At 37.7% G+C, this 72,089-nt stretch overlaps 1 protein-coding gene across 1 annotated transcript; it reads left to right on the top strand.

Annotated features, from left to right (window-relative positions):
* Positions 1-15,052: 15,052 nt before the first annotated feature.
* Positions 15,053-45,700, top strand: LOC123825892 (guanylate-binding protein 6-like). The gene is made up of 11 exons (XM_045849544.1): positions 15,053-15,290; positions 23,489-23,684; positions 27,041-27,168; positions 28,369-28,478; positions 28,667-28,863; positions 31,677-31,922; positions 41,323-41,603; positions 42,278-42,490; positions 43,512-43,614; positions 44,058-44,251; positions 45,217-45,700. The coding sequence occupies exons 2-11, from the start codon at positions 23,495-23,497 to the stop codon at positions 45,436-45,438; spliced, it is 1,884 nt and encodes a 627-aa protein (XP_045705500.1). The 5' UTR covers positions 15,053-15,290; positions 23,489-23,494; the 3' UTR covers positions 45,439-45,700.
* The last annotated feature ends 26,389 nt before the right edge of the window (positions 45,701-72,089 follow it).

Here is a 72,089-nt window from a genome sequence, read left to right on the forward strand (position 1 = left end):
TTTTAAACTTTTAATTTTTTTTATTGTTGTTCAAGTACATTTGTCTCCATTTTCTCCCTTCCACTCTCACCACCCCAGTCATCCCCGCTTCCCAGCCTCAAACCCACCCTGTCTGGCTTTGGCCTTGTATCCTTTATACATGTTCCTTGACACCCCTCCCCCCTTTTTCCCCCATTACCCTTCCTACCTCCCCTCTGGTTACTGTCAATTTATTCTCAATTTCAATGTCTGTGGTTATATTTTGCTTGCTTGTTTGTTCTGTTCATCAGGTTCTGCTTATAGGTGAGATCTGCTTATGGTGTTTGTCTTTCATCGCCTGGCTTATTTCACTTAGCATAATGCTCTCGAGATCCATCCATGCTGTTGCAGAGCTCCTTTCTTTCTCCTGCGTAGTATTCCATCATGTAAATGTGCCACAATTTTTTGATCCACTCATTTATCAATTCAAAGGAACCTATGCACCCCAATGTTCATAGCTACATAATTTATAAATGAATTAATGTATTTAATGATTCAATAAATATGGCAAAAAGTACTTTTTGTAAGTACAAACACTTATTTTAAACTAGATATGTAAAAACTAAAAGCAAGAATATTCAGTGCAATTTTGAAATAAAGGTGATATATGTGGGGACTCAACACTAATCCTGTGATAAAATATTTCAAAAATTAGCACAATGATACTGACACCTAAATATTTAAATGGCAATAAAAGAGACCTGAAAGTAAAAAAAGACCCAATTTCATAGGGAAATTTAGAAGATGATGGATTTGTTGTTTTGTATTAGCAAAGAATTATGGAACATTTTAGTGTTTGGACTACAGGTTGTCATATGAAAAACTGCAGAGTTAGAGACTCTCTTATATCCTTTAGCAAAATAAATTTCTTACAGATCAAGGTGAAACATGAAAAACTGAACTAAAAACTTAGATAAGGTAGTTGAATTAAAAAAAAGTTTTGTATAAAGAGGCCACTTTTAAGTGTGATATGAAAAAAGACATAAAATAAAAGATTTAATAAATTCACCTACAGAAAATAGTAAAATTATTTCAAAATACGTATGCAAAACCGAAAGACAAATGGCAAGTTAAGAAAACATTGGCCATTTCTATCAGACAGAGAGATAACTTCTTTACGCTCTAAGAAGCCTTTTGTATATCAGTGAGGAAAAGAGCAATGACCACATTAAAAAATGGGCAAAAATAGTAGATGAAAATAAAGATGTTGATGTACGCTTACTGATAATAAGGAGATGTATGAGTTAAAACTATTGGTTACTTATTTTACTTCTAAAGTTAGAAAAAGATAACACTTTTCTTGGGACAATAAGTTGGCAAGGTTTTGGAGAATCTTTACTATTTCCAAGTGACAGTGCAAATTGTTACAATTATATACCAAAAATTCAAATGCACCTAAACCTCTGGCCCAGCAAGTCCACATTTGTCCTACAGGAAAATGACATATGTACTAGGATGTTAGTTGCAGTGTTGTTAGAATTGCAAAAGGTTGAAACAACTTTGTCAGGTTTTAGTAATGTAGACCATGAGATATATGTATAAAGAAATACTCCAAAGTCACTAACAAAGATGGAAATGTTGTTTTTACTAATATTGCTACCAGGGAAACCTGAGTTAGGAGCTCCCCCTCCTTGGTTCTTGTCCCATTTGCAAGAGATGAAGTCATACAAAAGACAACAAGTATAGTGGAAGCAACATGGCAAGTTTATTTATGAAACACACTTGAGCATGAAGCTGCAAGTGGGCACCCAGCTAGTCTGAGAGCCCTGACTATTGAGATTTTAGGGGTTTTATACATGTGGCCAGCTTCTAGGTTCCCCCTCCTCCTCCCTTCTCCAGACACTGGAATTAATACACAGTTTCAAAGGCTTTCTTTCCCAGGTAGTAGAAACAATACACACAGAATTTCAAGGGCTCTCCTCCTCCTGTGCTATCAGAGTTTTTCTCATGATTTTGGACACCTGGCAATCTTATTTGACCAGTCTTGGGACTGCTGAGTTAACCAATGAGACCTGTCTCGCCCCCCCACCCCCACCCCCACCCCCAAACACTTTGACTTGCTATTTATTGTGCATAACAATATGAGAAAACCTCCAAGATTTATCATTAAGTAAAAAAAAGATGTTGAAACTATATAATTTGAATATAATGTGAACAAAATAATTGTCCCAGTTTCAACTTCACATTTTCATGAAACTTTGCCTCTTTATTTGCTCACCAGGATAATAAAACACCTTTATTCTTTTTCTTTTTTTCCTTCTTTTTTTTTTTTTGACTCTGCAATTCTACTAAATGTCTAGCTTTTGTCCAAGCCACTGGGGCCAATAAAACTGTTCATTCTGAGCATCCTTTCCTATCTGACCTACCTCAGTACCAATAACATAAATATGCCCAGTTGGGCCCTAATGGGTGACAGAGGTTTAGATGTAGTAGTGCTTATTAAATACTTCTCTAACAGATAAATGACCAATTTATATGCAATAGTCAGAAAAATTATTTTCTTTATCAAAATGGAAAATATTTTATCATACATATGTACTTCTGTTATAGGGTGCAGCCAAGAGGAGGTCCCCAAAAAGGGATTTGGTATGGGGTCCAGAACTCAAGGAATCTAGGAAATATTAAAAAGACATATAAGATGTCCTCACTGCGCCCCCCAACAGGTGTGGGTTGGGGGAAGGGACAAATGGAGCAGGTGCACTGAGAGTAACAGCTTTGCAGTTAACCTCTGGTGTGGTCATTTAACGTATCAATAACCTGTAACTGGTGGCATAGATATGTTAAATAGCTGTGGTCATGCTCAGAGCCATGGGAATGGAAGTAACTTCCCCCCAAGACTTAACTGGGGGGCAGGTCCCACAAGTTACAGCTCCTGTGTGGGAGCTCGGAGAAGACTGGCTCCATGACATGGGGCCACACCTGCCCAGACTCACGATGGCAGCCCCGTAAAGCTGGAAGGATATGAGAGTGCTGGCAAGTGTAGCCAATTGTGGGAGGAGTCGGAAATGGGGCTGCAGAAGAAGATTGGTGCGGGGATTTATACCAGATGCGGCAGGCCATTGGAGGGAGAACTGCGCAGTTTTGGCAGAGTGGAGACTCCCTCGGCCACTGCGTAGAGAGGACCATGCGGCTGTGGCAACAGAAGGGAGAACCACGCAGCTTTGCCAGAGTGGGGATCCCTGCAGCTTTAGAAGGGGGAACCACTACCTGGCTTTAGCAGAGATCCCGGTGACACAGCTGATGGTGCTGGGAACTGAGGGAGGCCTACCAGCTGAGATGGATTACTAGGAAGAACTGGGGCCTGCCTGAGCCATGGACTTCTATTTCTTTTCCTGAGATATGATACCCTAAACTGGATAAAGCGGGGAAGGAAGGACTGTGTATGTTTGTGGGTGTTTTAAGGGACTGTGGGATTTTGATGAAGACATTAGGTCACTACTTTACGTCTGTATAGTATTAAATAGACATTTTCTTTCCTTTTCACAAATCTCTGGCATTGAGAGCTGTCTTTCCTCTGGCGGCGGACAATCGAGCCCATTAGGGGGTCCTTTGGATAATAGTATATCGCCCTTGGCCCCCCTGTGTTCTGTAACACTTCTAAGATGAAAAATTACTTACATTCATTGAAAATAAATTCATAAAGCACACAAAACTATGAAAATAACAATCACTTTAGTGACCTATAAATACTATTAATTTTAGTGCACATGTTCTTCTATCTACACCTTATTGATTTATAAGTTTTTTTTAACAGACTCCCACTCTACATACCAACAATGAAATTATTCTTACAGACATTTCCATCCAAGCCTATGTGCATGAAATAAGTAACTTTAGCTTATCTGGAAAGAAGTTTAGAGCATTGGGAAGAATTTCAGTTCACAAAATTCACAAAAACAGTCAGCTGTGCCAGGAGCTCCTTTTGTTTCCCTGACATAAAGCCTTTTTTGGTCAGAAGAACAAGCAGCTGATTTCTAAACATTAGTCCTATTTCAAAGTAGCCTTGCTCCACTTTACTTTCATTCTCATTTTATTAATAGAAACTTAAGTATCAAATTTTGTCCTGTAATTGACACCAGAATTTTACATTCACAAGAAGCTGAGGATGAATTTTAGACCTTATCCTTTGCAAAACAGTAATCAGACAGAAAGTGAGGGAAGAGGAGAGACAGGCAGAGTCAGTGAGTTGTTTCCTGATTTCTCTCGATGAGAGCTGCACATAGCTCCCAAACGGCTGAGACTATATTACTGATAGCTGTGGTAAGAATCTGAATTTTAGATCATATTTTAAATTGTTCAGTGACCTTTTATTAGTGTGACATTTCACCTTTTAAAGTAAAACATGACCTAGAAACAGAAAGGTTCTAAGGTCAAATGTACACAGTAGGTGAAACATACAAAATGAATGCATCCTGTAATTATTATCTTGGTTAAAAAAAAGGCGCTCTCCCAAATCCCAGAAACTTTCCTGTACCCTCTTTACCTAATAACCACTCCATCCTATTCAAAGATAGCCAGTGTTACTACTTTTCTCCTCACAGACTAAGTTGGCCCATTTGTGAACTTCATCTAAATGGAATAAAATAACATGTATTTTATAGTGCACAGTTTATTTAACTCACCATTATGACTGTTAGATGAATTCATATTGTTGGGCTTAAGTGCAATTTGATTATTTTCATTAATATTACATATTCCTTTGTCCAATATACCACAGTTTATTTAGCTATTTTACGTGGACATTTGGGTTATATTCAGCTTGGGGTTAGTATACATATTGCTACTATGATCATGCTCCGTGTGTTTTTTGTGTTCATGTGTACACATTTCTGCTGGACATATACTTAGGAGTGAAATGGTCAGATCATGGGCAACTTAAGTTCTACTTAAATATATGTTTCCAAATAGTTTCCCTGAGAATACTCCAAATCATCCTCACACTTGTAATGGATTCTTAAAGAGAAATAACTTTTCCAGAGTCTTGCTAGTTTGAAATAATTTGTGTGTATTTAATGATTCTACTTCTTCATAATGGTAGATAACAAATATAATTTATATTTGTTTGGAAACGAAGAAGCCATGACAACAAGTGAAATAATGTGTGGAATGAACTTAGGCATAAACAGAAATGCCTGCTCCAACAGGCTATGCACAGTATTCCAGGAAGCAGAAGGCATGAGATGGCTGGAGAGCAGAGAAGAGGAAGAGGACAAGACAGGAGAAGGAAAGGAGACATGTGGAAAGGAACAGAGGATACGAATTCTGCCAAACTTTGGTGAAATGTACTGGACATATAATCAGAAGAAAAATTGGGCACGATGTTAAAAATAACAGCTCTCCTCAGTTATAAGTCTTGCTGTCCTTCAGGATTGGCCCTATTCTACAGTTTGGGGAGGATAATTCCTAGGTAGCTGGCCACTCACTGGTCTAACTCCCATGTTCAAGTTTGGGCTAGAACACCTCTCAAATTTTAGGAAAGAAGGCCATCTACATAGAGAACTCAGGACATCCTGGGATCTTGGACCCTGCAGAGAGTACTCAGTGGAAGGTGGATCAAGGAATGCGAAGACCTGTATACTTCCCAGAGTGAGCTTTTTTCTGAGACTGCTACTTTTAGTAAGTTTTTCTAGCAATACATGTTTGTTCTGAAGACACTGGAGGTATAAAAATGATAAGTAGAACAAATGTAAATCATTACTCTTGCCAGCAGTCACAAATATGACAACTACTTAGCTTAGAACATTCTTGAAACTATCCTTGAAGTTTTGGACACATGTATTAAGAGGCATTTCCAGCAGTAGAAATCAACAGCAGTCTATATGCACATGTAACACACTTACCACCTCAAACCAGATGTCACAGCACTAAAGGGAAGCCAATCCGTTGTTTTAATTTCACACACTGGATTTTGGGACCAGGAGTGAAGATACTCTTTACAATTGGCTTCACTGGCAAGGCATCAAATCTGTTCCTTGGAGAATGGGGTCAGGGTGAGATGAGGAGCAAGCAAGAATCCGGGCTGTAACCTAGATTATCAATGACGTGGCCTAAACAGATACATGCAGTTAGTGGGGGAATGAGGCAAAAGATATGAAACAGAAGGGGCCTCTCATGGAATGGCATAGAACTTTTTCATCTTATGTTAAGTTTACAGATATAAAACTCTCGTATCCAGTATTCTGTTCTTAGAAGAAGCTTCTTTCTTCCATATGTACCAAGTATATATCATGATAACAGTAAATCCTCCTAAATTCTTATTTCCATCCTACTCCCCAGGCCCTAAACACAGCAAGGGCAGACTTTCCCTCTGTCACCCACAGTGTCAATTCCTAATTCCTTTTTTTCTATATCTCCATGCCCAGCAATATCCAAAATGTTCATCCTGGTGTTTTCAGGTTTGTGTCACAGTAGCTACTGTCTCTTTTTACTGTTCATGAATCCCAAGCCTATAAATCTTGATTGTAAAGAGCATGTCTTCCTCCTTCTCCAGAGTTGCATCAGCTGAGGAATTTCACTAAAAATATTCCTGACCTAGAAGTGCTTAAAGCGTGGTTTCAAGAGCCCCCTTCACATCTGGATATCGTCAGGTTTGTGTTCCTTCTCATGTTGCAGGACTTTAAAATGAAACTCTTCCTGTCTGGGAATGTTTACTAAGTACCCAAAGCTGAGAACACTTGGTGGCAAATAACAACTTACTCCTAATCAAAGTGCTCAATCACCTTTTTTCAGGGTTGGAAGTTCATTAAATTAGAGGGGCAAGAAAGAATGCTATTCCAAATTAAATAGACATGTTGCTTACAAACATACCAGTTTGGGAAAATCTTTTGATTGTAATCCTTCTCCTCGCAATATACCTTACCAATACACCAATGCATTCTTCTGTAATTACACATATTGAGTAAAATATTGAAAAATGAGAGTGGAAGTTGGTTTCTAAATTGAATTGGGGGCAGAGTGAACACACACATAGTTAATAAAAACTTAGTGAGATGACCAACCATTCCAGCTAGAGTTCATTTTTTAAAAAATATTTTATTTATTAATTTTTAGGGGCAGAGAAGGGAGGTAGAAAGAGAGGGAGAGAAACATCAATATGTGGTTGCCTCTTGTATGCGCCCTGCTGGGGACCTGGCCTGCAACCCAGGCTTGTGCCCTGATGGGGAATCAAATGGACAACCCTTTGGTTCTCAGGCCCATGCTCAATCCACTGAGCTACACTAGCCAGGGCCATTTTTACTTTTGCTAACAGCAAAAAAAAAAAAAAATTATCACTATTTGTTCAGTACTGGAAAGATATTACTTATAAGTTCTCATGAAAGTGCTACAAGATTGGTCCTATTATGACCACTCTGCAGATGAGAAAAATAAGTCAGAAAGAAGTTAGGTAAATTCCTCAAGGTCACACAGTCACAGGATATAGAAATGCAATTTGAAAACATGCATCTTGGCTCCAAACTTATGCTGTTATAAACTTTACTACATTATTTCTTTAAGATCAGCATATCCTACAAAATATCCTAACATACTATGATTCTATTTTAAAAGGTGTAGCAGACTCTGCTTGTCTGCCCCATAAAAAAGTCTGTTCTGTTTTTTTTCTTATCACATGGTCACATACCTATAGTCTTCATTTACTACATTGCAACCGGGTATGTCCTGGTGTTTAAATTTTCACAATGAAACATGAGTACATATGGATTAAGCATATTCCAGTTTGGATCATGAATCATTGACAAGTATTCTGACATTCTCTCTTTTCACCTGTCATGGTCTGGAGTTCAGACATGTACGTTAGAAGCCTAGAAAATTTGGTCTATAATGTTCGTAAATACTCTTTCATGCTTTAAAACATATTTTGATATCTTGGAGTCCTTTTTAAAGCAATATACAGTAGATGTTACCTTTACTGGTATAAAAAACAAGCAAAATGAATAAGAATATTTAAATTTCCTCTTGAGAATTAGAGAGAGATAGAGAGACAGAGAGAGAGGGGGCTCTGAATTGAAATTTTAAAGGTATTGGTAACAATTCCTTTATTTTGGGGAGGGAATAAAAAGTGGAAATTTAACAAAAAGTTATAATAATAAACAAAGATTTCAAGTGATTATCATCATTTCTAGCAATAATGCCTTTTTTACTTACTCTGTCTATAGGAATCACGTAAACTCATGAGTAGGAGCTCCATCTATGTTCACAACAGTGACGTTTGATATCTGGTGTGGATTTGGTCCTATGGGTCTGCCTTTCTCTTCAACATAATACAAAAGCAAATTTTGTTCCTTCTCACAATTACTAAAATTTAGAGAAAGAAAGGACTTCAAGTTTCAATTCCAACTGTATATCTATCTATCCTATGATACACTTCCCTCAAAGAGAAATTAATACTAAATCCACGTTTGCAACCAGAAACTTGATATCATGTAAACTCTGTCCAGTATATTTTTCACTCCCTACTTCTACCTGCTCAACCATCTATTTCCATATGTTGTTAGCTGACATGTCACCTCCACAGAGAAAGCCTGCCTGCCACACTTCTGAAGTCTCCACAATCATTTCCTCAAAAGGCTAGAGTCACATTTGGATGTGAATGTATCCTACCAAGTGCAGAAGCAGATGGATGTATGTGAGCATTGGGGAAGAAAAAACTGTGCTGTAACAATTTACACATTAACCAGCAAATTATGATTGTCCTCCACACCAGAACTTCGAACTTCTTCAAAATCTACTGGCTGTGTGGTGACATCACATTGGGACATTAATTTGCATTTTCTTCACTATGAATGTGATTGAGAATCTTTTCATATGTTTGCTGTTTTATTTCTCTGTGAAATCCCTGCAGCTGTCTTTTTTATCTATTGAGTTGTCTTTTTCATCTTGATTTGTAGGAGGTTTTTTTTTATTTTTTTACATTGTTGTTCAGTTACAGTTGTCCCACCTTTTCCCCCATAACTCTCCCCTGCCCTGTCCACCCCCGACTCCCACAGTCAGTCCCTGCCCCCACTGTCTGTGCCCATGAGCCCTCTCTTCATGTTCCTTGGCTTGCCCCTTCCCCCTTCCTCCCCCTTTATCCCCTTCTTTTTCCGTTCTTATCATGTATTTTGGAGTTTTTTGTTGGTTATGTAACTGAATGCAGGTCCAGCTGCCTGTTGCTTCAAAAGCCAACACTCTAGAGGCAGGTGCTGATGAAAAGGAAAGTGGTTAATTTTCAGGTGCCAGAAACCTGGAAGATTGGAGACTCATCTCTCAAAGTCCATCTCCACATCTCAGTGGAGGCAGAGGTTTTTATAAGGAGGGAGAGGGGAACGTAACAAGGAGATCAAGGGAAAGGGGTTGAAAAGTTCTTTACGTGCAGAGGAGCACAGTCCACTCCAGTCAGGTAAGTGATGGTTCAGTGTGCGTCATCCTGGTTTCGACATCCTGAATTCACGTCATCCTGGCTCCACAGTTGAAGGTCAGCAAATCTCCCGGGGCTGGGCTGCCTGAAGGTCAGAGTGTGTATCGTTTGAAGTTGGTTCCTAGGATTCTTATACAAACATGCTGTTTATCTGCAGGCTACATGTTAGAGTGAGCACTTACAGAAACAATGTCAAAAAAATGGTGGAGTGGGTTACAGTCCCCCCTGTTTCAATTTTCCACTGTTAGATGATTTGCAAATGTTTTCTTTCCATGAGTGCCTTCTTTAATGGTATTTTTCTTGAAAGATGTACTTAGTTTTGATGTAGTCAAACTCTTACTTTAGGAAGGTGGTGGCAGGGAGTGTGTGCATGTGTGTGTGTTCTGAAAGAATTATTTTTGTCATCTAAGGTTCTGGCATTTTGTGTGTGTGTGTGTGTGTGTGTGTGTGTCTGTGTGTGTAATATGTAAACAGTTACAGCAACTTTGAAATGCTCTTTAACCTTATCTACAGAAAGGCTGAAGATGTATATACCCTATAACTCAAGAATTTCACTATTAGTACATTCTGCAAGGGGATCTTATGTACATGTGCACAAGTATTACACACATACATGGTAATTTTCCCTCCAATCCCTATGATTAATTTGTTTGAAAAAATTAGTACTCATCTCCAAAAATAAATGTTGGGCCCATATTCCACAACATGTGAAAATCAATTCTCAGTCAATTATAGATGTAAAAATGAACAGTAAAATGGCAAATATTTTAGTAAATAACACATGACTTTGGATGAGAGAAAAATACAGATCATACACATCACCATCACCACCACCATAATTACAAATAGTGGCAGTTTTATTTATTTTTTTTCAGTATTTAGACTTTCCCTCACTTGACTAGCATACTGCCATGTAGAGCACATCCAAACTGTGAAGAATAGATGTAATGAAGATGGTAGCTCTGTCTTCTTGGCTATGGAAGAATGACTTAACCTCTAAATATGTTTGCTATAATTTTTGTAGGTATCTTCTTAAATTAGATTAAGGAAGCTTCCTTTTATCCTTGGTTTGGTGGAATTGGATGATAAGATATATCACACTTTTAGTTTGCATCTATTAAGATGACCATATAATTAACTTCACTTTAATTGTATCATTCAATGTGACTGATTATTTAAACATAATCAAAGCAGACTTCTGAGAATAAACCAAACTAGACTTGCTTTATACAGCCGAATTTTGATTTAGAAATTTTGCCTCTCTGTTAATAAGTGATAAAAGCTTTTTCATTTTTTGAGTGCTGTTTGGTCACATTTTGGTATAAAGGAGCTCCAATTCAAGCAATGATTTGGTTAGTGTATCCCATATTTTTTATATGCTGAAAGAATATGTATAAAAATTATTTTAACTACATTATTTTAACTACAATATTTGTAGAAATGATAATGGAAGTATCTAGGCCTTGTGATTTCTTTATAGAAAGACTTCTTTCTCACTGATTCCATTTTGATAATAGTCATTAGAAGTTTCTAGGTGTTTATTTCTTCCTTGCATCAGTTGTGGTAATTTATATTTCACAGAATTTGTTTGTATTACTCAACTTTTATTTATATAAAATTGTCCAGACCTTCTTATAGTTTTATTATTTATAAGGGTTCTAATAATAAATAGTACTTCTAATTCCCAATACAGATTTATTTATGCATTCTATTTTATTTATACTTATTGACACATTATTTCAGGCATGTATCATTTTTCGTGGGAAAGAGAATAACCTTCTTTATCAATCTTTAATCAAAGTCTGCTTACAATAAATTCAGTTAGTTTTACCTTGAGAAAGTATTTTGTATTCCTTTTGGAAACATTTTGACTGGGAAGAGAATTTTGGTTTGACATTCTTTTTCATTCAGTACTTTATAAATGTTATTCCTTTTCTAACTGGCATCATTTCTAGGAACAAGTTTTCTGACATTGCACTTTTTGTTCTTCTGTATGTAATGTTTCCTCTTTTTCTCTAAATGTTTAAGATTTTTTCATAATATGTGGGTTTAATAAATTTGGCTGTAGTTGCATAGTTGTGATTTTGTTTGTTATTCATTCTTTATGGAGTTCTTGGAACTTCTGCCTATGTAGTTTTTTGTTTTTCATTCATTTTGGAATAATTTTATATCTCTTTTAATTCCCTCTTCTATTTTGCTATTCCAGTGGTATACATACTACATATTTTGTATGCCTTTACCTTTTAGGGTAGCTCTAAAAGACAGCACCCCCTCCTGCAGATGCACTCCTTAAAATTTAACAGCCTCTTAACTTTGTTCTATGAACTCTCTGATACACAAGAAATGCTCACAGAAAAATATGAAGCCAGGAAGAACATTATCCCATTTATAAATAGGACCTGAAGAGGCTTTAGAGTGAGCATTGTGTAATGTTGAGAGCTGACACTGGTTAAAAATTTTAAATTTCTTCTAATTTACCTACATATGAGGTCTGTCCAAAAGGTATCCAGCCATGTAATATGAAAAATAGAGACACTTATTGAAGAAGATACAAAAAACATTATACTTAAGGCAATAACACCCCAGTCCCCTTCAAAATAGCCACCTTGGAACCACACACAGTTCTCCCAGTTGCCATTAGCTGCCTTGTCATATTTTCCTGAATCTCACTGATGCTCCAAAATCTCTTCCCTTTCAAAGATGATTTTAGTTTTGGGAAAATCCAGAAATCACAGGGAACCAAATCTGGGCTGTAAAGGGGCTGAGTTACCTGGATGATTTGATGTTTCACCAAAAAACTCCACATACGAGAAGTGATGCATGAGCAGGTGTGGCAGACTCTGGCTAGCAGAGTCCACCTGTTGTGACTGAAGACAAAAACAAATGCACAGGCTATAGCAATCCTGTGGAGAAAAAGGGGATGGCATGACCACTGTCTCAAGGGAAGAGCACCTCTGAGTGCCTCGACCACTCTCTAAGAAGAGAGCACCCCGACCCTTGCCTGGACAGGCTTTTATTGTTTTTCTTGGGTCTTACATCAGGAAGGATTTATTATCTATTACACAGAATATTATTGTCTACATTTTAGGTACAATCAAGGAAATGAAAATAACAAATTCAGAAGGGAAAGGTGGTGAGCTGATTAGCTCTGTCCTTGGGAAAATTCACACAGGCTTTGGAAACTACCTTGAAGATACGCAATAAACATATACTGTTTTAGACCAGGGTGAGGGAGTTTTAGCAAGAGCAAGCCATAACGCTCTGTATGCATTTTCTACGCCTGATTCCCATTCTCACTCAGTCTGAGGGTCTGGCTTCTGCCCACCACCTCGCTCCTGTAGGTTTTCCATATAGGCTGAGTCACATTTGCCAGATTCAAAACAAACTGGTCCCCTACAAGTAGGTATGTTGTCATGATGAAGCTGTCAATCACCAGTTGCCCATAGCTATGGCCTTCTGAATCATCCGAATAGTTTCTGCAAAGGAATATTCAAGCTTAATGCAAAATTTGATGCACATTGCTCTACTCGCTCAGTCATTTTGATTGTGTCAGCCACATAGTACACATGCTCGCTCAGTGGTGTCTACCACCCCTACTGACTAGCACAGTAAGTCATCATTGTTCGTGCATGTGCATTCCAGTCCACTCTCCTTGGCTGCCTGAACTTTAAGACTGCTTTCCACCTATCATTCTTTCCCATTTGACTATCTGGGTATCAGATGTAACGGCACTCAACCTTTGACCGTGTAGATGTCTATAATACCTTAGTGGGTATAGAACAACAGAATAGAAGGAACCTGGATCCCTGAATGACTCTGTGGAACTTAGAGTGGTGGGACTGTAATATGCCTTCTAAGCTGTTATTACCAGATGCTAAAAGATCTTGATCTGTAATACCCTCAATGTAGTCCTCAACTCCTGCTATCAGAGAAATGGAATTCAAACATGGCTATGAGCATGCCTAACAAGCTTCACAGTCTCTGCTTGCCTGTGCAGCATAGTCCATAATCCAGTTCCTAATTAATCTTTCTACATTATTCTCAATGAACCTGTTATACTGGCTGCACTGGACCAGACTAATTTCTAGCACCTAGCCCTACTTCTGTATATTTGCTCATTCCCTTACTTTGCATTAAAATATTTTTCCTTCAATCATTCTTTGTTCAAAAGTGAATCATTCTTTAAGACTCAGAAAAAATGGGACCTTTTCTGTGAAGCCATTTCTAACCTTTCCTAATATAATTAACTATTGCTTTTGTAGAGACAAGCACTTTAACTGTAACATCATTTTAGCATCCATCACTTTTGGCTTTACTTTATATTTGTCACCTTCAATGTGTATATTGTCCAAAGGTGAGAACCTCACTTTCTTCACCTTCAAATCTGCAAAGGCAATGGGCTTCACAGTTGTATTATCTGTATCAATGAAATGCACCATTATGCATTGCAGAAAAGCAATAGCATTGCCCAAATTAAAAACACCAAGTAAACGCAAATTATAAAAATTATCTAACAATATCACACAATAAGAATACACTTTAACTCTGAAAATAGGAAGTCCGGAATATAAACTCATCTTAAAAGATGAGCATTCCAGTAAAAATGTGATTGGTAATATTATATCACATATTTGAAGAAATAAAGGAATTTTAATTTTTCAATTTTCAATGTATTTTCTAAAATTGAAGTCATATAACAGTTCTCCTGGAACAAGTTTTCATTTTAGTAATGTATTTTTGATAATGCCATAAAAATGAATCTGTAATATCTAGCTATTGTTAGTTTTTACCATGTGAAAGAGCCCATTTCATCAAACTGATTGATGAGAGTGCAGTTAACACTTCATTATCTTTGAAACCAACTCGGAATATTCTAGGCAGAGAAAAATAGGCAATGAAGCTAGCCACAAATTGTTCCAGTAACACAACGGCTACATATATCAATCCAGAGGGCAACAGATGGAGCAAATGACTAATTTAATTATACAGTTTTTGGTCTGTATTTTAAATGGTGGGATGCTTTAAAATTACATATCTATTTTCTTCTGAATTAATGCTCATATGTAGGGAAGACCTTAATAGAAGACAAAAATCAGATAACTGAGAGGAAATATTTATGGCATTGCCTGCTTTTACAAATCGGTTGATGGTTGTGATTTTTTTTTGCTCACTTTGAATAAATATTCACTTTTGAATTTGTAATTTTATATTATTTTACTTCAAGCAAACACTCAAAACGTATACATTCAGGATTTTTATAATCCCGAGCCACCACACACACACACACACACACACAAAAGTCAAAGAATAAACTGCAAAATAGTGATTATCTCTGGACTGTAAAGTTCATTAATGAAAACTGACTTAATAACAAGAATACTTAAAATGAGAGAAAGAAATGAAATAGTCTAAATGAAAAATTGAAGCAAACAAAACACTCAAACAGTCCCCAAAAGGACCCCCGTTTACACCTGCCAGCCTGCTGTTAGGGGCTCACATTCACCCTGGGCTCGGTGCTCATTGTGGGGTCAGGGAACCCAAGCCAGGGGCGGAGCAGGGACCTGCCCTGGGTTCTAACGCAGGCTGTGGAAGAACGGGGGGGGGCGGTGCTCGTCTGCCTGGTTTCACCCCCACCCTGGGATCGCTAATCTCCGCTAACAAACAGGAAAACCCTAAACAGTTAAAAAAACCAAACGTGCATGTCCTTTCGATTTTGCTTTCCTCAACCTCACTCATAACCTCTTGGCTGTAACATCGGCTCGAACTTCAGCTGCTAAAGACAGCTGGTATCCGGAGAACCCAGGCGCCAGAGAAGTGCACGAAGGCAGAGCGAGGACAGCTGAGAGAACGTGGCCCCTGTGGGTGGCACTCACACAGCGTAAGTTTCTCCGGGACTTGGTCTCGCACGCACAGGCAAAAAGACAACAAGCGCACGTCCCACACTAGACGTGCAGGGTTTGCGGGCTCTGTCAGTCAGGGAAGCAGCGGGAGTTGGCTGGTGGGAGGTGGCACGGGGCAGGGCGGGGTGAGGTGGAGCGCCTGCTGGTAAAGCCCATGGGCGCTTTGCTCCTAGCTTGTCTGCCTTAGCGCTGCCAGAGCGCCCAGTGCGTCTGCGGGAGACGCTGCTTTACCTCGGGCATCTACTCAGGGCTGAACAAAAAGCCCTGCATTAGTGAAGGGTTGGCCCTTATATCATCTGTGAAGAAGGGCTGAAGTCCTCTCTGGGACTGATGGACTAAACCCTAACCCCCTTGCAGAGGTGCTGGGTGGAGTGGCTTCCTCCCTCTCTTCCCTGTTTGTTTCACACTTTTTCTAACTGACCCCTGCTAGATACTGCAGAAACAGAGAGAAAAGGTAGTCCTCAATATAAACTATAATATTTAATAATTCTTTTTGTGTTAACCAATTTAGTATTTGGACAATTCTAACAAGCTCCCTTTGTGTAAAATAATTCATTCTCAGTCTCTTTAACCAACTGTTAAGAGTAACTGTAAGGACTAAGCTTTTTTCCCCCTGCACTGCTTCTGATGTTTGGTTTCTATAGGGGGAAAAATGACATAAATTACCTTCATTTTCAGGTTCAGATTTTTGCTTCATTTCCTTTCCATACACTAGCAACAGAATAGTGGGAGGAGGAAAGGGAGCAAGCAGGTGTGGGAAACAACTGGGAGCTTGTGCTTGGACAAGCTGACCTGAGGAGCCTGGGGCAGAAATGCACCCTCATCAACTTTCTTTTGCATGCAGCTTGGTCTTGAGCTTAAACCCCTCAACTTCTGACTCAAAATGGTCTCTGAGGAATGCAGTGGTAAGGGCACCTGTAGCCTGATGGTCTGCGCTGTGGGCTTCAGTTGTGGCTTTAGTTCTGGCAAATAGCTGTGAGGTGACAGCCTCGCAGCACATCACATAGCTGGGACAGTGGCAAGTGGAATGGAAAAGACAACTGCATGGAGAGATGAGAGTTAGGCTTTTCTCCAGCCTCATTTTGTTTGGCGGAGGGGTGTGGGTCGGCAGTGGGGGAAGGTGAAGACAGTTTCTTCATCCATGTTCCTTATTTGAATTTGCAATAGGATGGATTTACCACTGGTTTTCAATCTTGACTCCACATTGGATTAGATTAACCTATACTCTGTTTTGGCATCAAGAGCAGACTGGCTCAGAGACCTCTGGCTGCCTTTACTTACTGGAGGGAAAAACAGTAAAAGAGAGCCCAAACATAAATGGACTACCTAAAGATTGCAGCCTCACCCCCATCCTCAGTCACGCCCTTAAAAGTTGGAAGACACACATTAGCTGTAAATCACTGCCCAGGCCCAAGCTTTCTTTGGACTCCTCGAGCAGCTTCTTTCTTGGTATGTCCTGAAAACTGGAAAGGAGCAACTCAGCACTTCTCAGAAAATAAGTAGTTCTTGCTTCTCCGTAGTGAAATCCTACAGCAGACATGTCCAGGAGTTATGTAGCCCAACTGAAGGCAGTTTGGTTCTGGGTCTTTCCACACATACATTTTTCAAACAGTTATATGGAAAGTATGGAAATTGAGTGGTTTTCTTGTTATTCTTCATTGACTTTTTGTTAATATATACTTTTTATTGGCCTATGGCATACATCTATTTCTTGATTTTGGTGTACACTTCTATTCTGAAACAAATCAATCTCCCAGTGACTCAATTTTTCTACATGGGATGATTCTTGAACTTTGGGCCAAGAGGATTTTGATGATGTCTCAAAAAGGACAAAAATTAAAAGCTATTTCCCTTCTGGAACCAAAAATCTCTTCAGTCCCTTGAATATTATAAATGCTTCTATAAATATTATATTTCATTGATCTGTCATATGTCAAACTGGAATTGTCAACTTAAAAACCAAGATTTTGATGAATACTTGCCATACTCATCACTAGTTCTATAGGAGTTCTCAACAACTAGACCACAAAACAGAAGAGATGCATGAAATCTGTGTCTTAACAATTTATGGCTGTGCCCCTAGGTCATCCTAGTGCCAGGTCATTCCTCAGGATCATAAACCCCACTGCCTTAGGTCTTAAAAGAGGACAATGGATGAGGTGATGATTTTGCTTCTCACAATGATGACCCTGCTTTAGATAGGGCTACAATACTGCGTTATAAAATATGGCTGTCCCATCACAGCAATAACATTCAATCTGATCCTCTTGGCATTGGGAGCTCTTTGGCCCTTGCAGAGAGTCACTATAAGGGTAGAACCAAAAATTGATGAGTATTTTTATTGTAGGGCCTACCTTATGTTTACTGTGGGAGGAATGTAGCAGGAAAGAACAACTAAAACTCAGAGACTGCCAAAGTGCAGCCTAGATATGAAAAGTTTTACAAAGAAGTGCAAGGCAGTGATCATCACTGTTACTGTGGGAATGGTGATTGGAGACCTCCAGGAGGGGCTGTTCATGTTAGCATTTCCTCATTTTGTGTCTCCTTCCCTTCAGTATCCCTAAGACATAATTAATGGATAGAGTTTCTACCAGGACCAAATTGTCAGCTGTTGGGTGGGTTAGCCTTAGAAGTCATCAAGACATAGATAGACTTTAGAAGAGAAGGGACCAACCATTTACAGTACCCAAGTCTTGCTTTGGTAAAGAACTTCTCCTTGTCAGCCTGTGGCTTAGACAACAGACCTCTTTTTAGTCCTTTGGATCCCTGAGCTCTGCACATGAAGGTGACCAAGGAAAAATCTCATATTAATATTTAGAGCTTGGAATAGCTGAGATTTTCTCAAGGCCCTTCTCTGCCAATTTGCTTCATGGAAATAGTACCGTTGGAATGAATATCTAATTAAAGGTAAATACATGGCCAGTTATAATAGCTAATATTATTGTAACAACAGGCTGCCACTCCACTTTTTGATTTCAACTATATTTAAGAGACCAAGTCATTAAAAAATTAGTCTAAAAGCTAGTATTTTTTAGCTTGATTTCAAAGTTCACATTTTGTTTCATACATAACTTAAAAGTTTAATGTTAAATTGATTAATTTATGTTTTTGTGTACACAATGTATAAAGATATCTTTTAATATAAACAACTAAAAATGTAGAAATAGAGCTATAAAGGAAAGAGTTTTTGTATGTTTTTCAAGTTAAACTGGTATAAATTTAAATTAGGGTGTGAAAATTTTAGGATGTTAAATATAATCTCCATGGTACCCACAACAATAATAGCTATAGAATATACAAAAAAGGAAATAATTGGGGAATTAAACTTTTTTAGTACAAAAAGTCAACTAAACATAAAAGAAGACAGTAATACAGGAAATGAGGGGTTAAAAATATAAGACAGAGAAAAAATAACAAAATGATAGAAGTAATTCATCTTTATCAATAATTACTCTAAATATAAATGAATTAAACTCTACAATAAAGTGATAGATTGGCAGAATTTATTTTTTAAAATCACTGATAAAAATGTATGCTGCCTGCAATAGATTTACTTTAAATTTAAAGACACAAATAGTCTGAAAGTGAAATTGTGGGAAAAGATATTTTATGAAAACAGTAATGAAAAGAGAGCATGGGTAGCTATACAAATACTAGACTCTAAATAACTAGAGTTTAAAATGAAAAAAGTTACAAAAGACATAGAAAAGCATATATTAACAGGAAGTATAATATAGAAAAAGTGTAATAATTGTAAGTACACACTTAATAATAGACCTTCCAAACATACAAAACAAATATTGGAATTGAAATTAAAGAGTTCTGCTATAATATAAGAAAGCAGTAAAGAAAATCCATGAAACCAAAGGTTGGTTATTCGAGGTGATCAACCAATTCACAAACCTTTAGCTAGGTTGGTTATGAAAAAGAGAGTAGACACAAATAGTGAAATCAGAAAGGAAAGTAACTCACATAGACTCTTTTCTTAGGATAGTTTCAGAAATGAAATTACTACCAATTTTGTAGGAAAAAAAAGGATATGAGAGAGTACTATGAACAACTGCAAAACAACAAATTAGATAACTTAGATGAAATGGACAAATTCCTAGATAGACAAAATCTACCGAGACTAAATCACAAAGAAAATAATTTCTGGCATACAATTAGTAAGGATATTTAGTTAGTAATCAAAAATTTCCTGACAGAAATAAAACAGCCTGATGGCTTTATTGGTGAGTTCTACCAAGCATTTGAACTACTAACACCAATTCTCAAACATTTTTAAAGAATTGAAGGTGAGGAAATCCTTCCTAACTCATACTAAGAGGCTACTATTATGCTGATGCCAAAAACACACAAAGACACTACAAGAAATGAAAACCAGACTGATGTCTCTGATAAATATTTATGCAAAAACCCTCAACAAAATGCTAGCAAACCAAATTTAGCAGCACATTAAAAGAATTATATACTCCATAACCCTTCATGACCAAGTAGGGTTTATTCTTGAAATGCAAGAAGTTATAATATATGAAAATTGGTCAATATAGTATACTAAATAGATAGAATGAAGGGGAAAACAAGCACATCATCATCTCTAGTTATGTAGAAAAAAATGACAAAATTCAACACCCTTTTATAATAAAAATACTCAACAACCTAGGAATAGAAGGAAACTACCTCAACATAATAAAAGTCACATATGAGAAACCCATGTCACACATCATAATTGTGAAGTAGTAAGAGGTTTTTCTCCACAATCAGGAACAAAACAAGGATGCCTGTTTACACTATTTTCAGTATAACACAGTACTGAAAACTTTAGACAGATCAATTTGGCAAGGAAAAAAAAGTCATCTAAATAGGAAAGAAAAAAGTAAAATTATCTCTGTTCACAGATGATATGATTTTATGTGTAGAAAACTTTAATGTTTCCATACAAATTATTAAATGTATATAATAACATTTAGCAAAGTAGCAAGATACATATGAGTGTATTCAACATGCAAAAATCAGTTACATTTCTATATACTAACAATGAATAGGCTGAATAGAAAATTAAGAAAACAATTTCATTTACAATAGCATCAAAAAGAATAAAATACTTAGAAATTAAGTTAACCAAGAAGATGAAAGACTTTTTCAGTGAAAACTACAAAACATTGGTGAAAGAAATGTAAAAAGACAAATAAAGGGGAAGGCATCTCATGTTCATGGATGGCAAGACAATATTGTTAAGATGTTAGTACTACCAAGGTGATCTACAGATTTAATGGAATCCCTATCACAACCCCAATGACTTTTTTTTTGTAGAAAGAGAAAAACCCTTTTAAAACTCATGTGGAATCTCAGGGGGTCCTGATGTTCAAAATGATCTAAAAAAAGAACAACAAAGCTAGAGGACTCATAATTCTTAGTATCAAAACTTGAAGAACTTACAAATCTCTAGTAAACAATTGTGTGATATTGACATAAAGACAGGCATATAGACCATTGGAAAAAAACATGGGATCCACAAATAAACTCTTGCATATTTATGATCAAATGGTTTTCAACAAGGGTACCAAGACCATTCAATGGGGGAAGGGACCATCTTTTTAACAAATAGTGTGGGGACAACTGGATAACCACATGCAAATAATTGAAGTTGGACCCTTACCTAAAGTCATATGCCAAAATTAACTCAAAATTGATAAAAAAACTAAATATAAGACCTAAAACTATGAAACTCTTAGAAGAAATCATAGAGTAAAAGTTTCACTACATTGGATTTGGCAATGCTTTCTTGAATATGACATCAAAACAAAGGAAACAAAATATAAAATAGACAAAGTGAACTTTATGAAAATTAAAAAAAATTGTACATCAAAGGACACTATCAAAAGAATAAAAAGGCAACTCAGATGTGAGAAATATTTTAAAGTTATATATGTAAATAAGGATTAATATTCAGAAAATATAGAGAACTAAAACTCAACAAGTTTATTATTTTAGATTAAATTTTTATTTTGAAAAAAATAATCCTGACTTGTAGAGAAAGTTCAATATTATAGTGAAACATCATGTACTTTTCACTTAGATTTACCCCTGGTGATATTTCATGATATTTGCATGTTCTCTTTTTAAATGAATGCATTCTTTCTTCTATCTACATTCTTATTCTGATAATTATTTAGGAGACTAAATAACAGAGCCTATAAAGCTTCACCACTAAATACTTCAGCTCATATCTCTTGAGACCCAGACTTTCTCCTCCTACCTTTCCTTCTTGGAAAGGAGGCTGCCTTCTTTGAATCTTCCTCACTCCCACATGGTCATTCTTTCCTTCAGCTCTGTTTCCATCACTCTCGTAAATCTGTGCTCACTATAGGATCATCCTGGCCTTTCTGCTGACAATTGCAGTGAACTATCTGGCTATTTAACATCATGGACCTCTCCCCTCTCTGGTTGTTTACTGGTCTACCTCTCCTTTGAAACTCTATGCCTTCTCAGAATAATCACCCCTTAGAGTTCCCCAAGGCTTTTCTTCTTGTTTCTTCTTAAGGTGAATTGTCATCTCAACACATGATTCAATTACCATCTATACACAGCTTTCTCGTAAACACATGTCACTCACATAGACCGTTTTCCTCAGGATAATTTCAGCTTAATGAATGTTGACTGAGTGCATTCTAAGTGTCCAAAAAGGGGACTAAGAAGAGAATGAGCTTAGACTGGAGATAATTGAAAGTGTGATAGTAAGCCGTGATCAATGTTGTATTACCTGCCGTCTTCCTAGTTTGAGAGTTACTGGTAAACACTGGTAGTTATTCCCTCATATCTATTTCCCCTTCTTTCATACTAAGAGAATGCCTGCTTATTCACTGTGTATATGTTTTCCCAGGCTACTCATGATAATTCCAGCTTCCCATGTGGCTGGATATAGCGATGTGATAGCTTAAAATTCATTTTTTTTAAGTAGAAGTGATGAATTCTTAAGGTAGAGGGCTATGCCAGTTTCTCTTCTCCAATCTGTCTTACTACAAATAGGATGGCACACCATCTTAGTTAGACCGTGGGCTGCCTGTTATAGTTGACTGAGCATACAATGTAAGTAAAGTTTCTGGAAACCAATACTTTATGAAACAAATCTACCTTACTAATACTGGGACTACTAATACTGGGATTTACGTAAGAAAGCAGTATAATTAAATTGTTTATAAACCATTTTTTTTTGTTTCTCACAGGTAAACCTAATTCTAATTGATACACTTTAGTATAATTTTATGGGCAGGGACCATAGTTTGTAAATAATTTTATCCCTGGAAACAAATACAATTTCAGCTATACAATAGATATCCATCCAATGCACTGCAATAAATTAAAGTCTGTACTGATAGAACCAGCTATCAAGAGGTGAAAACATGAGAGCACACCATTCAAAAATTACTGGGTGACCTGGAGGCCTTGATGAAAAACTGATCATGCAAGGAAAGAGCCTGGTCTAGAAACTGCTGAGAGGCATATGGAATGATAGACTAACTCTAAAGAAATAAAAGAAACCCATCTCATCAACTAATACATTAGAGAATGTATTGTTCGTATAGGGTAGTCAATAGAAAGCTCCTATACATTACTCATCTAGGAGTATATGGAGTAATCTATGTTATTGAGGAAGATTATTCTGCCAGATAAGTGATTGCAAAGCATGGCATGGTGACACAGTCTTCCCTGGTTTCAAGTCCTGAATCTACCACTTATTCATGCATAAATTTGAGCATATCCCTCAGTCTTTCTGAACTGCACCTACTACATATGCAAAGTGGTTATAATAAGCCCCAATCTACAGGGTTGTCATGAATTGCAGTGAGGTTGGCTTTGTAATGCATGTGTCACAAAGCTCAGCACAATGTAGACTCTCAGTAGATGAAAAACATTGCTTGAGTTTTATTTTCATTATGGAAGTAAAACTTTGGAGGCTGGTAATAGCTGCTATATCATCACTACCATCATCAGAAATTGTAGTGCAGGAAACTGTTTCTGTTTTGGTTTGCAAAAGCTGACCTACATTTTTTCCCATAGGGAAGTACAGAGGCCACACAGGCTCTCTGCTGACAAACACATGCTTTGATTAACTGTAAGGCAGAAAATAAATTTGTGATCTGATTTCTACAGAAAGACTCTTTTTGGTTTGTAGGTTGTCATGGCATCTGGACCCATCATGTTGGTTCCCATATGTTTAGTGGAAAACAAGAATGAGAAGATGTTTGTAAACCAGAAGGCCTTAAAGATTCTTAACAAGATTTCTCAACCAGTGGTGGTGGTGGCCATCGTTGGGCTGTACCGTACAGGAAAATCCTATTTGATGAACTGTCTTGCAAGAGAAAAGCTTGGTGAGTGAAGTCCTGTGATAGAGAATATTTCCTTAACTCCAGCTGAATCTCTTCCTCAGTACTTCTCTAGGGAAGTCATACAAAGGGAGATTCCCAATTTCTTATGAAACATATTTTCTAAGTCTAAGTCTTACCAGTAAACCTGAAACTTGACTTTTTTCTGTTCCTAATTCTTACTCTTGTTGTTTCTGCTTCCTATAAAAGGAACATCTCCCATATCAGTACTCTTAGAGTACATCTTTTCTAACCTGTAAGACATTGAGCTCTTGAAGTTAATGTCTCCCTCATGAAATTTGGCTTTCTATACTGTAGTATTCTTATTAATTAACCAATATGCTTGAATTTGTGTCATCTTAAAATTTCTCCCTGGACTCCATATCTCATTATGACTACCACCTCATTTTTTCTTTTAACTCCTCTTCAAGCTAAAATACCTTGTTTTAATTTCCTTTCACATTTCTGCTCTTCCCACCTTTCTTTTCAATTGAGTCCTCTCTGGATTTAACCCTAACAGTCAGTCCACTGAATGCTCTTGTTATATTTACCATTGACCTCCATTTTTTATAATTTAATGACTATTTATTTGGATTCATCTTAGTCCCCTGTTTGACATCATATCTCATAGATGACTTCTCTCTGATGCTTGAATTTCTTTCCATCCTTGGCTTCTGAGGCACCACACTGTCTGGGTTTCTTTCCACCTCTTCAGTCTCTTCAAGTCTCTTTACCAGTCTACAACTTTTAATCCAGTCATCTGAATCATAGGTCCCTCCAGGACTTGGCCCTGGGATGTTTTCTCTTCTCTATTTATACCCTCTCCACGTGGTCTCATCCAACTCTCATACTTTTCTAAGTGATATTTCTTGCTTTGATATCTCTTCTGACATTCAGACCCATTAATCAAATAACCACCTAAATTTTTTCTCTTTGAAAGTTGTCCACTTAAAGTTATCATGTTCACAAAAAAGTTTACATCAGTCCCCACTTTGAAACCCAAATGAAACCAATGAAAACACAGCAAAATTACAACATTTTCTGCTTTCTCAATCATTTTCTTCCCTGTACTATACCATCCTTCCAGTCTCGATCCCCAAACTTTATATCCCTTGTTTAGTTTATCTCCCACATCCAGTTTCTACATCTATCCTCTTGTCACTCTTACTAAATATATCTCAAATCTGTGTCTCTCTCCATTTTTATTTTACCATTTTTATTTAAGAGGCTCAGTCTCATCCTTTTGTTTGAAATAATTTTTTCTGAAGCCTCCTCCTTGTTTCTACCTTGACCCTCTCTAATAATTCTCTTCAAAGCATCTAAGCAAAGTTTAACCTAGTTACTTTGAATGCCTTCCTTCAACTTGCATTATTCCTACATAAAATCCATACTCCTCAGAGGCCCACTATGACTTAGTGTCTCCTATTTCTCCAAACGCATCTTTTATATTTTCTCCACCACTGTTAATGATATAGCTATATTAGCGTCATTTTTACCCTTGCAAATCGAAAAACCTTTCCTATTTCCAGGTCATTGCACTTGTGGTTCACTCTGTCTGCAGTACTTGCTGCTTCTTCATTGAGCTAGTTCTTTTTATTCAAGGCTCTGCACAACATTAGCTCTCAAAGTAGTCTTCCCTGACCATCCTGTCCCATGTTGCCCCTTCACTAAATTTAATATAATATGAACATATTTTATATATTTTTGTACTTATTTTTTTCTTATATTAAAATTAAAATCAGTAGAGGAAAAACCTTACCTGGAGTTTTTGCTGACAAGTTTGTAGCAACAAGGATAGCATGTAAAATGTAGTAAGCAAAGAGTGAATGCTTTTTCAATTGAATAAGAGAAAAATAACTCAGAATGTTTATCTTTTAGCTTACTGTTACTTTTGTGTGGCTTTAGCTAGCTTTCATGAAAATTTTGGTTGAAGCACAGTACCTTAGTGTTGCAGAATATCTTATAGACTAGCATGTTCAAATTCTGCAAGTCCATGAGTGTGATTTAATGTAAAGAGTATCTGACACTGTGAATATAAAATAAGTCATAAGAAAAACAGAGAACAACTTATTGAATTTCATGGGCAGAAAATGAGAATATAAAAGCAGCATCAACCACATGTCAACACTTTTTCTATTCTGATTCCATGCAAGGCTCTCAGAAGTTCGGTTTTCTCTCAACATAGAAAAAAAATCAGAATGAATTTGATGTGATAATGTTTCTTTTTGGGAATGTTTTAATTGTTGCTTATATCCTTTGAGTTAGTTTTGGTTTGCAGTATCTTCAAAACAAGAGGTGAAATGCAACTACAATCATTTATGGGGACTTATAAAAGGATGCCTTATTTTTTTTGTTAGGTTAGTATTTTTCTTTTTTTCCACATTTTTTTATTGTTGTTCAAGTACAGTTGTCTCCATTTACCCCCACAACTCCCTCCCACCCCATCCATCCCCCACTTCCCACCCTTGATCCTACCCGCTTTTGGCTTTGTCCATGTATCCTTTATACATGTTCCTTGATGACCCTTCTCCTTTTCCTCCTGTTATCCTCTCCCACCTCCCCTCTGGTTACTGTCAGTTTGTTCTTAATTTCAGTGTCTCTGGTTGTATTTTGCTTGCTTGCTTGTTTTGTTGATTAGGTTCCACTTATAGATGAGATCATATGGTATTTGTCTTTCACCGCCTGGCTTACTTCACTTAGCATAATGCTCTCCTTATTTTTATTTCATTTTTTTTTACTCATTCCTGTCTCTCCATAGTTCCATCCATAAAGACCAGATTTCATATGCCTGGCCCATAAACTAGCCGTAAATTAGCAGGACCTTCGCACTCATTGGCTATAAAACTCCAAACATATGGTGTTTCTGTTTATTTTAGCCACTGCAGTATCTCCTGAGACTTAAACATATCCCCAGTGCCAAGAACATAATGGGTACTTAATAAATAACATCGAACAAATTATCTTGTTCATTCTTCAGATTATTTAAAGGGCTTGATCTAATTACAGTACATTCAACTAGTTTAACTTTTTCAAGGAGTCATGATTGTGGAACAGTGAAATCAAAGCTTTCTTTTGTGTTGCATGCCTTTTCTCTCATCTAATGTGTGGGTAGGCCACAGAGATAGGAACAGATATTTTTTACAATGAAAAATGGAATTATCAATATGTATAAACCAAACTTATGTGAAAGAGCATGACTACTAAAAGTATGAGTAGGTAGATGATGTACTTACAAGTTTGGATTTCATCCTTGAAATGGAGAAAACATGATGCTATATCTTAGGGCATTTATAACCCTATGAGTCCATGGGCTTCTTAGACTATATGTTGTCATTTAATGTTGCTTTTACCATTACCTTCAGGTTTCTCTCTGGGCTCTACAGTGCAGTCTGAAACCAAGGGCATCTGGATGTGGTGTGTGCCCCACCCCTCCAAACCTAACCACACTCTGGTCCTTCTGGACACTGAGGGCCTGGGTGATGTAGAAAAGGTAATGCACAAAGTCACAAATAGATCCTTTTTATTCTGATTTTCTCCTTCTCTCTTCATTATCCTTTGTAATTTAACTGTTGTGATCTATTCCTGAAATGCTGAAATCCAAGTATATTGAATGAGGCAGACTTTGGTCTCTGTGGAACTCATTTCTAGGTTAGACAAAATAATGTAGTTTGTTAGGTAAGATATTTTATTTTTGAATACTGAAGTGAATAATTGTATCTATTTTAATCGACTTTTACTGAGAAGCTGAATTCAAGGGTCTTGAGCTGAGCTATACATTGTTTATACTACAACTAAATTCTGGCTTCTGTAATAATTCAGACAACACAAAATTTTTTTTGCCCATCTATAAGGTTCTTCATCATCCCACTCAGGAGCTTGCTTTTGAGCTTATTTTCTCTACTTATCTCAGACCAAATAACTACTTATTGCATTCTAACTTTCGTTTTGCTTCTGCAGGTCTTTCTACTTGGATACTTCTTTCATTTCTTCAAGTCAACATTTTACAAATCCTTTAACATCCAGCACAAAATTTCTAGAGATGTTTCATATTAAACACACATGTTCTTTCTCTAAATCCAGTATATTTTGTTTCCCTTTGACAAATTCATTATTTTTATTTGATATAATGGCAATTGTTTTCACTAAGATTCAATATTGCTATGTGAACTTTTAATTATATTGTCATCTTCATGCATTTGCTTTTCAAATGTTTGTAAATACCATGAGATAGCTATCTCAAGTGTAACAATTATCATAATTATATTTTCTGCTCTGTAACTAAGAAGATATATAACATTTAGTAGTAGTGTATAAATATTTAATTTAATTGGTTTATTTTGAGAGTTCAGTTATGACAGGCATAGTAGATATTTTGTAGTCTGCTTTTTGTTAAATGGACTTCTGGTGTCACTTATGAACAATTAATTGCTCAAAATTGTGTTATTTGATTCCATTCAGAGGAAAAGAACACTTTGAAGAAATTATTATTAGAATTCTGTTATCCATGTAAAAACTGAGGTCATCAGAAATTTAATTGCCAAAGCTGAGATCTGCCTTTAATTCTGATTTCAAGGTTATTTCTTTGTACCAAACACACTATGATCTGAAATAATGAATAATGATTGAACAAATAACTGAAAGAGTTTCTGAAGAGAAGACTGCTAAGTGTTTTGTCTAACGTGTTTGCTAGGGTGACCCTAAGAATGACTCATGGATCTTTGCCCTGGCTGTGCTTCTGAGCAGCACTTTAGTCTACAACAGCATGAACACCATCAACAATGATGCCTTGGAGAAACTGCAGTATCCTTCCTAGTTTTGTTGAGAAATTGATGGAAGTGGAAACCAAATTGAGTTTCCCTTCCCTGTGATTGAGTGGCCTTTGATGGAACAGAGGGGACCCAGGACAAAAGGCAATGTTTATAATAATATTTTTGAGGAAAATGTAGGAATTGTGGGTAGGAAGTTCCTTTTCCTTAGCCAGGTCCTAGTTATGTGACAGAGCTCACAGAACTCATCAGGGCAAAGTCCTCCCCTACACCGGATGGAGGAGATGGTTCCATGGAGTTTGTGAGTTTCTTTCCAGACTTTGTGTGGACTGTACGGGATTTCACCCTGGAGCTGAAGTTAAACGATCACCCCATTACAGAAGATGAGTACCTGGAGAATGCCTTGAAGCTGATTTCAGGTGAGAGAGCATGACTGGGCAGTGGATGGTCCAATACAGAGCGGGAGGTGCTAAACACTGTCTGTCATCTCTGGAGTTGTGCTTGTGTTTTAGACTAGATCAATCCCCATAGGCATGGCTGCTGGGACCTAGGTTTTTATTTGTTGGTAAGTTCCAGTGACTATAATTAAGCTCCCTCAAGAAGACTGGGGCTTAATGTAGAGTGAAATTATTCAAAACTAAATTTCACTTAAGATAATTTATGCCTTAACATCCAAATACAATGGTGCTAAAAATGTTCCAAAGACCAGATACTTGTTCTTTGTTATGTTTCTCCTTTTTTGTGTTGATGAAAACAATGAACTATATAATTGTTAGGCATAAAATCACAATGATGTATACATTTCCCTCAGTTCTTACTCTTCTCAAGGAGGTATATAAATTTCTAGTATGTGTTTAGTTGGATCTTCTACAAAAAGTTAATTTATACCCTAAATGGACCTGATCATCTACTATCAGTGCATATATTTTCATTAATTATTATTTTTTGTACATTGGGGTAGAATTGACATATAGCCTGGGTAGATCCTATGCCTGCAGTATCCAAGTGCAAGGGGAAGATAAGCAATGCTCTTCACTGGCTCCTCTGTTACTCATTGATCAGTTCCTTCAGATTTTGGGAGGCTCAAACAATTCCCTTCTCTTCTCTGACTGGTCACTTCTTTTCCTTGTTGTGCAGGAGCTGTTTGGATGTCTCCCAAAAGGAATTGCTCTAAATATAGGTGCCCATTCATGTGTTCATGGACCTGCATATTTTTCTATTTTTTGAGGTGTAACTGTAGGTTTATTTATTTGAGATTTTTCTTGTTTCTTGTAGTAGACATTTATTATTATAAACTTCTCTCTTAGAACTGCATTTGAGGAATCCCATATTTTGAAATGTTGTATTTCCATTTTCATTTGTTTCAAGGCATTTTTAAATTTCTCTTTTGATTTTTTTTCATTGACCCATAGGTTGTTCAGTAGCATGTTGTTTAATCTCCACATATTTGTTAAATTATCAGTTTTCTTCTTATAATTGATTTTTTGTTTGTTTTCTACTATTGTGGTCAGAAGAGATGCTTGATATGAACTCAATCTTCCTAAGTTTAAGGCTTGCTTTGTGATCTAACCTACAATAGATCATAATCATGTGCACTCGAGAAGAACATGCATTCTGATGCTTTTGAATAAAGTGTTCTGTATATTCCTGTTAAATCCATCTGATCTAATGTGTCATTTAAGGTGCTTGCTTGTTTATTAATTTTCTCTATGAGCCATCTATTGATATAAGTGGGGCATTAACATCCTTCACTCTTATTGTATTGCTGCCTATTTCTTTCTTTATGACTATTCATGATGCCTGCCCTTTTTGGTCTCTTATTGCATTCTGTGTCTTCAATTCTATTTTGTCTGATATAAGTATTGCTACTTCAGATTTCCTTTGGTTTCCAGCTGCATGGAACATCTTTTGTCATCCCTTCACTTTTAGTCAGTGGTGTCCTTACATTTAAAGTGAATCTCTTATAGGCAGCATATACATGGGTCTTGTATTTTTATTTATTTAGTCAGTCTGTCTTTTGATTCGAGAAGTAGTCTATTTACATTTAAAGTAATTATTCATAGATAGGTACTTATTGCAATATTGTTTATTGTTTTCTGGCTATTTTGGAGTTCCTCTCTTCCTTTCTTGTTTGTTCTCTTTGTGGTTTGATGGCTGTATTCAGTAGTGTGGTTAGATTCATTTCTCAGTATCTTTTGTGTTATCTATTATAAGTTTTTGCTTTGTGGTTACTATGAGGTTGACATATAAGAACATATTTAATAGTCTATTTCAAGTTCATAAATATTTACATTTGAACATATTCTAAACTCTACATTTTAGTCCCTCCATTGTTTTATTTTTTGATATCACATTTTATATCTTTTTATTTGGGATATTAATTAACTAATTATTATAGTTACAGGAATTATTATGCTTGTTTTTTAACTTTTATACCTGCTTTATAAGTGATTAATCCACTACCTTTACTTTATAGTTACATTTACCAGTAATATTTATACTTTCATGTGTTTTCTTGTTACTAATTGTACACTTTCTTTTCAGCTTAGAGAATTTTCTTTAACATTTCTTTTAAGGACACTTTAGTGAGGATGCCCTATGCTAATTGTTACTCTGTGATCTTTGTTTGTAGCTCCTCTTCATTTTGTTCTCACAGTTTACTTCCAACATGGGTTGGAATGGACCAGAAATTGATATTTGACCATCACTCATTAAATCACTAATTAGATAAATATTTAATAAACCAGTCATCATTTGGTTTTTGTGGATACCAGCCATAAATTTCTTTTTCTTGGGAAGATGTTTCCTAATGCTGTAGCCAGGTGGTTCAGTTGATTGAAACATCGTCCCACACATCAAAAAGATTGTGCGTTTGATTCCTGTTCAGGGGGCACATACCTAGGTTGAGAGTTGGATCCTTGCTCGGGAGGCATATGGGAGTCAGCTGATGGGTATTTCTCTCTCATGTCGATGTTTCTCTCTCTCTCTCTCCTTTCTCTGTCTCTCCATTCCTCTCTCTCTAAAACCAGTAAACATAGTCCTTGGATGAAGATTTAAAAAATTCTTTCCAGTAATATGTCATTTCTATGAGTTTAATTTGTAATTTGTGTCAATATGTTAAAGGAGTTCTATGAGTATAGAAATTTCCATAGTTCAAAATCCCAGTCTTAAAAATCTTTAGCTGTCTTGTCCCAGACCATGCTGATTGTAACTATGTTTTTCATTTTCCCAGGTCTAAATCCCAAAGCTAAAATTTCCAATGTACCCAGGGAGTGTATCAGGCACTTTTTTCCAAAACGGAAGTGTTTTGTCTTTGACCGGCCAACGAAAGAAACAGAGCTCCTAGCCCATATTGAGAACATTTTGGAAAGTGAACTGGATCCTAAATTCCGGGAACAATCGGATAAGTTCTGTCATTATATTTTCACTCATGGAAGGACCAAGACCCTCAAGGACAGTGTCAAGGTCACTGGGAAACGTGAGTCTCCTTTTCCAAACCTGTATTTCTGAGTGGTATAATATGTGTTAACTATGTCATTATAATGTGTTCTTAAGTAGTTTTATTTTATGTAAAAATGTATACTCTATACTCCATAGAGAAATATGTATGTATTTTTGTAATTATCTCTTACTATGAGATTTATAAATCCCTTTCCAAAACCCCAGATATTATTGCTGATATCTTGAAGTCTCACATTTAAGAACCCACTACTGATGATAAAACCACTAATTGGATATAAAAATGGGTACATTGTATTTGCAGGGGAAGTCCTACATATTAAGTTTTTTCATTCTCTTTTTATGTTTTATTGTTTATGCTATTACTGTTGTTCCAGTTATTTGTCCCTTTAGCCCCACTGCCCATGCTGCCCACCACTTCCATAGTCAGTCCCACAGTGTTATTCATGTCCATGGGTCCTTCATATATGTTCTTTGACTAATCTCTTCACCCTCTTTCAATCAGTCCCACCTTGCTCTTCCCCTCTTACCACTGTCAGTCTGTTCCATGAATCTATGCCTCTAGTTCTGTTTTGCTCATTAGTTTATTTTGTTCATTAGATTCCTCTTATACATGAGATCATATGCTATTTGTCTTTCACTGAATGACTTATTTCACTTAGCATGATAGTCTTCAATTCCATCCATGCTATCACAAAAGATAGGAGGAATTACTCTCTTTTTCTGCTGTGCAGCATTCCATTGTGTAAATGTACCACAGTTCTTAAATCTTCTCATCTACTGATGGGCACTTAGGCTGTTTCTAACTCTTGGTATTGTAAATAGTGCTTCTATGAACATAGGGGTGCATAAGTTTTTAAATTGTATTTTTTCCACTAGCATATAGTCCCCTTACACATCTCTAGCCCTGGAAATCACCACACATAGTCCATGTCTATGAGTCCTTTTTCATTTTTGCTTAATCCCATCACCACCTAACACCCCCACAACCAGCTGTCATCCTGGGTTTCATTTCAGGATTCCTAGGGTATATTCCCAGCAATGGAATTGCTGGATCACAAGATAGTTCCATTTTTAGTTTTTTTGAAGAAATTCTATACTGTTTTCCACAGTGACCGCACCAGTCTTCATTCTCACCAGCAGTCACTAGGGTACCCCTCTCTCCACATCCTCACCAGCACTTGTTTGTTGATTTATTAATGATTGCCACTGTGGAAGATGTGAAGTAGTATTTTACTGTGGTTTTAATTTGCATCTCTTTGATGGATAGTGATGTTGATTGAGCATTTTTTCATATGTCTATGGACTATTTGTATGTCTTTCTTGGAGAAGGCCCTTTGTCCATTTTTTAATTGGATTGTTTGTCTTCCAGGTATGAGTCATAAGAGATCTTTGTATCCAATGTCCACTGTACATGTCCAATGTATTATTGGCAAGTACATTCTCCCATACAGTCAGTTCTCTTTCCATGTTGATAATGGTTTCTTTAGACATGCAGAAGCTTTTTAATTTGATATAATTCCTTTTTTTCTTTATTTCCTTTGCCTTGGACATATATCAGCAAAAATATTGCTATGTGAGATATCTGAAATTTTACTGCCCATGTTTCTGCTAAGATTTTTATGATATCATGACTTATATTTAACTCTTACTCATTTTGAGTTTGTTTTAGTGTAAGGTGTAAGTTGGTGGTCTAGTTCCTTCCTTCCTTCCTTCGTTCCTTCCTTCGTTCCTTCCTTCCTTCCTTCCTTCCTTCTGCATGTACCAGTCCAGTTCTCCCAACACCATTTATTGGTAAGAGTCTTTTTACTCCATTCAATACTTGTTCCCCCTTTGTCAATATTAATTGACCATAGAGTCATGGGTTTATTTCTGGACTCTCTATAATGTTCCATTGATTTATGTGTCTGTTCTTATGCCAGTGCCAGACTGTTTTGATTATAATGGGCTTGAGGTATAGTTTGATATGAAGTATTATGATCCCTCCAACTTTGTTCTTCTTTCTGAAGATTGCTGAGGCTATTTGGGGTCATTTTTGGTTCCATGCACATTTTTGGAGTATTTATTGTGAATACTCCAAATATGCTATTGGATATTTTTGTGAAATATGCTATTGCTATTTTTGCAGTAATTGCATTGAAACTATAGTTTGCTTTGGGTAGTATGGACATTTTAATGACATTAATTTTTCCAATTCATGAACATAGTATATGCTTCCTTTTATTTGTATCTTCCTCAGTTTCTTTTTGTCAGTGTTCTATAGTTTTATGAATGCAAGTCTTCTACCTCCTTGGTTAAATTTATTCCTAGGTATTTTTGTTGTTGTTGTCATCATTGCTATGATAAATAAGATTTTTTTCTTGGTTTCTCTTTCTGGTATTTCATTGCTGGTGTACAAAAATGCTATTGATTTCTGAATACTGACTTTTTATCCCACTACTTTGCTGAATTCACTTACTAGGACAAATGGAAGATAGAGTCTTTTTGACATAGACTCTTTTTGATAGAGTCTATGAGGTTTTCTATGTACACCATCATTTCATCTGCAAATAATAACAATTTTACTTCCTTCTTTTGAATTTGGATGACTTTTGTCTCTTCTTATCTGATCACTGTTGTTTGAACTTTCACTAGTATGTTCAATAACAGTGGTGGAAGCAGACACCTTGTTTTATTCCTGATCTTAAAAGAAACAGTTTTATTTTTTGCTCATTGAGTATGATGTTGGCAGTAGATTTTTAATATATGACCTTTATTATGTTGAGGTATGCTCCCTCTCTTCCCACTTTGCCAAGTGTTTTTCTCATAAATGGGTGATGGATTTTATTAAATGCTTTTTTGGCACCTATCAATATGATTATTTGATTTTCTCCATTTTGTTTATGTGATATATCACATTTATTGATTTACAAATATTGCACCATTATTTACAAATATTGCACCATTGCACCACTGGAATAAATCCCACTTGATCATGGTGTATGATTTCTTTTACTGTATTACTGGATCTGGTTTACCACTATTTTGCTGAGAATTTTAGTATTTATGTTTATCAGAGATATTGACCTGTAGTTTTCTCTCATTGTTGTGTCTTTACCTAGGTTTGGAATTAGGATGATATAGGCCTCATAAAAAAGATATTGGGAATTTTTCCTTTTCTTAATTTTTTGGAATAGTTTGAGAAGTATAGGTGTTAGTCCTTTTTTGAATGTTTGTTAAAATTCACCTTTGAAGCCATCTGGTCCAGGGCTTTTGTGTGTCAGAAGTTTTCTAGCTACTGCTTTGATTTTTCTAGTTGTTGTTGGTCTATTCAGGTTTTCTGCTTCTTCCTGGTTCAATTTTGGAAGGTTGTATGTTTGTAGAAATTTGTCCCTTTGACTCAGGTTGTCCAATTTCTTGGCCTATAGTTGTTCATAGTAATTTCTTACAACTCTTTTGTATTTCTATAGTATCAGTTATTACTTTTCTCTTTCATTTCTGATTTTGTTTATTTGGCTCCTTTCTCTCTTTCTTTTTCTTGATGAGTCTGGTTAAAGGTTTGTCAATTTCATTTATTTCTTCAAAGAACCAGCTTCTGTATTTATTGTTTTTTTAATCTGTATGTCATATAATTCTTCTCTGATCTTGATTATTTTCTTCCTCCTACTCACTGTGGACTTTGTTTTTTGTTGTTACTCTAGTTCCAAAAGAATTATTGTTGTTCGAATAAACAACAATAAAGGATGTTTATTTGAAAATTTTCTATCTTTTTTAGGTAGACCTGTATTGTTATGAACTTCCCTCTCAGGACTGCCTTCACTGTGTCCCATAGATTTTGGGTTGTTATGTGTTCATTTTCATTTGTTTCCAGGTACTTTTTGATTTCTTCTTAGATCTCATTGTTAACTCATTCATTATTTTATAATATGTTATGGAGCTTTCATGAATTTGAGCAATTTTTAGTTTTTTTTTCTTGATGTTGGTTTCTAGTTGAAGCCATTGTGATCTGAGAAAATGTTTGATATTATTTCAATTTTCTTGAATTTATTAAGGTTTGTTTTGTGTCCTATCATGTGGTCTATTGTTTAAAATGATCATGTGCATTTAAAAAGAATGTATATTTGCTTCTTTGAGGTGATATATTCTGTAAATATCAATTAAGTTCATTTGATCTAGAGTATTATTTAATACCACAATACCCATTTTGATTTTTTATTTGGAAGATCTATTTTTGACAGTGTGATGTTAAAATCCCCTCTAAAGGCTGTTTTATTATCAATCTCTTTCTTAAAGCCCTCCAGGATTTTCTTTATATATTTAGGTGTTCTTATATTTGGTACATACATGTTTACAAGGGTTACATACTCTTGGACTGCTCCCTTAAGTATTATGTAGGGACCTTCTTTGTCTCTTGTGGCAGCTTTTGTTTTGAAGTCTATTTTGTCTAAGAATTGCTATCACAGCTATTTTTTCATGTCCATTTGCATGGAATATTTTTTCCACCCGTTCACTTTCAGCTTGTGTGAATCTTTTGTTCTGAGGTGGGTCTCTTGTAGACAGCATGTATGTGGGTCATGTTTTCTTATCCATTCAGCTACACTGTATTCTTTGATCAAGGCATTTAATCCATTTACATTTAAGGTTATTATTGATAGGTATATTCATGGCCATTTTTCTCCCTTTGTACCTGTGTTCCTTCCTTCCTTCCTCCCTTCCTTTCTTTTTTTCCTTGTCTTGTCTTTTTCCTCTTCTTCCTCTATTCCTCCTTCTTCTTATTCCTCTTCTTCCTCCTCTTCCTGCTTTTCCTCTTCCTCTCCTCTCCCTCCTCCTTGTTCTCCTCCTCCTCATCTTTTTTTCTTCTAGCAGTCCCTCTAGCATCTCTTGCAATGCTGGTTTGGGGGAGATATACTCTTTTAGCTTTTTTGGGGTCTGGTATCTCTGTATTTCACCTTCCATTTTAAATGACAGCCTTGATGGATAGAGTAGTCTTGGTCAAGTCTTTGCTTTTCATTACTCGCAATATTCTATGACGGTGCCTTCTGGCGTGTAGTGTTTTTGTTGAGAATCAGCAGATAGCCTTATGGGAGCTCCCTAGTATGTTATGATCTCTTTCTCCCTTGCTGCCTTTAAGATTTTTTCTGTGTCTTTAAATTTTGCCATTTTAATTGTGATGTGTCCTGCAGTGGGCCTCTTTGGGTTCATCTTGATTGATATTCTATGTGTTTCCTGAATTTACATGGCATTTTTGTTCATTGAGTTCGAGAAGTTTTTCATCATTATTTTTTTCAAACAGGTTTCTATCTCTTGCTTATTTTCTTCTCTGATATCCCAGTGATGAAAATATTAGTATGTTTCATATTGTCCCAGAGCTCCCTTAAATTATCTTCATTTCTTTTGAGTCTTTTTTTTTTTTTTTGGTTTTGTGACTCTGACTGGGTGGTTTTTTTCTACCTTGTCTTCCACCTCTCTGATTCAATATCTGTTTCATCTAGCTTACTTTTAATTCCTCTTAATGTATTCTTGATTTTAGATATTGTGTTTTTTATTTTTACCTGGTTCTCATTCATAGTTTCTATGTCCATTTTCATGTTGATATAGTTCCCACTAAGCTCCTTGTAGCTCCTACAAAGTTCTTTGTAGTTCTAAGTTCCTCAAGCCTCCTTATTACCATTACTTTGAGCTCTATGTCTGATAAATTGCTTGCTTCCTCATTTATTTCATTTAGTTCTTTTTCTAGGGATTCCTTCTTTCCTTTTGATTGGGGGTTGTTTCCTTGTCTTCCCATTTTAGGTGACTCTTTTGGTTTATTTCTACATGTGAAGTTGATTTGCTTTGACTTCCTGTCTTTGTGAGGTGGCCTTCTGTGGTAGGAGACCTGTGGGACTCAGTGGTGCAATCTCCTTGATCTCTTATGCTCTTGCACAAGTGCTGACAGAAAAAACAAAACAACACAGAAAATAAAGCCCATGTCAGCAAAAATACCCCACCCCTGCAACAATAGCAACATCAACAACAAATGATCAGATATAATAAAGGTGGAAAGAGAATAAGTTTATTATAAGAAAGTTAAAAAAGAATATGATATGATAAAAGAAAGAAAAATTATTTTGTGAGGGTAGAGGGAGGAGATATAATAAGAATAGGGAATAGAATAAGGTGAAGAAAGGGAAAAAAATAAAAGTTAAAGTGTAAATAAGAAAGATAAATAAGAAGGCAAAATGGGGCAAGAAAAGGGAAGAGAGAATATGAGGTTTGAAAAAGCTCTAAAAATTTGTGAAAAAACTAGGAACAAAACTGAGGGAAAAGCACAGCCACAGAAATATCAAAGACAAATAAGCAAAGATCAACAAAGTTGGAAAGAGTGAGAATATTATAAGACAGAAGAAAAGAATATGAGATGATCAAAGAAAAAAAGAAAAATGATTTTGAGAGGGCAGAGGAAGGAAAAACAACAAGAGTAAGGAATAGCAACAAGGTGAAGAGAGGGAAAAATAAAATTTAAACTGAAAGTAAGAAAGGGAAGGAAGAAGGCAAAACAGGGTAACACAAGGGAAGAGTAAAATATGAGATTGGAAATAAATTTAAAAATATTGAACAAATAGGAACAAAATTGAAGGAAAATCAACTACAACAGCGATATCAATGATGCATGAGAAAAGATTAGTAAAGGTGGAAAGAGAATATAATTATTATAAGAAAGAGAAAAAGAATATGAGATGACTAAAGGAAAGAAAAATGATTTTTGTGAAGCTAGAAAAATGATTTTGTGAAGCTAGAAATAGTAAGAGCAAGGAAAGAAAAGGGGTGAAGAAATGAAAAATAAATTTTAAAATGAGAACTAGAAAATGAGAAAGGGAAGCAAGAAAGCAAAAGGGAGTAAGAAAAGGGAAGAGTGAAAGATGAGATTTGAACTGAAAACTAGTGAACTGACAGGAACAAAATTGAGGAAAAAGGAAAAAAATGTTAAAAAGTTCTATGAAAGAAAGAACAATGCAAACAATGAAAAAGAGTAAGGTGGATCTCAGCAGAGTCCAGGGCTTGCCTGGTGGCCCCTCCTTCTGGATCTGACTCTGGCAATGTAAAACGTTGTCCCCATTTAGCTCTAGGCTGCCTGCTCGAGCCTGCAAGTGATCCACAGTCTATGGCTGTCTCCTTCAGGCTTGGCTGTATCCAGGATGGTCCTTGCTGCTCTGCCCTGCTGACTTTTCATCAACACAAGGTCCAGGGGTGGGTCATCCAACATCTGAAAGCTCCAGAGGTATCACCTCTACCTACCTCTATCTGTGGTCCTGCCATTAGTCTTAGTTTCAGTGCCGACCTGTTTATTTTTTTTTAAGATTTTATTTATTTATTTTTAGGGAGGGAAAGGAGGGAGATAGAGATAGAGAGAGAAGCATCAATGTGCGGTTGCTGGGGGTTATGGCCTGCAACCCAGGCATGTGCCCTGGCTGGGAAGACCTGTCTATTTCTTAGTGCTTCTGGTGTGACGGGGAGGTTGGGACCCCTGGACCTCCCCTAGGAGCCGCTGTTCAGACTTCCCTGACTGGGAAGACAGTGGGTGTGTTCTACCACCCCTGTGCCACAGGTCTTGATCTATCCCAGGTTATTTTCAATAATGTGTAGTTTCTGTTGAGTTAGCTGTCCATTTCATGTGAATTTCCAATCTGTGTAACAGGGTCAGGTCTTTCCTGCTTGGTGTTGATGGAAACTCTGTATAAGGGCCAAGGCTGGATGGGGCCCTGAATATTCCTTGCTGAGCCAATTTCTCCACTCTCAGCCCAGTTTGTTTCAGTGTAATAGGGCCACAGGAGCCAGCTTGGCTTGTAGTGGCTGTAAATTTCAGAAAGGCCTCCCTTTAGTGTCTTCCTTTCTTTCTCCTGCAGATAGGCACTGAGCAGGTTGCTCCTGAGCCTGGCAGGACTGCAGGAGGGGGATGGGCAAGGTTCTCCCTTCCCAGAAGTTTTTACTCTGTGGATGTAGGGGTGAGTGGAGTCTGTTTGGCTACAAAGAATCTCTGGTGCTCAGTTCTTGCCTTTGCAGGAGATGCAGTCCAAACCTCTGTGGTCTGCACAGCACCCAGCTTGCTAGCAGAGCTGGATGGGGCCCAGCAAGCACCTCTTTGCACAACTTCCTGCCCAGCTGGATTCAGTGGAAACGAACTGCACTTTCAATTTGGTCTCTTTTCCAGAAGAGCAGCTGTATGAGGGGTCTTTGTCCAGTCATGTCTCAGCCTCTTTTTAAAAATTTCCTATGCTGTACCCACACTGCAGTACTGAGTCACTCACTGTCTGACTCTCAGCACATACCCTCTCCCCCAAAAGTAAAATCTCTCACAGTCTCCCATGGCTGCGGTCTGCTGGTGCCTTTGACAGACTAAGGTACAGCAACCTGATTGTTTTAGGAGTCCCTATCTGGAACCCTCCAGGTTGGTGTTCTCGCTATGGACTTGCCGCTCACTGGAATGTATCGCCCAGATACCATACATCCTCCCAAGTCACTTCCTGCTAAGGTTGGGCATTCTTGTGTGGAACTAGGGCTCCCTGCTCCCAGATGGGAGGGAGCTCCAAAGCTGCTTTCTGTCTGGTCTCTCCACTACTAAGGTGCCATGCACAGGGTATTTCCCCTTCAATTTACAACATCTCCTCACCAGATGAAACAAAGCATTTTCTGTATCTCTTCTTGGCTTTTTAAAAAAGATTTTATTTATTTATTTTTAGAGAGGGAATGGAGGGAGAAAGAGAAAGAGAAAGAAACATCAATGTACGGTTTCTGGGGGTCATGGCCTGCAACCCAGGCATGTACCCTGACTGGGAATCGAACCTGCAATGCTTTGGTTTGCAGCCCGCACTCAATCCACTCAGCTACACCAGCCAGGTTTCTTCTTGGCTTTAAAACTTCATATCAGCTAAGATTCTGTTGATTGTTAAGGTTAATTGTTAAAAGGTCAATCAAAAATATGAGTTGGGGACAAGAGCAAGTGGCCTCAGATTCTACCTACTTGGCCACCATCTTCTCTCTTCCAAGTGGTTTTTTTATGTTTGTTTTCAGAGAGACTTCCTGGGAGTTTGAACCAGTCCAAAATAAATATCAGTTTCTAAGTACCTGAAAACCTACTGAGAGCTTAAGAATTAGGAGTAATTATTATCTGAATTGTCCTTCTTATCTCTTTACCTGTGTAGTTTATTTTTCTTGTGCGTATGTAATGTGTAATAATTATTCAGACACCTCTGATTATGTTAGATGAAGGTAGGTACTTAACAATTTTTGTGATGGCCTATAGAACACTAGGATAATGAGTAAATGTGAAAATGAAGGTGATGGTAGGAGTAAGAGGTGTGTGTGAGTGTGTGTGTGTGTGTAGTTTTAAAATTTTGATCTCAGAATCTTGGATTTCACTGAGTGATAAATTTATACTAATCCCTATTTCCTACTTTGTTCAGGGTTGGGGGCTCTGGTGGTGACTTACGTGGATGCCATCAATAGTGGAGCAGTGCCTTGTTTGGAGAACGCAGTGACAACTCTGGCCCAGATGGAGAATTCAGCGGCTGTGCAGAAGGCAGCCGACCACTACAGTGAACAGATGGCCCAGCGAGTGAGGTTCCCCACAGAAACGCTCCAGGAACTGCTGGACCTGCACGTGACCTGTGAGAAGGAAGCCATTAAGATCTTCATGGAGAACTCCTTCAAGGATGACCAGAGGGAGTTTCAGAAAAAACTAATGGTATTTTGTCTTAGTATTTGTCCTTCTTAATTCTTGTTTTTCTGGAATGATGCCTGCAGTTTTATATATTCATCTCATAGCTCATCTCCTATTCAGGATACAGTAGTCTGGACTATACTGAGGGAGAAATCTAGAGGACTATATTTATTTCTTTTGCTCCAGTTTAGGAAAGTTATTCAGGATCTGTCTGATCTGTTAAGCAAAATCAGCATTGATTTCTCCTTTAGTGAATTGTGGCATGACTCCAGAACTCCTCAAAGTCATTCCTGAGCTGGTTGCACTCTAGGTATATGCACCCCTATTTCTAGACACTTGGTTTCCTTAGACAGATTCTCTTAACAGATCATTATTTATGTTATTTTAGTTGTATCGTGTTTGTTGAAGATAGAATCACAGGATGCTACAGTTACGAGGAAGTACAAAGAATATATAATACAATCTCAACACTTCACAGATAAAGATGAGGCCTGGAGAGGTTAAGAAGTTTTAGCAGGATCTTGCAGAGAGTTTTCAGAGTTGGAAATAAATCTCCTGATTCTTGCTACTTTGTTTGTGTTGTGCTAGTAGAATGTTTTTCTTAAGAGGACCACAGAGTACCTAGCTAATAAATTCTTTGGAATTTTATCTTTTCTGCTCCTTTCTTCTGGTGACACCTGTCTATATTTCTCTTGTAGGAAATCATAAAGAATAAAAAGGAGAGTTTCTTGCTGAAAAATGAAGAGGCTTCTGAAAAATACTGCCAGTATACAGTGGATCAGCTTTCGAAGGACCTAATGGAAAACATTTCAGCAGGAACTTTCTCTGTTCCTGGAGGGCACGAGGACTACAGGAAAGCAAAGGAAAAGATTGAGCAGCGCTATTGGGAAGTCCCCAGTAAAGGAGTGAAGGTGATGAATAAGGTTGCATGGAGATCCTACAGATTGAAGTCAAGAGGGTCTGCTGACCCTCTGAGTACAGAGCACCATGGGGATATCATGACTGTTAGCTTTGAAGGTCTGCTATTTGCTCTTTCTTCTTAAGTAGAGTAGAAATGTCCATTCTCAAAGATGAGTATAAATTTTTGAAATCTATGAGAGACCTAATAGGAATTATGCATTTGTCTAACAACATGACATTTAGTGTACTAAGTGTTAAGGATTTATGGTAGAAAGTCAGAATATTTGCACTCAAAGCTAATTAAAGTGAGAGAGAGTGTCAAACAAATAGACAATTACGTGGACTGGAAACACTGATGAACCTATGACCCTGGGGTGCACTGGTGATACTAATAAATGTGATGGTAATAATAATACAATTAACATGTTGAACTGTCATTACTTATACCAGAATGTTAAACTCTTTTTCTTAACCTTTTAATTTAACCTTACAAAAAAATGTTATGGCACATTTGCTTTTATTACCCCCATTTTATATAATAGATATGAATGAGGAGGCACAGCCAGGTTGTATAATTTGTGTAAAGTTACCCCACAAGTGAGTGGCTAGGGAGAATCACAGCGTATTTAAGACTCCATTTCACATTGGACATATAGTCTATAAAACCTCCCAGAAGAGGAGGGGGTGTAAATTTCGAAGTATTTGTACAGGTTGTCTAGGTTGAGATGTGATCTAAAGGGAGGAGCCCCAAGTAAACATGCAAACATATGAAAGCACAAAGAGATTATGAGTATGTACAGCTGCACATAATTCTGACTGGCTGAAACCTAGAGCATATGGAGAGAAGTAGAGCTGGAAGAGGGACTGGAGGAAGATATGGAGAGTCTCTGGCCACAGTTAGGTTCTTGGATACTTTGTAGGGGATCCTGGCACATTTCACATGGAAAGTAAAATGGTATGAATGAACTTGTTTTCACACAAGAAATCTCCTCAGTGGTACTCTAAGTTCTTCATTCTTTCTTCATTCCTCAGGCAACAGAGGTCTTCCAACACTTCCTGCAGTCACAGGTGTCAATAGAGAAATCCATCCTGCAGGCAGACAGAGCCCTGACACAAAGGGAGAAGTACATAGCAGGTATGGGGCCTGACGTAGTTCTCAGTGGGGTGAGTAGGTTCCTGCAGTGTTCTCTGACAGATCACCTGAAGGTCTTTCCAAAACAACAGATTTCTGCTTCTTCTGTAGAATACACATTCTGCCAAATCTGGAAGTCATAAGCAGAGTGGTGGTTGTATGTCAGCCAGAAAGTCAAGGCCTTTTCTTTTTTTTCTTTTCTTTTTTTTTTCAATTCTTTTTTTTATTACTATTTTTTAAATCATTGTTCATATACAGTTTTCTCCTTTTTACTCCCAATCCAGTTTCCATCACATTCTCAGATCTGCTATTGACGGTGTAGCCATCCGGTGAAGTCTGAGATTCTCCATCTTCTCTTTCAAATTTCACTTCTTTTCTGATCTCAAGAGGGTAAAGTTCAGGCTGGATTTTTAATTTCTTCCCTTTATAAAACCTCCCTGGGGCAGAGGAGCGGGCCAGGAAGGAGGCTGCTGAAAAGGAGCAGGAGCTGATGAAACAGAAACTGCAGGAGCAGGAGCAACAGATGGAGGCTCAGAAGAGGAGTCTCGAAGAAAACTTAGCCCAACTAAAGGAGAAGCTGCAGAAGGACAGAGAAGAGGCTCTGAGAGTACAGACCGAGATACTGGAACACAAGATGAGGGTAAGTCTGACCACAGCCTCAGCAGTTGCTGATGGTGATTGCCCTGGTAAATGAGGAAGGAAAGGATGAAATTTTAAAGCAAAATTAAAAAGAGAGCCACTACTGTTATTTACTACATTCGAGTCACCAAAATTACTGAATTCTGGCTTTCCAAGAGGCCTTTGAGTTTTGCTCCACAATGAGTCTCTGGAGAGTCCAAGGTGACTTTCTTTCCTCCAAGTCCTTGGAGAACATAAATAACCTCCCCAAAGTTTGAGTTTCTACATTACTGTGACTCTTCGGTGATCTCATGGAGACCTAATTAAACAGGGTGTTATAGATTATCAAGTAGATATTCCAACCAGGTGTTTTTAACATAAGCAACAAAGGGGTACTTCACCAAGATGACACTCAATGATCTGGAAACCGATTACCAGCAAAGACAGTGATTTGGATCCATGCTAGCCTAAAACTATCAGATACGTCCAGACTTAGAAATATGGGGAACTGACATCTTCTAAACCTGCTTAGTTGTCTCCATGTCTGGACAGTTTGTGTAAGTTACCACATAGCACTGGGGGACTTCTTTTTCCCATCTAGAAGTGTTTGCATCAGATTTCTTGATCAGCTTATATGTTCCAATTATTTCTACACTATGGGAGACCGTGCCATCCCAATTAAGTCTGAAAATTTATGCAAGTGGACTAATGGCTCCCTCCCAATCTATACTTTTGGTTGGAACACACTATTGCATTTTTCTTCATGCCTGCCTTAGTACTATTGAATACCATCCTTCCTCTCACTGTTCAGGTCTAACCTAGAAGATATGGTCTGCTTCCAATATTATTCTCTGATGATCTAATGAGAATACTTTTGTGGATAAAATAAAGAAAATTTAATGGCATTCTTGCATATGTAATCTTACCCTGGAGAAATGAGGAATTTCAAAAGTTTACCTTTTCCTCTTTCCACACCCTTTGTTTTAGATGCAAGAAAATTTGCTTAATGAAGGATTTAAGAAGAAGTCTGATGAGATGGAAGCAGAGATAAATCATCTGAGAAATACTATTGACAGTACTAGAAAGGATGAAACCCCCTGGATTTCGCAGGCCCTGGACAAACTTGCCGATGAAGCCACTGCAATCCTGTCTTTTCCTGGTAAACTAGCTGGGAAGGGTCTGAAAGCTCTGAGCTCACTATTTAAATAGGATTAGCTTTTTATAAAAGGGAATTGTAGAATGTGCATATGTGCTCTGCTCTATTTTTGGTGTATACATTCTTTAGTTTCATTCACAAGAGTTTTAAAAATAAGAAGTGCCTGACATACATTAGCTAGATTAAGAGTTGGTTTTATTCATTTAAATAGAAAAAAAAGCAACTATTTGTAACTGAACTTGGTAAACTTTGGCTTACAGGCTAACCCTGTCCTGCTGTCTGTTATTGTAAATAAAGTTTTATTGGAATACCACACCCATTTACTTACTTATTGTCTATGGCTGCTTTCGTGCTACAACAGCAAAGTGAAGTAGTTGCAACAATCACTGTAAAACCCACCAAACCTAAAATGTTTTGTTTGGGGCACTTTATAGAAATAGGTAGACACTCACTTGTTTAGGAGATAGAAAGAGACCAAATTTGCAGTAGAGGCAACAATTACTTTTGAAAAAACTTATCAAGAATGCTACTGAAAGTAAAAAAAGAAGTATATATTCAAGTTGATTCTTCCCTAATTCATTTACAAACTGAATATATTCTGAGGTACAAAAAAACAAAAGGATGTTGTTATGAAGATAAAGTGGTTTAAACGGGTGAAGGGAATCATAAAAACAAATTTCCATTTGTAAAATTAATACATCATAGGGATGTAATGCACAGCATTAGTTACTATATGTGACTATAGTTAGTAATACAATATTGCATTCTTGAATGTTGCCAAGAGAGTAGATCTTTAAAAATTCTCATTACAAAAAATATTCTGCAACTATGTAGGGTGGCAGATGTTAACTAGACTCATTTTGGTGATAACCTCACAATGTAAACAAATATTGAATCACTGTGTTGTGTATGTGAAACTAATACAAAACTGTATATTATATCTCAATTAAAAAAGATAGGTACAAGTTTTCATTTATACAAGTTTAAATGAAAATCCTTCAAATGCTTTAATAACTATCAGGGTATTAGAGAAGAGTAAAGAACAGAAATCCTGTCTGCACCACATGAAAAACTGTTCTACACCTGTATTAATTAGACCAGTGCAGGACTGACTCCCCACAGTACAGATGGAGCTATAGAACAGTTCACATCATCTAGAGATAGAAACAAATATTTTCAGGAACTATTTATCTTGAAAGTATTATTTCTTTTTTAAGTATTCTTTATTGATTATGCTATTACAGTTTTCCCAGTTTCCCCCCTTTTATCCCTCCTCTGCCCTGCACCTCCAGTCCTCCAGCATTTCTCCACCTTAGTTCATGTCCACAGGTTGTACATATAGGTTCTTTTTGAGTTCTGTGTTTCCTATACCATGTTTGATCTCTCCCCATCTGTTTTATGCCTACCACTTATGCTTCTTCTTCCCTGTACCTTCCCCCCATTCCTCCCTTCCCCCTCCCCACTGAAACCCCTCCATTTGGTGTCCATTTCTCTGATTCTGTTCCTGTTGTAGTTGTTTGCTTAGTTTTTGTTTTTCTTTTCTTTTAGGTTTATTTGTTGATAGTTGTGAGTTTGTTGTCATTTTACTGTTAATATTTTTTATCTTGTTTTTCTTAGATAAGTCCCTTTAACATTTCATGTAATAAGGGCTTGGTGATGATGAACTCCTTTAACTTGACCTTATCTGGAAAACACTTTATCTGCCCTTGCATTCTAAGTGAAAGCTTTGCTGTATAGAGTAATCTTGGATGTAGGTCCTTGCTTTTCAGGACTACAAATACTTCTTTCCAGCCCCTTCTTGACTGCAAGATTTCTTTTGAGAAATCAGCTGATAGCATTATGGGAACTCCTTTGTAGGTAACTCTCTTCTTTCCTCTTGCTGCTTTTAGGATTCTCTTTATTTTTAATCTTGAGTAACTTAATGATGATGTGCCTTGGTGTGTTCTTTTTTGGGGACTCTCTGGGCTTCCTGGACTTCTTGGAAGTCAATTTTCTTTGCCAGATTAGGGAAATTTTCCTTCATCATTTGTTCAAATAAGTTTTCAATTTCTTGCTGTTGTTCTTCTCCCTCTGACACCCCTCTAGTTCAGATATTGGAACATTTCCAGTTGTTCCAGAGATTCCTCACCTTCTTCATTTTTTTGGATTCTTGTTTTTTCATTCTGCTCTGGTTGGATGTTTATTTATTCCTTTTGTTTCAAATTGTTGCTTTGAGTGCTAGTTTCCTTCCTGTCACTGTTGGTTCCCCGAATGTTTTGCTTTATTTCATTTTGGGTATCTTTCATTTGTTTTTTCATTATTTAATCAAGCTCAATCAGATCTGTGAGCATTTTGATTACCAGGGCTTTAAATTCTCCATCAGATAGGTTGGCTATCTCCTCATTGCTTAGCTTTCTTTCTGAAGCTTTGCTCTGTGCTTTCATTTGAACCCTATTTCTATGTCTCAGCACACCTGATAAGTTGTAAAGGGGCAGGGCCTTAGGTTTCACCATGGCAGGGCAACCCTCCTTGCTGTGCTGCCTGGCGGGGAGGGGACAATGCAGCTCACCTGCTCAGCTCTAGCCCGCTTTCCAACAAACCCTTTTGTGACACTGGGAATTTCTCCCACTGAGGCAACCCCAGTCATAGTCCACAGTCAGCACTGAGGCTCAGTTTTGCCTTCAGCCAGCCCTGCCTGCACGGTCCACTGCCTAGCCATGGTTTTTCTGAGCTGGTCCCACCTCAGCATGGGTTCTTACCTGTCTGATTGCTCTGGTTGACTTTTTCTTTAATTCCTTGGTTGTCAGAGTTCCATGCAGTTTGATTTTCTGGCAATTTTGGTTGTTTATTGATTTTAGATTGGTTGTTATCCTCCTTTTCATTGTGTGAAGAAGCAAAGGGTTTCTACCTATGCATCCACCTTGGCTGGAACTTATTAAAAGTATTATTTCAAGTCAGTAGGAAATAATGACCTGTTGAATAAATTATCTAAAACAACTTCATAGATACCTACAGAGATCAGAGATTAGATCTCATATATATATTATAGCAAATTCCAGGTTGACTATAGGTTTAAACATAAAGATTAAAATCATATGATTTGGAAATCTCAAAAAAAATCTTGGAAGTTCTTTCTAAACATGATATAAAAGCCAGAAAACATAAAATACATATGAAAGTCCATAAAACTGAAAAAAGTGGGGTTTTTTTGCCAAAAACAAAGTCAAAGACAAATAGCACTCTGAAAATATATTATCAACTACTATCAAAGAAAAAAAGCTAACTTATTTAAGTAATATGAAGGACATAAAACTCAATATATGTGATTAGATAGTTCACAGAAAAAAAAACATATGCATTCTTACTCATATTTAGAAAATGGAACTAAAACTACCAGATATAATCTTTCACTCCTCAGATTGACATGGATCAATACAAAATAAAATAAAACAATTTGTTAACAAAATTAATTTGTTAACAAATTGTATTAGAAACATATAGAAAAAAGTCTCATATGCAACTGTTGTACAATTTCTGTTGCAAAATTGTCCTCATATTTCTTACATATTAATGCATTTTTATCTTGATATAGCATGTTCATTTTTAGGACACACATGTGCACGATTTCACACATGTACACACAGAAGTGAGATCCACTGAAGCATTGTTTTTAATGGAAATATTTGTAATATACAGTTCAGTACAAACATGCATACACGCAGTGGAATTCTAGGTAGCTGTGAAATAATTTGACAATGGAGATTGTATATATACTAATACAGAAAAATCTTTAAAATATATTTTAAGGTGAAAATATTAGGTTCAAAACAGTGTGTATAATGTGGTCCTGTGGAAATAAAAGAAAGTACATGAAAACTACTGACATGCATGGAAAGTGAAAGGAACCCATAGTTTTCATTACATACTCTATCTTTGAATTTTGTAAAGAAAGCTTGTATTACATAGTCATAAATAAGAAAGAAAATGTAAAGTATAATACTAACATTAAACACTAAAAGGGATGTAGAATTGACCACTAGAAGGTAAATTGTTCATTGATTCTATAAATGACATCACCCAGTTCAGTGAGGGGCTTAAGGCTAAGAATCAGAATATGGAAAGCACAAAAATTGCATCTTAATGTTTTCATTTGGGCTTTGGCTTTTTAAATCCCTATATTTACTTCATAACTAAGATATAAAGTTTTGAGTGATTCTTTGAAATCTCAGCTAGAGTGTTCTGTGCTTTCTATTTCTGAATCATAGCTTTAAGGTGTTAGAAGCAGAACTACCTGCCCCCCACCCCCCAAAGAAAAGAACATGCACTGGTGAGAAGGATCTCTATCTTTAAAACACTCAATGGTGGCCCCTCTGCTGTGTGCAGGTGGTCCAACATGGCGTTGCAAACTGGACTCCTGCTAGTGTTGGGGATGAGAGATCCTGACATATGGAGGCCAGAAGTTCATGCTTAAACATCAGAAGCTAGGTTGATGCAGTGATAGTTGAGCACCAAAACTGGAGTGGCAACCCGCTAGGCCTGTTCATGGATAATTCAGATGATGATGAATAGCACATGGTCAAAAAGGAATAGGAAGAAAATAATTGATGAAGTCAAGGATAGTTTATGAGGAGGCTGTTGATGTATAGCTTCAACAAATTATTACAATCTCTTGATATGAGCCAATTTCTGACTTCAAACCCATCATTTGGAGGAAGGGGTTCCTTAGGAAGGAGAACCTGGGTCCTCAGGAAGAAGGACCCTGGAACTCTAGGACAAGCATAATGAAAATGACTCCTCCTGCCCTCCCTCTGAGACTACTGGCCACTTACTCACATATATATGACAAGGTCTGTCCAGAAAGCATCCAGCCATGTAATGAGACATAATGAAAAATAGATACAGACATTTATTGAAGAATATACAAGATGTAAGAGTCATTGTACATAGAACAATGATGCCTCAGTCCCTTTCAAAGTAGGTACCTTGGGACCTCACATGGTTCTCCTAGCACTTCTTCCACTGTTTAAAAGACTCTGCAGAATAGTTTGTTAGACTCACCATCAGTTGTCCTGTTCTGTTTTCCTGAATCTCATAGATAGTCTGAAATCTCTTCCCTTTCAAAAGTGATTTTAGTTTGGGGAAAGGCCAGATCTGAGGGTGCCAAATCTGGGCTGTAGGGGGGCTGAGTCACATGGGTAATTTGATGTTTCACCAAAGATCTCTGCATGAGATGTGATGCATGAGTGGGCACATGCTGTGATATAGCTGCCAATCACTCATGGCATCATCCCCAAAAGCCTTCTGCATCATCATATTCAGATGATTCAGAAAGTATTCATTTCTGCAGAGGAATGTTCAAGCTTAACACAAAATTTGATGCAGATTCGTTGCTCTACTCACTTGGTCATTTTGAATGCTATGGCCACACAGTACACATGCTCATTCAACATCATCTACTGCCCCCACTGAGTAGTACAGTAAAGTCATCATTGTTCATGCATGTGCATTCCAGTTCACTGTCTTTGGCTGCCAGGTTACATCGATGTCATGCAAACTGTTCTTGTTACATTAATAATGGCTGGACATTTAGGTTGCTTCCAGCACTTGGCTACTGTAAAATGTGCTGCTATAAACATTGGGGTGCATAGGTTTGTTTGAATTAGTGATTCAGAATTCTTCAGGTATAAAACCCGCAGTGGAATTGCCAGGTGAAAAGGCAGTTCCATTTTTAGTTTTTGAGGAAATTCCATATTGTTTTCCATGGTGGCCACACCAGTCTGCATTCCCACCAACAATGTACTAGGGTTCCCTTTCCTCTACCACTTCACCAGCACTTACTGTTTGTTGATTTGTTTGTAATAGCCATTTTGATCAGTGTGAAATGTCCATCAGCAACTGAATATATCAGCCCTGACTGGTATGGCTCAGTGGATTGAGTGGTGACCTGTGAACCAAAGGGTTGCCAGTTCGATTCCCAGTTGGGGCACATGCCTGGGTTGCAGGCCAGGTCTCCAGTAGGGAACACTTGAGAGGCAACCACACATTGATGTTTTCTCTTTCTTTCTTACTCCTTTCCCCTCTCTAAAAGTAAATAAATAAAATGCTATAAATAAATAAATGAATAAATAAATAAAAACTATGGCACATTCACACAATGGAATACTACACAGCAGAAAGAAAGGAGGAGCTCCTACCCTTCACAAGGATGGATGGATGCATGGATGGAACTGGAGAGCATTATGCTAAGTGGAATAAACCAAGTGGTGAAACACAAATATCATATGATCTCACCTATAAGTGAAACCTAATCAACAAAGCAAGCAAGTAAAATATAACCGAGACATGGAAATAAAGAATAAACTGACAATAACCAGAGGGTAGATGGGAAGGGGATAACAAGGGAAAGGAGGAACATGTATAACATGTGTCATCAAGGAAATGTGTAAAGGATCCAGGGGAAAAGCCAGGGGTAGGATTGAAGGTGTGGCGTGGGGGTGTGTGGGGTGGGGCAAAGTGGTGGCAGGGAAATGGAGACAACTGTACTTGAACAACAATTTATATATATATGTATGTATATGTAACAATGTCTGGACTTTTCCCAGGCAGACCTCTTCATACATATACCAGAGAAATAGGAATATCCAAACATTTAAGAAATCTTGACACATGATCTAACTTGGCAATGATACCCAGACACTGGATAGAATCATAGACTCCTTGTTACAATAGGGACACATGAGTCTTCGCCAGTTACAACTAGTTGGTGTCTGGTATTTGTTTCCAATTAGATAATAAAGTTCATCTGAGGACAATTTGTCATCTTTCTATCCATCCCCTCAGAGCAAGTTTAGGCATAGAATATGCTAAATAAGCATTTGTTGTAAAGAAAAAAGAAAGGACGATGCGTACATGATTGTTTTCAATTGCAAAAAATACACGACTGTTTCCAATTTTGGAGGTGATAGGCAGTTTGCATTTTAGAAGCCAGATTAAGTTCTCTAAGGCAATTTAAAAACTAGCAGTACAAAAGAAACTTTTCTGGTGAACTCTCCTCCTTTATGACTTTGGCTGTTATTGTATCTGCCTCTGAAAATGTTAACATGTCTACACTGGGGATTTTAAACTGCTATAGCTGGCTGTAATTTCAAGTGTTCAGAAGAGAGAGTGACTTTATCTTTTTCAGACAGAAACTATACAGTGAAGAATGTGTGGCCAATAAATGATAGGGTTCAACAGAAAAGCAAACTATGGTATTTTACAGAAATCTCTGTTCCCATTGAAAGCTCAGATTGAACAGATGTTCTACTCTCTTAGACTAGAGACATCTTATGTGGTAGGCAGAGTAATGGCTCCCTAAAAGTGTCCATATATAATTGCCAGAACCTGTGAATATGTTTACTTATGTGGTAAAAGGACTTTGCAAGTGTGATTTACTTAAGGATCTTGAGATGGGTACATGATTCAGGTGGACCCTTGTAATCACAGGGGTCCTTATAAGGAGGAGGCAGGAGGGTAAAAGTCATAAAAAAGGTAACTACAGAAGGTGAGAGAGATCGAAAGATATTGCATTCTTGTCTTTGAAAACGCAAGAGGGCCAAAGATAGAATGAACCTTCAGAGGGTAGAAACTGGTAAAGCTAAGGACAGGTTTTCCCTAAGAGCCTCTAGAGGGAAAGCATTCCTGCAAATCCATTTTTGACCTTTGATTTCAGAACTGTAAAAGAATAAATTTGTGTTATTTTTAGACACCAAGTTTGTGGTCATTTGTTATAGCAACAATAGGAAACATACATCATGAATTAAAAAAAAAGAAAAATATTTTATTTAATTGATAATTACATATAATATACATCCATTTTTATATGCATTAACTATTCGAGTCATTTATTTGGACTGTCTGCTCTATTCTCATTATGTACCTATCATTTTCTGGGCCTTATGAAGAAAGAAAAGAGTAAGACAGATAAAGCTGTTTTCTTCATGGAGCTGATAATATATAAAGACCTTAAAAAATAAATAATACTATATAGGCAGTAATAAGTAAATTTTTTCTGGTTAGTGATTAAGATCTGTTGGAATAAGAACTAATGGTCTTTCTTAACTTTAATTTCAGTCTAATTTATATTTCCTGGAAATAAAAACATGTTTCTTTAGAGAATATTCATTATTGAGTCTTAAGGATCAAACACATAAACATTAAAGCATAGTAAAACTCAGGATGGGTTGTGATTGAAAGAATGAGTAAATAGATGAATCATTGGATGAATGAATAAGTATACATCTGTTTATAATTTTGAGGGATAATATATATACATTTTCCTGTAATTCATATTCAACCAAGTATAGACCTGCTGAGAATGTTGTGTTCTTGGGTCTGATAGAAACAAAAAAAAAAACTATTGCTTCTAACACCCCGTACCTTTGCTTGCTGGCCCACTTATTCTGGAAACAGCTTACAGTAATGCATTTGGAAAATTCTTCTCTAATCCATTTACTAGTTGATTTGGAAAGCTTCCTATTTGAGTGGGACCCAGAACAAGTGAGTACTGTAAGCTGGTAGAACTGTGGTGAGATATTCCTTTGTGACTGTGACATGTCCAACCTGTTTGATGTTCCTAGAAGTATCCACCAGACCCTGGAGGAAGGCTCTTATTCTTCAGAAGAGAAGTCATTGTTCTATTAATCAGCTTCTGGGAAGGAAAAAGGAAAGCTTATAGGATTGTATTTATTCTGTGGATCTATTTACTTCCCCTGTCCCCGGCAATGTACATCCTTAGTTTTGTTCCGCTTCCAGAAAGGAGACAGTAAGGTCAGAGTAGCTGGAGTGAGAGAGGCAACTGAGAGCTTGTCCTTGAACTCCCTGCCCTGCAGTGCTATGGAGCAGAAATATTCATTCATTAACTTTCTCTTCCATGCAACTTGCTCTTGAGCTTCAAGTTCTCAATTTCAGATTCAAAGGAGTTAAAGAATGGAGGCAAAGGGAGTTTTCCTGATTTTCTGGCCCACAGGGGTCAGTCACTGGCTTTATCTCTGGGGAGGTTCAACTTCTTCAAAAGGTCAAGAGGGCACTATGAGGTGATCACATCACATCACATCACATCACATCACATCACACCACACCACCCAGGGCAGCAGCAAGTCAAGTGGAATGAACACTGAGTGGAGAAATAGGCTCTTCAAAGAGGGGGGAGAGAGAGTTTTCATCCATGACTTCAAGTTTCCTCACTGTAATGTGCATTATCACAGGCTACCAGTTTTTAATCTGGCTGCATAAGACATACTAATAAGTTCCTCTTTTTTCCCCATCTGACTTAATTGCTCTGAAAGGCACCCCAGGCATCAGTATTATTTAAATGACCTACTCCCCTGCCAGGAGACAATAATGTTCAGCCAGTTATAGGAAACACTTGACAAGACTGGAAAGGCTGTCTCCCAAAGTTCTCGCAAATGCAAAGTTCTGTAGGGCTCAACTCAGCGCAGTTAAGATGCACTGAGGTCTGACCACAGTCCCTGGACACATATGCTAGAATGATGATGTGTGGAGTAAATTTACACTCACAAGCCTCAAGAAAAAAAATTTTAAGGCACTCCCATTTTCATTTTGAAACTGATTTTCAAAGAGGGAGGCTCAGTCCTCTTCAAGTGCCTTCCTGACCAAGTACCATCCTCCCTAAGAGATGGTGGCTTCTGGGTACGGAGAACAAACATAACTAAGTTGACCATCTTGCACCTAAGGACAATAGTTAAAACAGTGTGTCATTGGGACATACATTTAGAAACAAAGCCCTAGGACTCACTAGAAAATAAAATCAAATGTATCAGGAATACAGTCGATGTTAAAGGTGCCATTTCACATCAGTGGACAATATGAACTGTTAAAAAACTACTATCAAGTAACTGGGCAGGCACCAATTTAAAAAAATAAAGATTCGATCTATTCTACCCACACAAGAAAATTAACATAATTTAAAAAAATTAATCTGGGAATTTCGGATTTTATTCTAGTGGAATAAAAGCTCAGAGGACTTAAATACACAGATAAAACTACAGAGATATTCAAATAAGTTATTTAAGATACAAATACCATAAAGAAATTCAAAGAACAAAAATTTTCAGAAAAGTCTTCTCACTATGTATCACAGACTAAGAACTAATTTATATATTCATTAGCAGAAAGAAACACAACTCAATGAAATGGGCAATAAAACAAGTAGAGAGCTTATAGAAAAGAAAATCACTGTGAGTGGGGGCTCAGTTCTGTTCCTTGAGAAGACTGGAAGGTCAGGACTCGGACACCTCCCTGCTGGATGTCCCCGACAAAAAGCCACAGAGAGACAGGTCACACAGGCTAGAGGAATACAGCTCAGCTGACTCATCTTACAGAAAAGTCAAAGGCCAAGCGCTCCTTCTCCATCAAGTTGCCCCCACCTGCACCACAGTCATACAGTGCCTGTCCTATCACAGACATTAGCTTCCACATAACTCAAAAGCATAACTTTGATCTGAAAATACTGCAAGTATTAGGAGGCATGCTAGCCAGACATATTGACAGCTCTCTGAGTTGAATAGGAGATGACACAGCCTATGAAAAATGGTTGATAAGAAATCATGAAGAGCTCATGGACTGGATAAGTGATCACAGAAAATTTCACTCTTCAGTGAGTTTGCTGAAGTTCATTCCTTACAGTACACCTGTGCCACTAGTGCTGCTCAAGTTCGCCCCTTCACCCGCTGACACTGGAAGTAATATGACCCAACCCGTTGGCTCCTGCTGTAAATTCCCTGATCTCCATTTTTCTGTTGCTTTATCGATGGTGAAAGGTGTCTACCCAATTTCATTGATTTTTTAAAAAATATTTTGAGGTGAGATATTTTGAATATATTGAAATTAACACATCTAGTTCAAAATATTGCAAAATCCAGAAGTTTCTTGTAATTCTACTTTGTATGTTTTTAATTTAGTATATTAAGTAATTCTGAATTGCAAGTCATTGACTAGAATTATAAAACAAGCCTAATTGAAGCCTCTAAACTTGCTGCCTCTTGTATGACATATTTATCTCATAAAAATAAGAGTTGTTTTGGATTGATGATAACCAAAGCCAAAGATGACATGATAAGATGATCATGGTGACAATGGTGAAAATGACAAGGATGTCAGCAGCAAACAGATGAGTAACACAGCTCACACCCACGAAATCATTTGGGGAGCATTGTAGGATGAGATTTTTCATAATTTGTCTTATGAGACCAAAAAGCCATCATTCTGTGAACCAAACTGATTTGTGGTCCTAATACCAAAGCAGGCACGTTTAAATGTGATTTACAAGTATTTAGCCATTCAATAAATAGGTATTGTCCACGAAACATTCCCTAGACAGTATGGAAGGCATTGAGGATTCTGTGGCTAGTAAAGCAGCCATGGTCACTATACTCAATGCATTTTTTAAATTCAGAAATAAAACATCAACCAAATTGTCATACTAACAAATGCATATTTAAATTTCTGATAAGCATTGAATAGAAGTAGTATGGAATGTCAAAAGTAACTGTAGAAATGAGACCCAATTTAGATTAGTCAGCCAATGGTCCTTCCCTGAGGAAAAGAGAGTAGGATAAATTTACAATAAGAACACAATTAAAAAAGAAATCAGAGAAGTGAGTTCTGGGCAGAAGAACACATTGTGACAAATTCCTTATCTGAGAAGGGATTGCTGTGTTGGGTACCTGAATGATGGTCTATGGTGAAGCAGAGATGGTCCAGCTTTAGAGAGGGGAAGGCAGGACCCAGATTGTGTAGGATTTTGCAGGCCATGTATGGAGACCGGACTTTACTCTACTTATAATAAGAAGGTTTTAAGACTTTTTTCAGAAAAGAGACATGACTTGTTTTGTTGTTGTTGTTGTTTTGTTTTGTTTTGTTTTTTACTACTGCAATTACTGCATGAGGAACAAATTGGTCATAGCCAAAAATCATGATTTCTGGCCATGTCATCAGCTGTGACAATAAATTAACCTGAAGCTTCCTAAAATGACCAGAATGTACAAAGATTTAAGATGCCAAGTGGTATATATTGTACTTTCTTTTGAAAAACGACAATGGACATTACTGTAACTCCCCAAAATAAGGTTTCTCTTTTTACCCTGCAAATTGCACACACTTCCAGTCATTGTTTTTTATTATCTTAACCATTTTCAAGCTTACAGTTCAGTAGTGTTGAGAATAACTACATCATTGTATAACAGATATTCAAAACTATTTTCGTCTTGCAACACTGACACTCTATACCATTAAACAACCCCCCATTTCCTCCTCTCTCCAAGCTCTGATAACCACCATTCTAGTTTCTTTTTTAATAACTTGACTAGTCATTATGTTTTTGAAATGACCTCTCTAAAGACTTTGAAGACAGAAAAACAATCTCTTAGGCCACTGAAGTCCACATGAAATGAATGGTATTTCCCATAATTGTAATTCAGACTGATCCTGAAATCAACAAAGACTTTTTTATATAATAAGCTCAATTCTTGGAAATCCATTGCCTTTCAGTCCTAAAAAAAAATAAGAACTGATTCTTTAAAGCTGCAAACTCATAGCAGACTGCATAACAAGTGTTCAAGGACAATGCAACCACTGAGTGAGGGCTCAGTCCTGTTCCTTGAGAAGATTGTAAGGTCATAACTCAGACACCTGCTTGCTGGATGTCCTTTCTGAAGCCATACTCAGATCAATTGACAAAAGATTTTTACTGGCTCAAGGCGTTTAAGCATAAACTCTGAACTATCTCTGGTGGCCATCTGCTGATCACTTTGTGGCTCATGCCAGGTGGCCCCAGGCAGAACTCAAGGGTAGCTGACTTTGGTCTGCACTGCCTCCCCCCATCCCCCGCAGAAGGCCCCAGAACCAGCACACTTCGTGAACAGCTTCAGACCACGTTGAAGCACCACTCGACCATTTCCACAAGTGACACACTCAAAGAGTGGACTCAGGGGATGGCACCAGAGCCCTGCTGAAGTAAGTCCTGCTCAGTGGAATAGGCTTCTGCACAGCTCATGCTCCATGGTGGGCATAGCCAGTCCTTGGAGACCTGCAGCCTGGGAATAAATTCTACCCATTGACATTCCAAGAACAGTCAAGGCTCATGTACAACAGAAGGGTATACACAGCACATATCAAGGGCACACCTGGAAAAAGTGACAGTGAAGGGGTTAAGAAGTACAAGTTTGTAGCTACAGAATAGTCATGGGGAACTAAAGTATAGCATAGAGAATATAGTCAGTAATATTGCAGTAACCATGCATAGCATCAGATGGGTATAAGATTTATCACGATTATCACTTAGTAAGTTATATAATTTTTAAACACTGGTTGTATGCCTGAAACTAATATAATATTGCAGGTCAACTGTAATTAGAAAGTAAAACTATTATTTAAAGTCAAAATATTAATAAGAAGATAAAATTATTAAAAGGGGCTGAATAGAAATTCCAGAGTGGAAGAGTAAAAGAACTGAAATAAAAAATAAGCAGATGCTTTAGTAGAGGGGGCTGGATGACCTATAGGGGACTTCTGCTTCTCCCTTAGCCAAAGAGGGTCCAAAGAGGGGTTCGGCAGAGGGTATGGCTTGGTTCATGGATAGATGCATTAAACTCGAAGCTGATGGAGTCCACTGGACCACAGCAATTTACCCCAAGATGACCATTTTTTAACTCTACGAACTCTGTGAGGTAGCAATGACAAACAGCCCACTCCAACAGCAACTCGCTGCTATACATTTACAGACTCATGGGCAAATGAAGTAGCCATATGGTGCAGTGACTGGCAGGTTAATGATTGGCCCATTAAGGGTTCCCATGTGTGGGCAGAGGTACTGTGGCAGCAGCCTGAGGACTGCAAAGGAAACCTATGCATTACTTATGTTGATGCCCAAGGACTATTCAAAAGAGAACACAAATGGAACTCACAAGCTGACCTAATTACACACTCAATAAACTGCCATAAGTTCCCAGTTATGGGCTATATCAGCCATGGGCCAAATAACAAGGACCAGCCCCAGAAAAAACCAAAGACAAATATTCAACACAGTTGTGTGACTCCTGCCAATGAGCCTGGACTTCACAGTGTGACACAGTAGGTCATATCAACCAGTCACAAGCCCCACATGAATGTGGCAAATTGACAACCTTGGGCCACTGGGTGCCAATCACAGTTTCATGGTACCTAACTGCCACGAACACATTCTGGATATGTTATTGTCATTCTGGTGAATTATGTAGACCATTATTGTGGGTTTAGAAAAATACCTCTGTCATGTGTTCGAATATCCAGCAGATTCTAATCCAATGAAGGAACTGCATTCCCTGCACAATATACCTAGCAATGGGCATCCTCTTTGGCATAATATGAACTTTTCATGATCCTATTATCTTCAGGAAAATGAGGTGATAAAATGGGAAACTCAAACAACAACTATGCAAAGGCCATCGGGAAGGACAAGTTGCTAGGTGGTATCCTTGACTAAAAGTAAGATATTTGGACATTAGACACAGCACTGCAGTGCATGTTGGGACATATGAGCTTGAAGGGTGTAGAGGACCAGTTAGTCACCTGATTAGCCTGTGCCTGCAAAATCTCTATCTCAATACACTCAACCATTCTTTTTCTTTTTTTCAAGTGGAACATAATACTCAGGGGTGGTCCAGATCCAAGTGGCACCACCAAAAGGGCTTCCTGATTCAAACTTCAAGGGAATGTTACCTATAAGTGACTCCTTCCTGTGAGATCCAATGTAGATGGGGAAAGGCCAACGGAATATTAACAGTCATACTTGGAACTCCTAAACCCTCAATACAGGTGGGCAATATTGGGTCATGCAACAGGGTCAGTGGGTCCCCGTGGAAGGTGTAGCCTCAGAACTTGGACAGGGAACTATGACTACAGCTGGGTAATCCTCATCCCTGGTCATTGGACAAGAGCATCTGCTGCCTCAGGAGATTCTCGGAGCAGAAGGAAAGTGAGGGAGCACTAATGCTCCCCCCTTCTCATTCCTACAGAAGCCTTTGCCATACGTGGCAAAAGAACACTCTGAAAAAAAATCAGCACAGGTATGGTGATAGGCGACAAACTCAACCAATGCTGGTATTGTTACCACAGACTGACATTTTTCTCATCCTACACTGCCATTGTAATGTCCTGGCTAGCACACAAGACTCGGACTTTCCTCAACTTCGTGTCTAACAGGACTGCTAACCTCAGTAGTCAGGGTGGTGATAGATAACTAAATAGCTCTCAATTACATGCTTGCAGAACAGGTGTGTTATTGCCTACATCTTTGCTGTGTATACATCAACTCAGAGAACATTGAAACTGAACTGGACAAGATTCACAGTCAGGTGAAATGCTTATCAGCTGTATACCCACAGTCCCCCTAGACTCTTCTTTTAAACCTCTTTAGTTGTCTTAGTTCAGACATGAGAAGTTTTTAGTGGAGTAACATCCTCCAGGGAGGCCTGATCATGCATGCTCCTGGGTTTCGTTCTCTTAGTGATCCAGATGAAGTGCTGACTCAAAATGATAAGAGGGTCTGGGAGTAAACTGTATCCATAAGGGCTGTTCAGAAGGTCACATCAGAATCAGCCCTGCCTCCAAATTTGGTATGGTCAGTAGTCTCACCAAATTTGATGTGCTTTATTCACTTTTTAGCAGCTGAACAGGGGTTGGGAGTTGAACTATTGGTAAAGGCACTCTAATGCATACAGTCTTTTTACCCCTGCACAGCTGCATAAGAGTAGTGTTTGGCCTGGAACATTCCCTTCACGAAGATAAGGAGCTCTCACAGCTTGTGGTGAGCTTGTTGCCTTCTTTGGGAATATTTTTCTCTGCTTGGGCTTGATAAGTGTTTTTTATTCTGCTTAAAGAATGTGTCATACGGAACCTTGCCAATCCCACTGCTACCTCTGTGCCTGGAGGAGAGGGAAAGGAGTCCTTTACTTGTGGCACAAGAAGGGTGTGTGAAGACCATCTTCCTGCATTAGCTGCAGAGCAAGACCTGCTGGCCATGGGAGACTGGTATCCACTATGGAAAGTGATCTTTTCTCTCTGTGAGTTGTATCTTTCTTTAAGACTCTGACACCTGATGACCATGTGATATGTTCACATCCTGGTACTGCTGCTGTTGATGGTAGGTGTTGTGCTTTTTGTTGTCCTCTAGACAGTGAGACTACTCCCACTAGGAACAATGTAACAGGTGTCACAAGTATCATATTCTTGACATTAATTTTGTATCAACTTAGCTAGGCTCTGGTACCTAGTTGTATGATAAAATATTAGCCTAGATGTAACAACTTTTTTTGATGTAATTAACATTTAAACTAGTAAACTTCAAGTAAAGTAGATTGCCTCCCATAATGTGGCTGGGCCTCAGTTCATCAGTTGAAGACTTCAGAAGCAAAAATTAAGATTTCCTAAAGAAGAAATACTCTCAAAATTGCAATAGAGAAGCCTTGTCTGGGTTTCCTACTTGGTGCCTTATAAATTTTGAAGTAAAAAGTGAAGTGTAAGCTGTTACCTGAATTTGCAACGTGCAGGAAATTGCCAGCCCTACAATTGACCCAACTCCTTAAAAGAGATCTCTCTCTGTCTCTTTCTCTCCCCTCCCTTTCTTTTTTATTCCTGTATTGGGGTGTGTGTGTGTAGTCTGTTCATAGAAACACATGCATGACTCTGGAAAACACTGACCGATATACTATAATTACCTAAAAAATCAGACAACTGTGTTGTGAAAGAAGAAGCAATTTGGAGGATTTTCTAGGCTTATAAAAATAAAAGATAAGCTTAAAAATATCTGGAGAAATTAGTCATCTACAAAAATGGCTATTGAAGTACTCATGCTAAAAATAGCATAATTAATGTAAAAAAATCAAAAGACCAATTTCACAGCAGGTTAGACTTAATTGAAGAGAGATTTAATGACCTGGAATACAAAGCTGGGAAAATAATGCATGGAGAAGGAGAGGTAAATTAATAGAGAGGATAAAACAAGAGTTTTCACTGTGTAACTAATCTGTACATATAGTTGAGGAAACAAAGAAATGGGACAGAGGTCATATTTGAAAATATAATGGCCAAAATTGTTCTAGAAATTATAAAATTACCCATCAGTGGATGCAAGAAACACATTGAATCAAAGTGGAAAATATAGTAAATTCACACCTGGATAGGTCAGAGCAAAATTATAGGATACAAATGTGAATGTCTAAAAGTTTTACAGAGAAAGGACAAATTTAAAAAAAAAAATTGAAAACTGACTTCTTGGCAGTATCAATGGAAGTCATACAATAATGTAATAATATTATTAAGGTACTGAGAAAAATGTGATCATCAACCTTGATATATCCAAAAATAAAATAAATTTCAAGAATAAGTATAAAGTTCATATCTACAGGGGAGAAATAAATGAAGATGGAGGGGGAGGCAGAGGAGCAGGCAGAGAAACACAGAAAGGAACTGGCCACTTACATACAGCCAAAGAGAGAGGCCTGGAACATATCTTTTCCACACAGCCCTCGGAAGAAACCGACTGTGCCAACACCTCGATTTTGGACTTCCAGCTTCCAGGACTGTAAAACAATACGTTTTTGTTATTTAAGTTACCTAGTTTATGGTGCTTTGTTATGGAAGTCTTTGCACAATAATATAGATTTGGGTAACTGGAAGTTGTAAGAAATAATTTAAAATGTGGAGGCTTTTGCAATTGGATAATTGAGGAGAGGCTAGAAGTTTTAAGGTGAATAAAAGAAAAATTCTAGATTGTCTTAAAGAGACTATTGCTAAAAATATGACCATTAAAGGTGATTCTTATGAGGGCTCAGGAAGAAAACAAGAGAGCTGAGAGAAAGCTTCTGTCATCTCAGAGAATATATAGATAGCCATGAACAGAATGTTGCTAGAAATGTGAATGTTGAAGTGGCTTCTGATGAGGTCCCAAACAAAATAAGGAACTTATTATTGGAACTGGGAGAACAACGATCTTTGTTACAAAGTGATAAAGAACTTGGCAAAATTGCATTCTGGTGTTTTGTGAAAATTAGAACTTATAAGTAATTAACTTAGATATTTGACTGAGGAGATTTCCAAGAAAATCTTTGAAGGTTAGCCTGTTTTCTCCTTGCTGCTTATATTAAAACGCAAGAGACAGATAAAATGAAGAAATAGCTACATAAAAAGAAACAAGCACTTGATTTGGATGATTCTCAGCCTATCCAGATAGTAGGCTTTGGAAACAGTGCTAAGGCTATGGCTGGACAACTCTTTGCTAAAGAGATTAGGAGTTTGGCTTGTAGATCCACTCAACCGCCTTGGCAAAGCCAGGAATCCAGATGTAGTTTTATGAGAAAGATCCATGGAAGACCTTGTCTGATGGCTTGGACCCCAAGGAAGCCAACATGTTTTTGAGAATTTTACACTAGCAGAAACAATGATAGCCTATACCAAAAGTGACAGAGATATAACCTAACGGAGGGAGAAGGTCTTTGAGGTAAGAGTCACAGATGTAAAAGCCAGTGGGGATGCAGCTGCCACAATGAACCCATAAGACACAGGCGCATGTGTCAGGGACATCCCCTGCTTGGTTCCAGAAGGCAGAGCTGCCACCCAGAGCAAGGACACAGGTCTGCTGCCCAGGTGGTCTTGGAGGAAAGGTCTACCACTCCAGGGGCCAGAACAACAGAGGAGAGAGCCAGAGAGATTCTTCTCAAACCTTAAAAATCTAATGGAATTTGTTGTACTAAGTTTCTGACTTGCTTGGGACCCAAATTCTTTTATTTCTTCCAATTTCACCCTCTTGGAATGTGAATGTCCACCTTATGTCTGTCCCATCATTGTATACTGGAAGCAGGTAACTTGTCTGATTTCCAAGGTTCACAGTTGGAGAGGAATTTCTCCTCAGGGTGATAAGATGATGATAATATGACCACAGTGGCAGTAACAAAGAGAATAGTAAACAGGAGCTCACATTCATGGAGACCTGCCTGAGCAGTGAATGATGGATTGTCCACATTTTGTTTTACCAGGTCAAACACACAAGGCACTATGAGCCAAATTCAAATGTAGAGCAATCTGACACAGAGCATGCAGTTTCAAACACGACTGCATTTAGCTATTTAATGAATATATGCCAATCATTGACCATGTGACGCTGTAAAAGGATTGGGAAAGGCAATGGAGATACTATGGTTAGCAAAATACCATGGTCCCATGCTCCTACATATTATTAGTCCAGAAGTAAGACATTAACAAACTATCCTACCAAAAGGTACAATTTCTGCTAGGCATTGTGAAGGACAAGTACAGGGTACATAGGTAAGTACAGAAGGAATACTCAATCTAGATTAGTCAGTCAGACACCTCCTTGAGAAAATAAGAATTTAAAATGAAGTTTTAACAAGAGTGCAGTTGAGTTAGGAAAAATGAGGGACGTGGTTTTCAGGCAGAAGGAAAGTTTGAGCAAAACTATTGGTTGAGGAACAGTTTGGTATGTTTGATCTTGAATGAAGAAAGTCCATGTGGTGAAGCAGCAACAGCCTAGGATTAGAGAGGGGCAGGCAGGAATCAGAGTTTGTATTATCCTACAGGTCTCAGAGGAGGTGGAACTTCACAATAATTGCAATGAGGCTTTTAAGATTTATTGGTAAGAAAAAATGACGATTCAATGTATGTTTTTAAAAGATCACTTCCTACTGCATAGAGAATATATTGGAGACAACCAAAAATAATGATTGAAAGTCATAACATTCGCCCTGGTAAGAGGCACACCTTCGTACATGGACCAGCCAGTTTTAGAAAGATTTAAAAGAAATCAATGTCACATTCTTGCTCCTGAAAAACAACAAGAAGGGAAGCACTAGAATTCTCTTCTTATTCCCTCCAAACTCCTTCCAGGATATTGATTTTAAAATGGCCTGATACAAAGGTTTTTCAGTTAGACAAACAATTCCTTAGGTCAATTTAGGGCTACTTGAACTGGAATTTCCTAAAATACAATTCAGATTGAAACTGAAGTTTAGGGAATCAGTTGCTTTTCTGTTGCAGCAAAACATGAACATAATTTTTAAAAAATCAACTCATAGCAAACTACACGAAAAACATTCAAGGACAACTCACTGTCCTGAGGATGCCTTTGCAGACTCTATAGACACCTCCTTCTTCCATTGATGCCACCCATGTCTCACTGTTGAGGGAAATTTGATGGCATGTGCAGCTGCTGCTCGGTTGGGAACTTCACCAAAGACCCAGAACTCTCAAAATACGTAAATCTACTTAAGCTGCATGCCTCTGTCCTGACACAGTGCATTTTCCCACAGAGTTTCCACAGCAACGATGTCTGTGCACAAGTCACAAATCTTACCATTTTTTAATACGAACTTCTTTCTTGAAGTGGCAGAGCAGCTAGACAATACATTATTAGAAGGTAAAATATAATGCTTATTATTTTAACACCTTACTCCAAAATTCTTTATACAGTGGTGTCAATCAATTTTGACCAAGAACTGCAAGGCAAACAAAAGCTTTTTTATTTTATTTTATTTTATTAATTTTAATTTTATTAATTTTATTTTATTTTACTTTTTAAATTGCAACCCAAGAGACAAAGATTCAGATAGAAATCCAAGAGGTAGAGAAAGAAACAGAGTTCATAACCACAGGAAAAGGGAAAAGTCCAAAGGGAATTACACAAGTTGTTTTGAAAGAGCTATGTTTGGTACTCACAAGCAGACTTACACTATGCTATACATAATTAGTTGTTTATGTCTATTGCTAGATGAAAATTTAATTTTCATTAGAGAGTTCTGTGGTGTAGGCCAGTTCCAAGAACTGTACTAGAAGGAGGTAGTTTGGTTTAGCCCAGTTCAAAAGTTCAGTTTCACAAGGAGGAAGTGTGTTAACCTCAGTTTCCTGGAGGCCTCCTGGCTCATTTTTACATAGTTCTAACAACAATAATAACTCTATTTTGCTGTTTTCTCTTATAGAGAAAATGTGCATGTGTTTAAAAAATTAATTGATATGCCTATTGAAACAGGAGATGTAATTCTATCACAAACTTAAGCTATAAAAAAATTACTTCTAGATTTTCAGAGGAGGAAGATGGTGGTGACATAGGAGGGAGCATATGCTACTACTTCCTGCACACAGGAGAAAAACCTAGCTGATCTAGGTTTTGGAACAAAACCTAGCTGATCTACGAAGGAACAGAGCAAACAACCAACAGCACCCCTGCATATATGAAAATAAGAGACCAAAAATTGTAGTGGACACTGAAAAACCAGACGGTAAGGAGAGTGCTTCAGGACAATAAGGTCCCAGGGACCAGCATGGGGACCAGGGTGGCTTCTGCCCTAGGCCAGGCGCCCGCCAGGTCTGCCACAGGGTCCTTGGTAGAGAGCTGGGTCAACTGCTCCCTCCCTGGCCAAACAAGGTTTAAACAGCACTGGGAGAGACCTGGTTGCTTGAAGTTGCAGAGAGGGGAATAAGGGCTAAGTGGCAAACATACAGGGGCTGTGAGCACCCGCAAAGTCTATGGACTCTGCTTGGGGAGAGTTGAGAGTTGCACAGTGATGGGCCCTGACCCCGACAGTCACCAGTCTGGCTGGAGAATTGGGCTGTGCCAGAGGCCAGGCCACTGTACAGAGTGGCAGGCTTGAGTAGGAGGAATTTCTCAAAAAAAAAAAAAAGTGAAAGGAGAGACACTGTTTGAGGAATTCTCCTGCAGCAATCACTCCGGCCTCCTCCCCACCCAGCCAGGCAACAATCCAGAGGTTGCAGGGAAGGTTACATAGAAGGCCCTGCACACCCCCATAGCACAGGGAAGGGTGTGTGCCCGAACCGTGGGACAGAGGCAGCCTGGCAGAGCACGTGTGCACCTGAACCCCAGCCCACACAGGTAACCCTGGGGGGGAAAGTGCACTCAGAGGAAGGCCTGGATCCCACACCCAAGGCCCAGGGGAGAGGTGCCAGGATAGCTACAGGGAGAGTGTGCAAGAGGCTGGCTGAGTGCAGATAGGGAAGAGAGAAAAGCCTTAGCAATCACCCCACAGTCTGCTGCAGCCAGCAAGACCAGAAAAACCGGTTTGGCCAGTTTGAAACCAACAAGAGGCTTCTTTTTTTAAAGTAATTTTTAAATTTTTATTATTTTTTCTTACTCAATTCCTTTTCCCTCTCTTTCCTTCTTTCTTATTTTATTCCTTCTTCCTTTCTTTCCAGTTTTATCTCTTCTTCCTCCCTTCTTCTGTTTTGTTTTGTTTTTTAAATACCCACAAGTGAGACAAAAAAACCTGGAACTGTGAAAAGTCCAGAGTTAGACCCAAAGCGGGGGCATCCCAACAGCTGAGACAGTGAGAAAAATTTCGCTTTGCTAGTACAGAGAACCTGCAAGTTATTGCATGTTTGTATTACTATTATTTTTTCATTATTCTTACATCTTTTATTTTAATAGTATTTTTGTATTCCTCTTCTTTATGTATAGTCTGCTTTGTTTGGCTGGTTATATTGTATCACCTGACAGGTTTCCCCGGATCTCTCTTTCATAGTATATTGCTAATTTACTATCCTTCATGTTATTTGTGTTCTTTTAGCACACTACTCAAGGTCCTATACTCCCTATTCTTGATATCCAAATCACATAGATTCTGTTATATGATTGTTACTCTAATAATAGCTGTTCCATACATTTGTAAATACTTCACCCCTCCCAGATCTTAGCCCACTTCATGGTTTCCTGACCTCTATTACTGTAGTGGTTAACTCTATTCTCTCACACAGTACACCTATTTACTATCCTTTACTCTCACCTTACCTCAGACTCTGACCTCTCACAACCTCACAGCTTTCTAGATCCAACTCACAATCCTTCCATCCCCAACAAGAGGCTTATCTTCTTTCCATCCTTTCTAAAAAGTGGCTAGTTGGGTGGAAGATCATGGTTAACACTATACATAGCCAAAGGATCTCCTATTTCTTCTCTACCAACTGCTACTGTAAATATCACAGAATACTCTCCTGCTTTCTTAAACCATTTTCCCTTCCCCCTCTGAATGGTCATAAAAAAAAGGGTAGGTGGAAGCTGTGAACACCAGGATACCCGATGGAAGAGGAAACCCAACAACAAAGGAACCACCAACAGATAACAACAGAAAAAGATGAAGGAGGGAGTGAAAGCCACACTAACTCAACCCAGGACCTATCTAGAAACACAACTAAATAGTGGAGAAATTACCCAGAATAAACAACTGAACAAGAGCAAGAGAGAATCCTCAAAACCTTGTACACGTGGAAGAACCAGCTTCAATACAACCTGCCCTCACCAGCACAACAAAATACAAGAGGTGGTAGACAAAGTGACCCTCAGTTAACCAGTTGGTGGGAACGATCCACCAAAGAAAGACCCAACAACAATCAAAATCCAAAGACAAACACAGAGTCAACTTAAATGACAGCTCAAGACCAGTGAGCTCAGGAAATCAAGGACACTGTACCACTGAATCTCACAGGTATACTACCACAGAAATTCACACCATAAACCCAGTGAGCCAGAACACATCAATTAAAGAAGCTGAGGCTAATGAGAAGTCTCACAAACAATGGGAAGACAAAGAAATAATCCCCAAATGAAAGGAAAGGAAGAAGCCTCAGAAAGAATGATAAATGATATAGAGGCAACTCAACTATCAGATATTGACTTCAAAGCAGTGTTTATCAGAAAGCTCAATGAGCTCACAATGAATTACCAGAAACTACAGGGACACTACAGTGAACTCACTGCAAACTATATCAACATGAAAAAGGGAATAGAAACTATCAAGAAGGGCCAAGAGGAAATGAAGAATACAATTTCTGAACTGAAGAACACAGTAGAAGGAATCAAAAGCAGGAGCAATGAAGCAGATGATGGGATCAGTGAGCTGGAGGACAAAGTAGAAAAAAAACACCCAAAAAGAGCAAGGAAAGGAAAAGAGGCTCAAAAAGAATGAAGAGGGATTAAGAGAAATGCAAGACAATATGAAACGTAATAATATCCATATAATAGGAATACCAGAAAGAGAAGAAGAAGAGCAAGGGATAAAAAACCTATTTGAAAAAGTAATGATGGAAAACTTCCCTAATTTGATGAGAGAAAAAAAATCACACAAATCCAGGAAATACAGAGAGTCCCAATCAAGAGGAACCCAAAGAGGCCCACTTCAAGACACGTTATCATTATAATGGCAAAATCCCAAGAGAAAGAGAGAATCTTAAAGGCAACAAGGGAGAAACAGGAAGTGACATACAAGAAAGCCCCAATAAGGTAAGCAAGTGACTTCTCAATGGAAACGCTCCAAGCCAGAAGAGAATGGCAAGAAATATTCCAAGTATTGAGAATCAGAGGCCTGCAACCAAGGCTACTTTACCCAGCAAGTCTCTCAATCAAGATAGAAGGCCAAATAAGAAGCTTCCCAGACAAAAGAGGTCTAAAAGAATACACCTCCACCAAACCAGCTCTGCAAGACATGCTAAAGGGACTTCTTTAAGGAAAGGAAGGAAAACAGAGAGAGAGAGAGAGAGAGAGAGAGGAACACAGGTACAAAAATGGCAATGAGTAAGTACCTATCAATAACAACCTTAAACATAACTAGATTAAATGCTCCAATCAAAAGACAGAGAATAGCTGAATGGATAAGAAAGCATGACCCACACATATGCTGCCTACAACAGACCCACCTCATGACAAAAGACCTACACAGACTGAAAATGAAGGGCTGGAAACAAATTTTTCAAGCAAATGGACAGGAAAAAAAAAGCTGGGGTAGCAATACTCATGTCAGACAAAATAGACTTCCAAAAGGGCCATAAAGAGAGACCCAGATAGTCACTTCATAATACTCAAGGGAAGGATCCATCAAGAAGACATAAATATTGTAAATATATATGCACCCAATGTAGGAGCACCCACATACATAAAGAAAATTATAGAGGACTTAAGAAAAGATATTAACAGCAACACAATTATAGTGGGGGATTTTAACACCCCCCTTGTCAAAAATGGACAGACCTTCCAAACAAAATATCAACAAAGATATTGTGAGATTGAACAATGCCCTAGACGAAATGAACTTAACTGATATACATAGAGCCCTTCATCCCAAAGAAGCTAAATACACATTCTTTTCAAATGCACATGGAACATTTTCAAAGATAGACCACATGATAGGACACAAAACAAGCCTCAACAATTTCAAGAAAATGGAAATCATACCAAGCATTTTCTCTGACCACAAGAGACTGAAACTAGAAACCAACCCCAAGGGAAAAAATGAAACACTCAAAATCATGGAGATTGAATAGCATGCTATTAAACAATGAATGGGTCAAGAATGAAATTAGGGAAGAAATCAAAAAGTTTCTGGAAACAAACAAAAATGAACTCACAACAACCCAAAACTTATGGCACACAGCAAAGATAGTCCTGAGAGGAAGTTCATAGCGATATAGGCCTACCTAAAAACAATAGACACATTTCAAACAAACAACCTAACCCTATGCCTACAAGAACTGGATGAACAACAACAAAGACAGCCCAGAGCAAGTAGAAGGAAGGAAATAACCAAGATCCGAGCAGAATTAAATGACATAGAGAATAAAAGCACAGTTCTAAGGATCAATGAATCCAGGAGCTGGTTCTTTGAAAAGATAAACAAAATTGACAAGCCTTTAAGCAGATTCATCAAGAAAAAAGAGAGAAGACCCAAATAAACACAATCAGAAATGAAAGAGGAGAGATTACAACAGATACCACAGAACATACAAAGGATGGTGAGAAATTACTATGAAAAACTGTATGCCAAGAAATTTGAAAACCTAGGTGAAATGGACAAATTTCTAGAAAAATATAATCTTCCCAAACTCAATGAAGAAGAAGCAGAAAGCCTGACCAGACCAATAACAGCAGATGAAATTGAAGCAGTAATCAAAAAAGTCCGAACACACAAAAGCCCTGGGCCAGATGGTTTGACAGGAGAATTCTACAAAGCATTTAAGGAAAAGCTAACTGCTATCCTTCACAGACTGTTCCAAAAAATTCAAAATGATGGAAGACTCCCAAACTCTTTTTATGAAGCCAGCATCATCCTAATCCCCAAACCAGATAAAGACACAACAAAGAAAGAAAACTTCAGGTCATTATCACTGATGAACATAGACACTATAAACACGCAACAAAATATTGGCAAACCACATCCAATGATACCTTAAAAAGATCATACACCATAACCAATTGGAATTCATCCCAGGGATGCAAGGATAGTTCAATATTCGCAAATCAGTAAATGTAATACATCACATAAACAAAAGCAAAGACAAAAATCACATGATCATATCAATAGATGCGGAAAAAGCACTTGATAAGGCACAGCACCCATTTATGATAAAAACACTCAGCAAAGTGGGAATAGAGGGAGCATTCCTCAACATGATAAAGGCCATATATGAGAGACCTAGAGCTGACATCATACTGAATGGGCAAAACCTAAAATCTCTTCCACTAAGATCAGGAACAAAACAAGGCTGTCCACTTTCACCACTTCTATTCAATATAATATTGGAAGTTTTAGCCACAGCAATCAGACAAGAAAAGGAAATAAATGGCATCCAAATCGGAAAGGAGGAAACAAAACTGTCACTGTTTGCAGATGACATG

The sequence above is a fragment of the Phyllostomus hastatus genome, unplaced genomic scaffold (assembly GCF_019186645.2).
Source record: "Phyllostomus hastatus isolate PE091 unplaced genomic scaffold, TTU_PhHast_1.1 phas_contig_67, whole genome shotgun sequence".
Classification (NCBI taxonomy): Eukaryota; Metazoa; Chordata; class Mammalia; order Chiroptera; family Phyllostomidae; genus Phyllostomus; species Phyllostomus hastatus.

What these genes read in the sequence shown, in the direction of transcription:
- LOC123825892 (XM_045849544.1), top strand. Translation starts at nt 23,495, where the DNA reads ATGGCATCTGGACCCATCATGTTGGTTCCCATATGTTTAGTGGAAAAC. An exon ending in GCCTGGGTGATGTAGAAAAG is followed by an intron (nt 27,169 to 28,368) that starts GTAATGCACAAA and finishes CGTGTTTGCTAG; the next exon opens with GGTGACCCTAAGAATGACTC. An exon ending in GATGCCTTGGAGAAACTGCA is followed by an intron (nt 28,479 to 28,666) that starts GTATCCTTCCTA and finishes GCCAGGTCCTAG; the next exon opens with TTATGTGACAGAGCTCACAG.